The sequence below is a fragment of the Staurois parvus genome, unplaced genomic scaffold (assembly GCF_062004578.1).
Source record: "Staurois parvus isolate SC_StPar_1 unplaced genomic scaffold, SC_StPar_1.0 ptg000618l, whole genome shotgun sequence".
Classification (NCBI taxonomy): domain Eukaryota; kingdom Metazoa; phylum Chordata; class Amphibia; order Anura; family Ranidae; genus Staurois; species Staurois parvus.
In genome coordinates, this window is record NW_028318414.1 from 135,409 (window position 1) to 191,005 (window position 55,597).

Below are 55,597 nucleotides of genomic sequence, written 5' to 3' on the forward strand. Positions count from 1 at the left end.
TTCTGTCCCCCTTTGTAATGTACAGCACTGAGCGAACTATTGGCGCTTTATAAATACTGTATAATAATAATAACAATAATCTAGCCACTGTGCGCCTGGAGGCTTTTTGCCCTTTCCTGGCCCTCGCAAACGAAATGAAAAATTAATCTGTACTACGAAATTCCTTAGTCCTCTCTAGGTAAAGGAGTACACACCTTCTTACATCCGAGTAAAATTCTCTCCACCTGAGGGATTAGGGTACAACGAAGGTAAAATGATATTCTGTCCCCTATGAAAATCTAAAGCCACTTTGGGAACAAAGGATGGGTCCGTCCTGAATACCACCCTATCCGTAAAAATTTGCAAAAATGGCGCTCTGATAGACAGAGCTTCCAGCTCGCTCACCCTTCTCACTGTGGTGATTGTCACCAAAAATACCGTTTTAATCGTGAGGGCCCTCAGGGAGCAGGAACCTAGGGGCTCAAAAGGTGGTTCCATTAACACTTTAAGTACTTTTGCTAAGTCCCATTTTGGAAAAGGTCTACTTCCAGCCGGTCTCTGTGTTGCCAGAGCCTTAAAGAACCTAATGACCAATGGCTCCTTTGCTAATGGGGGTTCCAGAAACACAGAGCCGATATCTGGCTCTTGAGCGTGCTGATTGCTAGCCGTTTATCGGCCCCCACCTGCAAGAATTCTAGCACAGATACTAGGCTATGAGTATCTGCTGAGGCCCTGTAGCACCATCCATTAAAACACATCCAGACCTTCCTATAGATGGCTTGGGTTTCCTTCTTCCTACTAGCTAAGAGTGTGGATACCACTCTGGATGAGAACCCCTTTGCCAGCAGGAGCTGTTCCTCAGAAACCACGCCGTCAGTCTCCATCTCTCCACCCTGGGACATAGGACCGGGCCCTGCGACAGAAAGTCCTTCTGCAGAGGTAACACCCAAGGTGGTCGAACAGCTAAGGTCTTCAACCTTGAGAACCACGCTCGACGGGGCCAGTACGGCGCTATCACGATCAACGAGGTTCTCTCCGATCTGAACTTTCTCAACACTGCTGACAGTAAGGTGACCGGGGGAAAAGCATAACATAGGGGGAAATCCCACTTCTGCCTAACGCATCCACCGCCTGAGCCCTGTCCCACCGATTTAGTGAGAAGAATCTAGGAACTTTGCTGTTCTGACCTGACACAAATGGGTCTATGTCTGGGGATCCCCATTTCCTTACAATGGATTGGTAAACCTCCCCATTTAGAACCCACTCTGATTCTCTCAATCGCCGTCTGCTTAGATAATCGGCCACCTGATTCAGTTCCCCTTTTAGGTGAACGGCCGATAAGGAGGCAAGATTCACCTCTGCCGATGACAGAAGCATCGCCGTCAGACCCCAGAGGGACCTGCTTTTTGTCCCTCCGTGCCTGTTCACATAGGCCACCACTGTCGCATTGTCCGAAAGGACGCGGACATGATGGCCCCAAATCAAATCCTGAAAGGAACGAAGTGCCTCCAAAACAGCCCTTAGCTCCTTCCAGTTTAAGGATTCACCTCTTTCTTCTTGAGACCACTCACCCTGTACCACTGCTTCACCTAGGTGCGCCCCCCATCCCTGGGCGCTGGCGTCTGTTGTGATCTTCCTGACCACCGGGAAACTCCATAGCAGCCCCCGAGTTACGGTAGCTGTCTTCCTCACCACCACAGGGATCTCTTTACTTTGGAGAGAATCCGCACCCGGGAATCTAACGATTGCAGTTGCCGGTCCAAATGTCCAAAATGCATAGTTGTAGGGGACGTAGGTGCAACCCCACCCATTGTACCGCCAGGATGGACGAGGTTAGCAGCCCTAATACCGACATAGCCTGCCTCAACGATACTCCGCGGCTTTCCAGTAGCCACCTGATCCCCCCCCGTCTAATTTGGCGAGTTTCTCCGGGGTTAGTATGGTCTTCTGAACGGTGGAGTCCAGTATATACCCTAGATAAGTCATCCTTTGGGATGGGACCAGACTGGACTTGTCCAGGTTCAGCAGCCATCCCAAATTTTCCAGAAAGCTCATCACCACCGCTATGTCCAGTGCAAGCTGATCTGCCGAGCTTGCAAATAAGAGCAGATTGGCTAAATAAGCTACAACTGAAATTCACTTCAGCCGAAGGGGGACAAGCGCCTTGGACATAACTTTGGTGAAGATATGATCAACCAAGGAAAATCCCAGGTAATGGCTCAAAATAAAAATAACCCATAGAGCTTTGCATTTGTATATAAAACCCCAAATATTTATTAAAAAAATACACTCACATTAAATGCACATAGAATCACCTATTAATAAACTCAATACGAGAGCAGGGACAGCTCTCAACTCTCAGCATCCAATGGTAATGCTGCACAGGATATTTTGCAACTGCTGCTATATGAGCTCTCTCCTCTCACTCCTTTGTGTGTAACTGACAGGTCTCCATGATCCGCCCTATGCGTCACATCGACTTCTTCTGTCTACATTGAAAGATTTCCTCCTATTCTAGTGACAATTTAAAATGTGGGATTTTCTTTTACTCTCACTCTCGGTGATAATGGTAAACAGGGCAATTAGAGAGGGTGAAAACCACCACTACCGTCAGAAAGTCAAGTAGGAGGAGACATATGAACAGTTTTCTGACCTCTGCAAGCATAGGTTTTTAGAAATCTGGAATCTTCTCACACAAATGCCACAGTGACAACACTCAGGACCAATCACATGGCCTGATACCTAGAACAGGAATAAGATTTAATTTACATCCTCAGTCCCAGCATCCAACTCCCCCTGCTTTTCTGTCATGGAATTCTTATGTGTTCTTCATTGAGATACAGTTGCAAGAAAAAGTATGTGAACCCCTTGGGATTACGTGGAGTTTTGCATGAATTGGGCATAAAATGTGCTCTGAACGTCATCTAAGTCGCAACAAAAGAAGCACACAGTCTGCTGAACATAATACTACACAAACATTAGATGTTGCCATGATTTAATTGCACATAACATGTAAACATTCACAGTGCAGGGAGGAAAAAGTATGTGAACCTTTGGACTTAATAACTGGTTAACCCTCCTTTGGCAGCAATAACCTCAACCAAACGTTTCCTGTAGTTGCAGATCAGACCTGCACAACGATCTGGAGTAATTCTGGACCACTCCTCTTCACAAAACTGTTTCAGTGTAGCAATATTCTTGGGATGTCTGTTGTGAATCGCTCTCTTAAAGTCATGCCACAGCATTTCAATTGGGTTGAGGTCAGGACTCTGACTGGGCTACTCCAGTAGACGTATTCTGTGCTGTTGCAGCCATTGTTTTGTTGAATTACTTGTATGCTTTGGGTCATTGTCCTGTTGCATCACCCATCCTCTGCGGAGCTTCAGTTGGCGGACAGATGGTCGTACGTTTTCCTGCAAAATGTCTTGATAAACTCTGGAATTCATTTTCCCATCAATGACAACAATCCATCCAGGCCCTGAGGCAGCAAAGCAGCCCCAAACCATGATGCTCCCTCCGCCATGTTTTACAGTGGGGATGAGGTTTTGATGTTGTGTGCTGTGCCTTTTTTTCTCCACACATAGTGTTGTGTGTTCTTCCCAAACAACTCAATCTTGGTTTCATCTGTCCACAGTATATTTTGCCAGTAGTGCTGTGAAACATCCAGGTGCTCTTTTGCAAACTTCAAAACGTGCTGCAATATTCTTTTTGGACAGCAATGGCTTCCTCCGTGGTGTCCTCCCATGTACTCCATTCTTGTTTAATGTTTTCCTTATTGTAGATGTGTCAACAAAAATGTTAGCATGTGCCAGAGATTTCTGTAGGTCTTTAGCTGACACTCTGGGATTCTTCTTTACCTCATGCAGCATTCTGCACTGTGCTCTTCCAGTCATTTTTACAGGACGACCCCGCATAGGGAGAGTAGCAACAGTACTAAACTTTCTCCATTTGTAGACAGTCTGTCTTACTGTGGACACATGAACATCAAGGCTTTTGGAGATACTTTTGTAACCCTTTCCAGCTTCATGCAAGTCAACAATTCTTGATCGTAGGTCTTCTGAGAGCTCTTTTCTGCGAGGCATGGTTCACATCAGACAGTGCTTCTTGAAACCAGTAAACCCAAAACAGCTGTGTGTTTTTTAAGGGCAGGACAGCTGTCAGCAACACATCCAATATCATCACACTGATTGGAGTCAAGGTTGGCTCACTCCTGGCTCCAATTAGCTCTGGGAGAAGTCATTAAGCTAGGGCCTCACATACTTTTTCCTCCCTGCACTGTGAATGTTTACATGTTATGTGCAATTAAACCATGGCAACATCTAATGTTTGTGTGGTATTATGTTCAGCAGACTGTGTTCTTCTATTGTTGTGACTTAGATGACGTTCAGAGCACATTTTATGCCCAATTCATGCAAAACTCCACGTAATCCCAAGGGGTTCACATACTTTTTCTTGCAACTGTATATATATATATGTGTGTGTGCGTATATGTATATACATAATATATATATATATATATATATATACATACACATACACATACACACACACATACATATACATACATATACACACACAGTTAGGTCCATATATATTTGGACACAGGAACAGTTTAAAAATTTTCAGGTATTTACCAAAACATATTCAAGCTATAGTTATATAATGGATACGGGCTGAAAGTGCACACTCTCAGGTTTAATTTGAGTGTATGTACATCCAAATTGGAGGAAGGGTTTAGGAATTACAGCTCTTAAGAGTAGCCATTCCTCCTTTTTTCAAGGGACAAAAAGTGATTGGACAGTTGAATCAAAAGCTGTTTCATGGCCAGGTGTGGGCTACTCCTTCGTTATTTCTTCATCAGTTAAGCAGGTATAAGGTCTGTAGTTGATTCTAAGTGTGGTATTTGTATTTGGAATCTATTGCTGTGAACCTACATCATGCATTCAACGCAGCTGTCCATGCAAGTGAAACAGGCCATCGTAAGGCTTCAAAAACTATACAAATCCATCAGAGAGATAGCAGCAACATTAGGAGTGGCCAAATCAACAGTTTGGTACATTCTGAGGAAAGAAGAACACAGTGGTGAGCTCAGCAACATAAAAGGCATGGACAAACAAGTGAAGGACACTCTCCAGGAGGTTGGCGTATCATTGTCAAAGTCTACAATCAAGAAAAGACTTCACAAGCGCAAATACAGAGGGTTCACCACAAGGTGCAAACCATTCATAAGCCTGAAGAATAGAAAAGCCAGATTAGACTTTGTCATCATGTTGGAGGCAGTGTGATGGCATGGGCATGCATGGCTTCCAGTGGCACTGGGTCATTGGTGTTTATTGATGATGTGACAGAAGCAGCTGGATGAATTCTGCAGTGTTTAGCGATATACTGTCAGCCCAGATTTGTCCAAATGCAGCAAACGTGATTGGATGGCGCTTCACAGTACAGATGGACAATGATCCAAAACACACTGCAAAAGCAACCCAGGAGCTTTTGAAGGAAAAGAAGTGGAATATTCTGCAATGGCCGAGACTATCACCTGATCTCAACCTGAAGGCAAAACTAAAGGAAGAAAGACCCACAAACAAAGAACAACTGAAGACAGCTACAATTAGAGCCTGGCAAAGCATCAGAAAGGAGGAAACCCAGTGTTTGGTAATGCCCATGGGTTCCAGACTTCAGGCAGTCATTGACAGTAAAGGATTCTCAACAAAGTATTAAAAATTAACATTTTATTTATGATATATTTCAATTGTCCAATTACATTTGAGCCCCTGAAAATGGAGGGATTGTATATAAAAATGGCTGTAGTTCCTAAAATTGGACTTGATATTTATGTTTAACCCCTTGAATTAAAGCTGAACGTCTGCACTTAAAATTCATTTGGATTATTTCGTTTTAATTTATTCTGCTGGCATACAGAGACAAAAAGTAAGAAAATTGTGCTTGTGTCCAAATATATATGGACCTAACTGTATGTATTGTATATGTATATCACTCAACATTACAAAACACGAATACATTGTGAATTCTGAACAACCTTCCCTAATGTGGAATGTGTGCTAAGGTAGACCATGCGTCATGGTATCCAAAATTCTTAGTAATGGTCAGTAAATGAAAACTGTGAAGGAGGAAATGGCAACTTGCTAAAATGGACTTGGCAAGTATTTTTTTTTATTTTTTTTTTTAAGAAAAAACTTTTTAAACAAGTGTTTACAATATGTACAACTAAAAGTAAGTTCAAAAGAGTATATAAATGACTTTCTTGCAGCATTTTGGAAAATTCCATGTTTGAAAAATTACAGCTAGAAAAGTCAGTCCACCAAAAACTTTTTTTTTTTTTACGCTAGAGTTAACTTGCCTGATAATTTATTATAACTCTCTATAACTATTGATGAGATCTATGAACTTGAGTTCCTGTGTCTGCATCTTTTTTTGTTTTGAGAAGTTATATTATGAACAATGCATCAGAAGCAGTGAAATATACATTTATTGAGAACCTTTGCCAAGACTGTAGTTCAGCACTCCACTATCTTAATCCCACAATAAAAAATGCCAGAGGTAGACTCTGCCAACCCATAAGTAAGATATCAGTTTTGGGTGGACTTGCTTATTAAATGCACATTTTTTTTTGCAGATAAAAAAAAAATGTGCATTTACTCTTTTTTTTTTTTTTCAGGAAAGCACTGCAGCAGTGATCAGCAGGAGCCGGTGCTACAGTAACATGTTACACCCTGAATATGGGTATACAATGTAACATGTTACAAACGGTGAACTTATCCTTTAAGATGTTATAACATCCATTTTTATTTCTTATGATCTTCAAAGTAATCAGCACAGTCCACATATTTCTTCTCTTTAATAGCAGGTCGCTTGAACCATCGAGATCACGCTGTCATACTAGAGAGGGGCTTGGCTGTGTGTGAATGCATCCAGGACAACAATGCAGCGAATCGTGAATAAACATGTCACAGTCCACACAGAAGACACACTGACACACAGTGCAAATGTAAACCTGTAAAAGATAAAGAGAAATTAACATGTACATTTAAGAGGTAAAGAATTAGAAACTTGGAAGCAAATTGATAAGTTACAGTTGACCATAAGGCAATATACCAAAAATAAAGCAGGTCTAAATGAAAGTAGCCACAGGCATTAGATCTACAGTAAAACAGCCCAACAAACATTTTAAATTAGTCATCCAGTTGTACAATCTGTTCTGTACTGAAAATTACTATATAACAATATTTTACACCATTCTATAGGCATGATTTTTTTATATCTGCAGTCTTGAAACTGCCCAAGCTACTACCAATTAGATCTGTGTGTACCTTTTCCTAATTAACAGCTCTAAAAAGCTCTCAAAAGGTTAAGCTGGTCATACATGGATCAAAATTAGGCCAGTTTAGCAGGGACCAGTCAATTTTCGATCCATGTTTGGCCACTGTGGTTAAGCAGAAGTCTATCTACAAATTGACTTCTGTTCAACTGCCCTGCCGGTATTTTCTTGCTAGATCAGTGCCGCAGGCAATAGGCTACAGCACTGATAGGTGCATTCTGACAGCAGGGGAGTCTCCCCACTGTCAGGATACAAAACATAGCGGGGACAATTCAGGCATCCATGTCGACTATGTGGATGTGTGGAATCAGGTCAGTTTCTTTCATTCAACCCCCTAGCTGAACAAAAAAAAACTGATCCATGTATGGCCAGCATTGGAGAACACAAGTTTCTAAACTCCTATAAGCTATAATTTACTTGGCTTAGACGCAAACAAAAGAAGGCATTAGCCAGAGTGATAGGCAAGAAAATATGACTACCACTGAAACCTTCATCTTATAACTAATAAGATGTTCAAAAGACAATAAAAAAAAACCCCTAAAGGTCAGGAACACAATTCCATAACAACTTTTGTCCTGGTATTTGTCCTCAAACTCCAGTCATTTTTACACCAGGGAATAAGCAGTAGAGACAAAGCTTTAGCACCAAGCCACAAGATGCATATTCTACAACCAGCACCACCAGAGGAGAAAGTTACAGGGCATACTTCACAAATTCTAGATAAATATGATGTCTTTTTCCCACAGAAAAAAAATTACAGATATAGACAAGCTAAAAGCACCAATACTCTCAGCAAATTCACTCCTAGCTTGATGTTCTAAGGAAGTGAATACTCTATAAACTATCGGACAGTCCTGAAGATTATCAGTACAGGTATGGTGTTTGTTATCTAGTCTAAGAAATCCCCAATAACATTCACAGCGAAATATTAGCCACCCAACAGAGTTGTTATAGGTCACTATTTAACCTCCCTAGCGGTCTGACTATGTCCATATTTCTGTGCTCAAAGCGGTACATTTTTTTGCATGGAAATATGTATTTTTTTTTATTGTAGACCTGTAATTTTTAGGAATATCTCACTGAAATCTGTCCGAACAAGAGTCTAGTAAACATCCCGGGTAGGATAAAACTTGAAACACGAAATCATAAATTATAATTTAATAAATAATCATAAAAAATAATAATATAATAAATTTAATTCAACAATATAATCAAACCAAAAACACTGAAATTTGAAATATAGCGCCAAGTTCGCACATCACTAAGCAAAGTCGCAGAATCGTTTTCAGTGTCTGATGACGAATGTCCCCACGAATCATTATCACTCAATTCTGCAAGTAGTTCTAATTTACTATCGCTGTTCTCTAGCTGATCTAAAACTACTTTTGACCTAAAGGGATGCTTTTTGGACACCATGGACGTTTCTCAGTTTCCAGGCAGAAAGAACAGTCAAAATGCAGGCAGGGCACAGGACAAAGCACTTGGGATAAAATGTATGTGAAATGGTTTGATACAGTAATGTTTTACTATGTGATTTTAGTGAATGTCACTTTTTGTCATTTTCAAATTTCCCGCCATTCCGTCCCCCGTACGTCCCGACGCTTGCAGGGGACGGAACCCAGATGACATATGCCAGCATCCGCCGGATTACATTGCCGGGGACACTGCAGGAGGGACATCGCGGAACGCAGGACAAGGTAAGTGATCAAGGGATCGCGGAGCAGCGCCACATGGTATTCCTGAGTGTAGCTCGGGGTTACCGCTTGTGGTACTGAAACTTTACCCCGAGCTACACTTGGGAATACCGCCAGGGAGGTTAACATGCAAGAAGAGTAATACAGATACAGAGTAAGGAGCTCATCTTGAAACATCACTTATTCCCCAAATCTACTTTTTACCCATGTTTAAAGGAAACTCTGGAGACTGCCAGTGCTGACTTCTTGTTAATTCATTTGTTGTCATGTTGAACTGCCGTCATAAATGAAGAACATGTATCAAGACAAGGACCTCTGACTTTGCACTGACTTTCCTGATTTGCATACTTGTTCCAGGTTGGTGACTTGTTATTGAAGCCAGAAAGTCAGCATAACTGCAAGCCGACAAGCACTGCCAGAATGAGGTCAGCAATGGCAGCCACAGATTACTTTAATAAGCAGCACATCTTTTTGACTTGTACTTTACAAGGACTATTTCAATGGGCTACAAATAGGATGCAGACAAGAAAAGAAGGATAACAAGTAAAATAGAAAAAATGCACATAAAAATGACGACACTTACTTGTTGATCTTTTATATCTCCATCACAGCCTCGACAATACCTTGAGTAGATGAAACAAAATATATGTTACATTAGTATTTTAAGTGTGTGTGTGTAGAACAAGTGGATAGCAACACATTAACAAAACATACTATAAGGCTAGGTTCACCCCTATGCAGGTTGCATTTGAGGCGTTTTTGCATTGCGTTTACAGTTTTTTGTTTTTTTTTTCTATTTTTCTTGTTGCTAGGCAGATTTTAAATGCAAAACGCATGAATAATGTGGCAAAAACACAATACATGTTGTTCTGCAGCGTTCCCATTGAAGTCTATAGAACTAAAAATGCAACTTTTTGCATTCAAAAAAGTCAGTGACCCTTTCCAAAAAAAGTACCGGGTGAAAAACGCGAAGATGTGAACCTGTCTCATAGGAAATCATGTTAAATGAACTGTAGTGCGTTTCCACAAAACGCTTAGGTGTGAACGTAGGGTAAAACGTAAGTATATGCAAAACCCCAACAAAGAACTTAGCTCCCATTCACACTTGAGTGTTTTTTTTCAACTCATTTCTCTATGCCGACTAAGCAGAACCCCATTCTTTCTAATTGTGTCTGTTCATACTTGTATCAAAAAGATACATGAGCTTTTTTTTTTTTTAATGTATTCAGGCATTTTGCTCAGAAAGACATCAATGGAACACCTTGAACCACTTCAAGTCCGGAAACTTTTACCCCCTTCCTGTCCAGGCCAATTTTCATCTTTCAGTGCTATCACACTTTGAATGACAATTGCGTGGTCGTGCAACACTGTACCCATATGAATTTTTTAGCATTTTTTTGAGACAGATAAAGCTTTATTTTGGTGGTATTTATTCACCACTGGGATTTTTATTTGTTTGCTATATAAATGAAAAAGTCCAAAAATTTTGAAAAAAAGTGTTTTTCTTATAAAATTTAGCAAATAAATAATCTTTCTTCATAAATCTTGGCCAAAATTTATTCAGTTATCTTTTTAGTAAAAAAAAAAAATTATAAATTAAAAAAAAAAAAAATTACATTTTTTTATTTTATATTATTTATGTTTTTTTTCATACTGTCATCCTAGCAGTACGGGGGGTTATGAAGATTTTTTTTTTTTTTTACACTGATTGCTTTTACACCCATAAAGGCTGTAAAAGCAATCATTTCTCCTTCTCTCTGGCTGCATTTTTGCAGCCAATGAGAAATACTGTGTGATCTGTGATTGGTCACAGCTTAGCACATGGTACAAGGCTGTTTTGAATAACCTTGTACCATGTGACCTCTGTGATCATTCACAGATTTCACACGGAGTAAGCAATGATGTCAGAAGTGACATCTTGCTTACTAATTTTCATGTGATCACTGACCAATCAGTGATCACATGATCAGGACCTCGCACAACGATCAGTGTTCCACTGTGTCTGGAGGACACAGATGGCCTGGATCACGGTGCCGTGTGCTTCAAGGGAGAGTGCACAAGCAGCGTGCGGGGAGGCCGTCCAGCCATTTACATACATCGGCTGAACGGGAAGTGGTTAAATAGTGTTTTTGGTGCTCAGATGCGAAAAAAAGCGAACGCATTAGGATTTCTGCTTTCTGTCCTGTGGTGGAGGCGGCTGCTACCCAGCTTGAATTGTGCTAGTTTCAGGCCACACCAGGCAGCATTATGATGTTTCTTGCCCCTGAGCCAACATTACTTCTGACAGTCAGCTATTAGGGCAGATGGAAGCTTCAACTGCGCTAAAGTGCAACCATCTTGACAGGTTTCTTTTAAGAAAACTGCATCTCAAAACACCTTTCTGACATCAGACAGCAAAAATACAAACTACCTAAATGTAAATAATAATAGTATGATATGAAAAAAAAAAAAAAACCTTACTTTTCCCCTTCATATTCTGCTGTGGGAACTTCTCTGAAAGCATCTAGTGGAAAAAGATGGTGGTACGACCGTGCTAAGTGCGGAGCAGACACTAATGTAAGGCCTAGCAGAAAAAGAAAAAACTTTTACTTTTAAGAGCAATAAAACAAAACAAAAACCTCTATCTTGAAGGAGAGTAAAGAACACAGCCTGGATATTCATAGACCCTTTTAGGAGATGACCCCTAGCTTGTCCCAGGGCCCCCTATACCATTCCTGTTTATATATCACTGGCTTTAATGCCATGGCTGTTGAAGCACAGGTTTTGAAAAGCGTAATAGTGCAACATGCTGTGTGATGTATTACACAGACTAAGCTCTGAATGGTAGAAATTTTACCGCCAAGTTTGAAAACTTAAAGACTCAATAAGTGAACATATTCAAACACAATTCCAAGTTTCCATATAGTTTTAACTGCAAAAATGAATACTATTCAGGAGAACCTGTATTACCTTTCCAAGTTCCTGGTCCCTGTATGAGTTCATACCCTCCAGGCTTCACCCATCACTGTGATTACATGCCCAAAGCAGTCTTCAGGGTCTGGGTTCCATAGTGACAGGCCACAGCCCTGTATAGCACCCTACAAATGGCTACACGCATTGTATAAAGTGCCAAAGTGAGCACCCGTGCAGGATCCAGTGTCCAAAGTAACTTTAAAGGCTACCCCCGCAGAGTGGGTCTGCATATGGCTCTCATGGTTTTACCATGGTCGCACTGATCTGGATGCAAGGGAGGTACCTCAAAAGCTTTGCCAGTGTCCAAGTGCCGGAAGGTATGAGCTTATAACCCAATATCTATGAATACTCAGCCTGCATCCTGGACTGTAAGATTAGGACATAATTATCACCAGAGAAATCTATCCAGGCTGATCCATTAATCCCCTAAACAGGTTCAGCCAAGGAAACCCAAGCTGGGCATTACAGATATACAAAAATTCCCCAGTATGACCATAAATGGCTAGACTGGCCTTGTGTTCTTGTATGGCTGCAAGTACAGTTGACAGTGACTGCACTCCATTTCATTATAATATACTGTAACAAAGGCAAATACACTTCTAAAACACAAGATTGATTGTATCTACAGTACAATTAAAGAAAACGGACCATTTTTCAGAAAAATTCTCTATAGCAGCATTCGACAAATGAATGAAAGTGTCCATATACTTACGACAGACTTTGCATTCTACCGGGAGCTCAGAATACTTTGCTTTGCACTGTGGGCAGAAGTAGCCTCCTAATGTCAGGCCAGGCTCATTATTGTTATCCAGGTGCCTTAAACAGAAAAGCAACAGGAACTGTTGAACATATGAACATATATACACATTCCTATTCCCAATATAAGCAGCTAATACTACATCAATGCTCTTCAATGAAAACCAACATGTCTATAATGATCTACTGAACTCAAACAAATCAATGAGATGGTGCAGCAAGTAAAGGAGATTATCTCTGAACTGGAGTATTTCATGCACAAAACAAAAGCTCATTACCATTATTTACAAGCCAACTATCCCAGGTTTATGAACTCAAGGAATCGCATTAATAAAATGTATTAAAAAGTGAAAATTAGTATGTGAATGTTGCTTTCAAGGAGTGTACTCAATTTTCACTTTTTTTCCCAATGAGCAAACTTCGGAATATTTTTTTTACTGGATATGCTCCCATGAATATGGGAATCCTATTTGTGATATCATCCAGGAAGCTGGATCCAAGTGGTCACTTTGCATGATGCAAGGTGTCAACTCAGCAGTGAATTCACTGGAGGAAGGGGAGCTTACTGGCAGGATCACCAAGAATTTAACTATGTTAATCTGCATTTAAATATGTTTTCTTTAGTCCAGTATACCTTTTTTTTTTTCAAACAATATTTGCAATGTATTTTTTTACATTTTGTTCGTAGTTGTAACTGAATATTTCTTTGTACAGCTGGAGTCGTCGGTGCATAAACTCATGGATTAATCACTATTTTGCTGAAAGTGTGCCCTATTTACAGGGTATTGGATACATACGCCATACTAAAAGAAGGCTTTGCATCTTGATCAGACAGGGAACCCACGGTATGCTGAGGGAAACCTATAGTGAAGACAACACACATAATCAGAAACTGCAGAAATATTGTGGTTCCCTTTCTTTCTCCACTAACTAAATCTGAAGTCTCAACATTGTCTTCTTGCAGCTTATTCATCAAACATTTTTCATTTTCTCATTAATACCTTATTTACCTTTCCTGTTTCCTATTTTTTTTTTTTTTTATTTATTTCAGGTATTTGTATAGCGCCATCAATTTATACAACGCTTTTACATATATATTGTACTTTCACATCAGTCCCTAACCCTCAAGGGGCGTACAATCTAAGGTCCCTAACTCACATTCATACATACACATACTAGGGCCAATTTAGACAGGATCCAATTTACCTAACAGCATGTCTTTGGAGTGTCTATTTTAAGTGTCTTAATTTTGCTACGTTGTTTTGAACTTTGCTACTAATTAAACAAATATTGCTGTTAATCTGGGGTTCTAGGGACACCAATCACTGAACTTTGTGAATGTGTAGGTCAGGTATTTTCAGTTCTGCTACTCTAGTCTGCTTGCTGAATCTCACACAGAATCATTCAATCATGCAAGTGCTCTGGCACTTCCTGAAACAGGCAGTGTAAACATCGGGCCCTGTCATCAAGTACCACGCATGTGAGAGATTGCGCCAGAAAAGGCAAAATATACTCAGCACTGGAAAAGTATACCCGTAGCTGACATGACGCAGGCTGCAGCCGGGAGACAGATAATGAAAGAAAAGAAAGTTAAAACCACGTCCATTAAAACCGACGTGAATAAGAGAATTGACATGGCAGTGTGCTTTGTAATATTTGCATATATTAATTTAATGATGAATGTGGATTCTCCGGGCTGAGTTTACTTCCACTTTAAGGCTAGGTTCACACCCAATTTTGATATGACTTTCAGTACGATTATTCGGTGCAACTTGGATGTGGTTTGCATATTTTTATGGGACCAAAATCGCACTGGAATCACACAAAAGTAGTACAGTAACCTTTTCCAAAATCACACTTTGCTGAGTTGCATTGATGTGAATGTGCACCATTGAAAACAATGTGATTTCCATTGTCATGCAATGCAACATCCAAAATCGTGCTAGAGCCTGATAAACATTTAAAAAAAAAAAAGGGAGTACCATTAAAAGCTGAAGTTTAATCTGCTTATATTTCCCTTTCCTGGTCCCCTCTCCACCCCACTAACCCACCCCTTCATCTCACCAGTACCAGCATGCTAAAGAGATTTTTTTAATAAAACCTTTCCATGTTCATTATATTTTCTTGAGCTGGCTATACATGGCTCAGTCTTTTTCACTCAGTCAGCGGGCTGAGTAAAAAAACGGAACAGATTCCCCCATCCACACAATCAGGGTGGATGGGGGAATCCTCCCTGCTGTGTCATTTTACTCTGACAGTGGAGGAATCTGCTGGATTCAAAGTTGCCAGCCTACTTTTTTTTACTGACAGAACATGGAACATTTACTATACAGAGCACAATATTTTACTGACAACCTGACAAAAATGACAGAACTCCTATCAGAAACTAAAACAATCAATATTTAAACAGTATAAACACAAACTGTAAACATTGACAATACCCATAACAGGTAATTAGCCTTGTTTACATATAAAATGTTAAGACAGCATGACAAATTATCAGCCACCCTGCTGGGATACAGTTTAAAAATAAGTTCTGATATGAAACAAATGGGGGACATGTGCTCAACAAGGTGGAGTCTAATATAGTAGGAGTGGCCTAAAAGAGGATTATTAACCACTTGCCTACTGGGCACTTTTACCCCCTTCCTGCCCAGGCCAATTTTCAGCTTTCACAACTGTCGCACTTTGAACGACAATTGCGCAGTCATGCAACACTGCACCCAAATAAAATTTGTATCTTTTTTTTTTAGATAGATAGAGCTTTCTTTTGGTGGCATTTAATCACCACTGTGTTTTTTATTTTTTTGCTAAGCAAACTAAGAATACTAAAAATGTTGAAAAAAAAAAAGTGTTCTCTTAGTTTCTGTTATAAAATTTTGTAAATAAGTAATTTTTTTCCTTCACTGATGTGCGCGAACGAGGCTGCAGTGATGGGTGCTGATAGACACTGATAGGCGGCACTGATGAGGAGGCACTTGTAAGTGGCACTGATGAGGAGGCACAGGTAGGCATCACTGATGGGCACTGAAAGGCATCACTCATATATGGTACTGATAGGAACTGATAGGCAGCACTGATAGTTGGCACTGAAAGGCAGCTCTGATGGGCACCGATATGTGGCAGTGATGGGCACTGATGGGGCTACACTGATCATCAGTGCCCTGATGACGGGCGCTGTCAGCATGAGGAGGACTGCCGATAACCGACATTTCCTTGTTTACATGCAATCAGCTGTGATAGGACACTGCTGATCACATGACAGAGCCTGTGTCATCAGCTCTTCACTGTGATCAATGATCCGCTGTGTCCCAGGGACACAGCGCACCACCGATCAGCACGCATCTGCAGTTAGAGTGGGAGGACGTCATATGAACGAGAGAACCCCTGCCCATCCATCATTTCCTTATATGGCGGGCGGGAGGCGGTTAAAGAGAACCGCTTCCTGACCACCTACCTCTAAATGAACATAGCAGCTGCTTGGGTGAGAACATATTGCCATGGCCTTGATGCTTAGCTTCATAGTGTGGCAACTCAACATGTCAAATGTTTGGCTTGCGGTTTTGACACAGTGGGAGGGTGCGTTAAGTACAGAGTGTGCGAACAGTGCAGAGTTCAGGGGTGCGCTGCATACAGGGTACAGGGTTCAGGGGTGAGCTGCATTCAGGATGCAGGGTTCAGAGGCGAGCTGCATACAGGGTGCAGGGTTCAGAGGTGCGCTGCATACAGGGTTCAGAGGTGCGGTGCATACAGGGTGCAGGGGTGTGCCGCATACAGAGCACAGACTACAGGGGTGCCCCCTTTTCTCCCAAATCGCCCCCTCCCCCAGTACAGTGCTCTATTCCCACTCCCAAATCCCCATCCTTGACAGTCCCTGATAGAGAACTACGGCTGCAGAACAGCAAGATACAGTGGATATAAAGGTCAGGTTTCTGTGATGTAAAAAAATTAGACAAAGAAATTATTTCAGAACTTTTTCCGCTTTTATTGTGACCTATAAACTGTACAACTCGATTGAAAAACAAACTGAAATCTTTTAGGGGGGAAGTAAACCTAAAAAACTAAAATAATGTGGTTGCATAAGTGTGCACACCCTCTTACAACTGGGGATGTAGCTGTGTTCAGAATTAAGAAATCACATTAAAAATCATATTAAATAGGAATCAGTACACACCTGTCATCATTTAAGGTGCCTCTGATTAACCCCAAATAAAGTTCAGCTGTTCTAGTAGGTCTTTCCTGACATTTTCTTAGTCGCATCCTACAGCAAAAGCCATGGTCCTCAGAGAGCTTCCAAAACATCAGAGGGATCGCACTGTTAAAAGGTATCAGTCAGGAGAAGAGTACAAAAGAATTTCCAAGGCATTAGATACACCATGGAACACAGATGAAACTAAAGTTGAACTTTTTGGCCATAATTCCAAAAGATATGTTTGGTGCAAAAACAACACTGCACATCACCAAAAGAACACCATGCCCACAGTGAAGCATGGTGGTGGCAGCATCAAGCTTTCGAGCGGTTTTTCTTCAGCTGGAACTAGAGCCTTAGCCAAGGTGGAGGGAATTATGAACAGTTCCAAATACCAGTCAATATTGGCACAAAACATTCAGGTTTCTGCTAGAAAGCTGAACATGAAAAGGAACTTCATCTTCAGCATGACAACGACCCAAAGCATACATCCAAATCAACAAAGGAATGGCTTCACCACAAGAAGATTAAAGTTTTGGAATGGCCCAGCCAGAGCCCAGACCTGAATCCAATTGAAAATCTGTGGGGTGATCTGAAGAGGGCTGTGCCCAGGAGATGCCCTCGCAATCAGACAGATTTGGAGTGTTTTTGCAAGGAAAAGTCAAGATGTGTCATGCTGACAGACTCATACCCAAAAAGATTGAGTGCTGGAATAAAATCAAAAGGTGCTTCAACAAATTTATTAAAGATGTGTACACCTATGCAAGCATATTATTTTAGTTTTTTATTTCCCTCCGCCTAAAAGATTTCAGTTTGTTGTTTAACTGAGACATACAGCATTAAAAGGTGGAAAAACTTCTGAAATGATTTATCTTTATCTCATTTTTTTATATCACAGAAACCTGACATTTTAACAGGGGTGTGTAGACTTTTGATATCCACTGTAAGTTACTCAGGAGGACACTGTGGTGTAGCTTCTAGCATGTGGGGTCATGGGTAACAGGCTTCAGGAGCTGTTGCCGCCATACAAGCTACCTATCTATGCAGAGAGGCAGTAGGGAGCACAGTTGAGATCACTTTGCAGCCTGAACTAGAGGAGTAGGAACAGCAAATGAGGCTGCCTGCTCCTGTTTAAAAATAATCCCCACTGGCTCCAAACTCTGTCTGGATAAGTGGCTGTCGATGGTGCATCAAGCTGTCAAGGGGTTCATTCTTACACTTGCCGAGCCAATATTAACCTGCCTGAAAAAAGGATCAATCTTTACAGACATAAAATTTTTCTTAGTGACAGCTGGACAACTGTCACTAAATTTACTAATACCTACTGGTTGCAGCGCTGATAAAAATAAGTCTTCCAGCAAGCCCATTCATGAGCAGTTGATTAATTATTGACTGCTCTCGAACAGGACTGGCCATAGATCGAAATTCAGCCAGACCAGTACATCTAAACACTCCCCTCCCTCCAGACTGACAATGCTGCAATCCAAAGATGCCCCTGTGCTCTCTCATCCAGAGTGGAGGCACTCTAATACAGGAAGTCAGTTACTGGCCAGATCACCAGGTGAAAACAGAGGGTAAAAAAAGAAAAATAATGCAGCCACCACATCTAATGATTGGTAAGCTGCAACATATTACAATTTAGGTTTTGGGATTAATAGCATCTTAATGGTTTATCTGGGAAGAATGCAGCCATGAGTGGTATGAATACCATATGATATGGCACTGTGCTTTACTATCATAGACAGAAACCAGAGGAAACTATTGTCTTCTCTGCTTGGAAATAATAATAAAATAATCAAAAGGAATTAAAGGTCCCTTACCCATTCGTATCAGAGAGCATTCAGAACTGTTATTTGCTGGAGGTGGGCTGACATGGTGCATCAGGAGCTCTTTGTAGTGACTCTCATCCAGGATGATATGATAAGCACCTAACAAAAAAACATCCACGTATATAGTAAAACAGATTCAAACCTAAACACCAATCAGCAGAAAGTACCAGTAAACTTGTATAAACACAGAACAGATTACAAGTTAACTCAGCATTTATTATTTGTCATCTGTAGCAGTACATGTTCTTAACCACTTGCCTACCGGACACTTTTACCCCCTTCCTGCCCAGGTCAATTTTCAGCTTTCAGTGCTCTCGCATTTTGATTGACAATGGCGCGATCATGCAACGCTGTATCCAATCTAAAGTTTTGTCATTTTGTTCACACAACTAGAGCTTTCTTTTGCAAATAAATAATTGTTCTTCATAAAAATTTAGGCCAAAATGTATTCTGCTACATTTCTTTGACGAAAATAACCCAAATCAGTATTCAATATTTAGTCTGTAAGAAAGTTATAGAGTCCACAAACTATGGTGTAGAAAATTGATCAATCCTAAAGTATTGACGTTCAATCTAATTTGTTGAGGCCCAAAAATGTTAGGAAAGTACAGATATCCCCTAAATGACCCCTTTTTGCAAAGTAGACAGTCCAAGGTATTTAGTAAGAAGCATGGTGAATTTTTTTAAGTTGTAATTTGTCATAATGTTTTTTTTCACAACTCTTTTTTTTTTTTTACATACCGTCACCAGTGCAGTACAGCGTCACCATATAACTGGTGTGGCTGTGTGGCTGTGACCAGGGACACTGACTGGTGGCAGTGCAAATAATAAAAAAAAAATATGTTTCATTTTTGTTTTATTATTATTTTTTATTACTTTTGTCAAGTAGGGGAGTCCACAAACTGATTTCTGGTGAATGCATATGTAGCTTATCCACTGAACACGAATGTGTGGTGTAAAGATGGCGATTTAGAAGGCTATTTCCAAAATCCAAACACAACAATACACAACACTTGAATATTTTAATTGCACATTAGTGGTGTGTTTTAATAAGCACTTATTTTGTGAATAATTCTGTTGAATGCTGCGCCCATCTCACATTTAGACTGGGTTCACATATGTGCGGGTCTGGTTTGCAAATTTTTTAAGTGTTTGACACATGAAATTGCACCTAAACCAAACTGAAAATTGTACCAGGCTCTTTTTAAAAAACGCACTGCGGCCAGCCTGCACATATGTGAACTGGCTCCATAGAAAGCTGGTTTGGTTCACACGTCATGCGAATCAGATTCGGTTTAAAACGCATCCAATTCGCATATATGTGAACGGGGGCTTTTGGTGTTGAAAATCCATTGAAGCAAAATCAGGTTGAAAATGGCTTGTGACTTTCTCTAAATCAAATAAATGTCCTGGGAAAACGAAGTTCATTTGTCTGCATTTCTTAGAAATTATACAACTGTAAACTGAAGCAAGATTCCAATACAATTTTCAGAAAATATACTAAGAGTAAGAAGTGAAGTATAAAAGTGAAGTATAAAAGTAAATACAAAATGTCTGGCATATTCAGCCCTATGCACACAGATGTCTAGAAGCTGCAAAATCATGTAGTATCAAATGCTGAGTGTTTTCCCACAGCCGGCGAGTTACAGGTGCCATGTACAGCTGCCCATACAAGTAAATGTCTGTACGCAGTTGTACTTGTGTAAACACCAATGGCTTGTGCACATTCATATTAATATGCCGTACAAGCCAGGGTAGACAGCAATGCACAAGCCATCAGCAATTACAGGAACACAGCCATTACTTGTATAGGCAGCAGCACATGGCACCTGCAATTCCCCAGGCATGAGAAATCACTGAGCATTTCACAGTTTCTAGACAACTGTGTGCATAGGCCCAAACATGTAAGATATTTTGTATTCATTTCATAATACATTGCTTAGTGTAAGTACATTTTCTGAAGATCTTATTAGAATTTTAACTATTCTTCAGTTTATAGCGGTAACGCTGTGTCATTTCTAAGCACTGCAAAAAAAAATGATTCGATTGCTACGGCTCCATTGGCATGGGAAAGCGCAGGGAAGTTTGTAGCCTCCATGCCTTCAACTGACATAAGTAAAGCACAACTGTAAATGACATTGTTGAAGGATAATTATTGTGCAACATATAAGCTATTAACATATATCTCACCACCAGTTTCCCGAGTGAGCACAGTGCAGACCCGAACCTCAGCCGAGAGACCTATGACAGACACCCGGATTTTGCTGGACTTCAGGCACTGACAGAAATATACCAAAATTAGAAAAAACTGAGCTCATTGCTTTACCTAAAAATCAGAAAAAAAAATAAAAAGAACTCTCACAATCCTTGTGTTTGAGCCTTCAAAATACAGTGCTAAAATAGACAAAAATTAATATTCACCATATCCAATGAATATATCAAAGAAAACGGTCACAATATATGTAATTTAGTAGGTGACACCACTATTTCAAAAGTGCCACAAATATATCATAAATGTATAAAATAGACTATAAACTATAAATTTCACTGATAGTCAATTATTTGAATCTGTGAATAAAGTCCACCACCTCGACTTAAATGTCCAAATAATTCAATTAATATATGTGGGAGGGTCACACCACCATTGCAAATGTTGCCAATTTTGTCCTTGGTTTTAAAAAGTGACTACCACTGTGATTCACACCACCACCACCACCACGAGCAGTCTCTTACCAGATGGATAGACCCCAAATTATAGGTGTTTTACAGCAGCAGCAATAATCCATTCACAGCTCAGAAACACAAGGACAAATCGCAGCAGTTAGATGTTCAAAGGCACTTAGGAACCGCCAGGCACACCAAAACAAACACACGGTTTGCACCTCCACTCCTCTATGTGTGTTATATACCCATATAAAAGATAAGCAAGCATTCCATAGTGCAACATGCATATTTACAGTCAGGTCCATAAATATTGGGACATCGACACAATTCTAACATTTTTGGCTCTATACACCACCACAATGGATTTGAAATGAAACGAACAAGATGTACTTTAACTGCAGACTGTCAGCTTTAATTTGAGGGTATTTACATCCAAATCAGGTGAACGGTGTAGGAAATACAACAGTTTGCATATGTACCTCCCACTTGTTAAGGGACCAAAAGCCGACAGTCTGCAGTTAAAGCACATCTTGTTTGTTTCATTTCAAATCCATTGTGGTGGTGTATAGAGCCAAAAATGTTAGAATTGTGTCGATATCCCAATATTTATGGATCTAACTATATTTGTATAAAAGTGTACCAATAAATAAATAATTTGCGCTAGTAAATGTGTATAAATATATAAATATATATAAAGAAATCATCAAATCATAAGTCCAGAAAAAAATATATATATGCCAATACCACAAAAAAAAAAAAAAAAATATAAAAAAACTTTTAAGTGCAAAAAACTTTTGTGCAAAAAAAGTGTCTGAATATGAAAATTTCACCGCTCCGTGAGGACGTCGATGACGAAACGCGTAGGGCGGGGCTTGATTGATGTGACGTCATTACGTTTTTGGCTGCTAGCTACTGCGCATGTGCTGAGTAGCCAGGCTCGTTTATGTGATTGCTGGTATGCTGTTGATGCTGGTGTCGGCTGGGACACCTCTTGAGTAAGTGCAATGAGTACCTAATAAAGGAATTGGTTTTTATAATATTGCACCATGAAGTCTTTCTGTTTCTCTCGAGTGCTTGGCATTTCCCCCTATGGATACGTTTGAAGGTGGTCCTTTACCTATTGGAGAAGTGGATTTTCGATTAACTACAAAGTTTTTCATCCTGTTATTTCGATCGATGAGGATCGGTGTGCTGCAGAGTTTCCGTTTCTGAAGATATATTTATGGATGATCTGCCATTATATTATCAAGGTTTTTTGGTGAAATTTTTCATATTCAGATACTTTTTTTGCACAAAAGTTTTTTGCACTTAAAAGTTTTTTTATATTTTTTTTTTTTTTTTTTGTGGTATTGGCATATATATATTTTTTTCTGGACTTATGATTTGATGATTTCTTTATATATATTTATACACATTTACTAGCGCAAATTATTTATTTATTGGTACACTTTATATATGGTGATTTTTTGCAGGTGGTACATTATTAGTAAGTTATATAATTTTGACCATAGGCGCTATTATTAATTTTTCTTATTTGTATAAAAGTGTTGTACATCTATTCCCATTGATCAGAAGAAATATACTGCATATATACAAAACCACTGCCATCTCCAGCAGGTGTGATGGCGTCAACACAAGCTACAACCCAACGCATTTCAACCATTAGGCCATTTTCAAGGGGATGGATGGATGTGATGACACTTCCCTTAAATACAAAGCAAATCTGCAAGTTCCACCCCTCAATGTAGACTGCACAACAGGAATCTAATTTTCCTAAATGAATTTAAATAAATAAATATTAAAATATTAAAATTTACTTTTATATAATATATGATGTTTTTATTTATTTAAATTGATTTGGGAATATTAGATTCCTGTTGTGAAGTCTACATTGAGGAGCAGCACTCACAAATAAACATACAGGTTCCACTATGGAATGCTTACTTACCCTTAACATGGGCATAACACACATGGCGGCGTGGCGGTGCAAACAGTAAGTTTGTGCTGGTGTGCCAGGCAGTTCCTAAGTGCCTTTGAACATCTAACTGCTGTGATTTTTCCTTGTGGTTTCCGAGCTATGGATGCATGATTGCTGCTAAAACAAGCTGTTGTAGACCACTTGTTTTTGGGGTCTAGCCATCTGGTAAGAAGCTGCTCATGTTGGTGGTGTGATTGACAGCAGTGGTCATTTTTAAACCGATGTAAAAAAAATAGCAACATTTGCAATGGTGGTGGGACCTTCTCATACATATTAATTGAATTATTTGAACATTTAAATTGAGGTGGTGGACTTTGATCACAGATTCAGATTATTGACTATCAGTGAAATTTATAGTTTTGTTTTATATACTAATGATATATTTATGGCACTTTTGAAATAGCAGTATCACCTACTAAGTTACATATATTATGACAGTTTCTATGAAATATTCATTGGATATGGTGAATATTCATTTTTGTTTATTTTAACACTATATTTTGAAGGCTCAAACACAAGGATTGTTTGATGAAAATTTAAAAGGCACAGAGCAACATTTGGGTTTATATAGACAGAATTATGAAAACAAAAAAATGTAAAATGAGATAGCTGAACAACTGCTGAAACAATATTAATGTTCAATATAAAGTTGCCCACAACCAGATGCTGACCAAACGGCTGTCACCCTAACTCCTTCTCCAGCAAAGGAATAAACCCAAAAGTTTAGATGAGCCAAGCTTTAATATCTATGTGCACTGTGACAATGGTGAAAGAGACGGTGGTGAAAGGTAAGACTGTTCCAGCATGTCCACTCATCCTCAAGTACAGTCTACCTCAACCGTTTAACTCCAGAGGAACCATTTAACTAATTTTCAGGTCTTCGAGAACCCTTAGTAAAATAAATTCATTTGGAAGTCAGTGGGAAAATGCCTCGTACATTAGCAGTCAGTCGAAAGAATACTGACTTTACAGTGGTGGTCAGTGGAAAGAATGATGTCTTTACAGTGGTGGTCAGTGGAAAGAATGCTGTCCTTTACAGTGGTGGTCAGTGGAAGAATGCTGTCCTTTACAGTAGTGGTCAGAATGCCACCTTACAAACTGCTAAAAAAGATCATTAGTGTCATGCAGCTGGCTTTGCCAAGTGGCATTGACCCTAGAACTACAAAGACTGATCAGATGGGAGGTCAGTCAGCCATAGCTCAAGGAACCCCTAGGAACCTCTGGAGAAACCCTTAGGGTTCAATGGAACCATGGCTGAGAATGGCTGCTCTAGCATCTAAGATGCAACTTAAAGAAAAATGAACGCCTTTCTAAAGTGTATCAAAAAGAATAAAATAATATACTGCGGCTTACCAGACTTTCATTTATTTTCACCTGGTAATCCTGCAAATAACATACTTCTTGTCCCTGGGTGGCTATGCACACTCACTGTTTTGTATCAATGAAGGTAGCCATCCATAGGCTACAAATACTGTATGCCTTCGTTGTTTATCTCCATTACATGAAGGGAGGGATGATGAGATTAGGAGCTTATGGGAAGAAAATAACATTCATATTGCTTTCAGTACACCTTGCATAAAGTGACCAACTTTAAAAAGAAGTCCTTCTACAGAATTGGTCCGTATTAAACAAAAACTGATGGTTCTAATCTCTAAACAGTCTTCCATGGAACAGTCATGCTGCAAAAATCAGCATTCCTTCAGCACATGTAGCCAATGGCTGCAAGCACTGATCTGTGTATTCTATGCGGGGTGAGAGTACCTCCTGTCATAGTAAAATAGAACAGTATGGGAGATCCCTGCATCAACACAAGCGATGGATGATCAAAAAAAAGAAAAAATGTACATGTATACCCTGCTTTACTTAGGATTTTAAAATGGCACAAGAGGAAAAGCAAGAACTAACTCGTGTCTATGAGTATTAGAGACATGGTTCTGCTATAACATAAGAGATTAGCATGTAGCCTAAAGCTCAGCACTGTAAAGAATTATGATAGTACAGAATATTTAATAAATTTCTATTGAAGAAACAATTTATAAAAGTCTAGGGGTGTGGAGATATCTATCCACACCGTGTAAAGTACATTAGCACTAGAAATGCATGCCCTGCCACAGAAGCAGACACACAGTGACAAATCACAAACTACCATTCTATGCTGTGCACCACGTCCAAGTTATCTAAAAATCCCTGTTCCACCTGTGTGCACCCCTAAAGTGTGTCTTGGTGATACAGCTGTTAATATAAGGCAGCGGTCTGCAAACTCTCTGAACAAAAAGCCAGTTTAAGATCCTTCAGATTGTAGGAGGGCAAAACTGTGGTCGGTAGGACTAATAGCCCAGCATCAGTGGGAGTAAACAATGACATGCGTTGCCCTTCCATGTGCACCTTACTGCAAAGGCTAGTTTTAGTTTGCAGTGGTTGCCACTTTTTTGTAAAGTTGCTTGAATTGGGCGTGGGAACACACTGGATACCTTCAGATGCCATTGTGCTTTTGCTGGGCATCACGCGTGTCCCTGTGTATTTAAGGAGAGGTGGACTCCCTCCAGGCACACCTGCCCTTAATATATCCACTGCTATATGTGTTTATATTTGGGAGACTGTGAAATGTATAGTGTTAGGACAGCAGTATACAGAGGAGCCTTGATGTGGGCACTGTAGCTTACACATATACTTGCAAACGTGTGCAAACAAAACCTCTGCTTTTAATGTGAAATGTTAGACTGGGTCAGTTTGCTTGTTTTACAAGCTAGCTGGTAAGTGAGCTGGGAAAATATTTGTTTGTTATAGATGGGATTAAACAAAGGCTTGGTGGTGAGTGGGAGCAAAAAAAATACATACAAGCTGCAGTCAGTTGGAGGCATAGTGCCCCATCATTGGTATTAGTGGGAGATATTATGCCCCATGGTTAGTGACACCAGAAGGAATGGTGACTCATTGTTGGTGTCAGTGGAAGGAACAGTGCCACAAGGCCCGGATAAAGACAAGCAACTGTAGGTAACAAGCTGCATTTTGTAGACCATTGACAAAAAGCATGCTGTATAAATACAGCAAAACAGGACTAAGGCGGGAGAAGCAGGGTTTATTCCATTTACACCGTGATGAAGTGGAGAGGTGTGGAAAATGTAGCATGTCTATATTTTTCCAAACACCGGAGCTCACCTGTATTCTCTGTTAATCACCGCATGTCAGTTGTGGTGGACATGAATGAAATTCCACTTTGTGATATTCCAATCAGGTAAAAAAAAAAATCTGTCTTGGGTTGCAAATATGATGCAAGGCACGCCTATAGAACGGATGGATCGTTTTAGTGTGCGGGTTGGTATGAAGAAGTCATTAGTTTTTAAACACAGACTAATACTCAAGAGTCACTCACTGTAGCTCAGGTCAGGTGACAGTATGATTTGACCTTCTGTCTATAGACAGACCTAGACATGCCCCAGTAGACAACCAAGCAGTATGGAGACAAGACACTGACTCCAAATTTAGTTGCAACTCACCTTTGTCACCATCAGAGCTGCTATCTGCCTGCTAAAAATATCTTCTGGTATTCTAGTCACCACTGTCAGGAGACACTCCCACTGTGCCTGAGCAACTTAGGAACCAGAAGCTGTGGCACCCAGTAAGCAGCATCACCCTACCCAGAAATGGACTTAGCCTGGCATATCCCCAGGGAAAGAATGCCCATTCTCTGCCCCATCTCCCCTGAGAGAAGGGATCAAAACAAAGCTAGGCAAGTTCACCAAGGGGAAAAGTCACCTCAAAGTAGAGGCCTTCTTCAGGCACTGAAACAGGGAATGGGTGCAAACCTCTTCCTGCTTATAAAGAGGAAGGGACTGGGAAGCAAAGATGAACGAGACAAACCCCTCGTCCTTCACATCAAAGATGGTGGGGAAAAAGCATCGGTGGTGGACTGCAAATGAGAGCCCTGGCCTGAACATTCTTCCACCAGGTCCCAAGCCATGCATCTCCCTGTAGGAAACACAAAAACTAGCTAGTTTTGTAGAAGAACTTCCTCTGAACATTTTTAGTGATGTGTTTCCCATTTTCAGGTGGAGGTGGCGATGATTTCTCATACGCTGAGAAGACAATTTGGGAAAATATTATTAGCCCAAAACACAAAAAACCTACTGCAGCCACCAAATCCATGAACAGTTAAACTGCGATATATTCATTTTTTGTTCTTGGGATTAGTTATCTTTTAGGTTTAAAAGTATATGAAAAACCCAATCAATGAAATCTCATATTTATCCCAACTTTAACAGGTAATGAATGTTCAAAGTGTATTTTTAAATCTGCATTTTCATTAATGACCTTGAACAAGTGTCTGTCCTTGTTCAGACACTTTCTTTAATAGTTTGATATGGCTCTGTCCCTTCCCATTTGCGCTCTTGAGATGGAGTCTGGAAAAGGCTGTTTCAGCACACGTTGTGCACCCATGTTCCACCGTTGTCACCATTAGGATATTTGCTCTAAAAATGTCATGCATCCATTGCTGGAGAGAAATGCCTGTACACAGGAGGGAACCACAAAGAGGCTGCAAGAGATCAGTAGCACTTGCACACAACAGAGGAGGAAAAATAGTGAAAACAAGTATTTTTGCTGAAAAAAGAAACTATTTATGCTATACAGTGCTCTACATCCCTCTAAAGATTCCATGCCTCGATGAAAGTGGCATTGTATTTATTATTATTTATGATATTTGTAATGATCTCTGTGCATCAGTCATCCCTGCAATTATATAAGTAACTTATGCTAGCAGAATCCCCGTAAGAGACAAGACCACTAGTGGGAACATTTACAAATCTGTACAGAAAATACAAATCAAAATATGGAACAGTAAGCAATCAAAATTGTAATATTTATATATAAAATGACTGGCCTCATGTTACAATAAACCAAAATGCAAAATACAGTAAAAAGTTTCTTTAAATGGTCAGTCCACCGAAAGAGCTATTTCAGTTTATATGATGAATGCAACAACCAAAATAACAACGTGGACAGGTATAGACTCACCCTACAAGTGGCTATATAGCTAGAAATCACTTTAGATTATTACCAACATAAAGGTGCACTTCATCAAAACACTGTGCAACTTAACAGATAACAAGGAATTTGTATCTCTTATAACAGAATTTAGAAAAGACATCAAATTACCTTTATCATATCATAAATATTGGATGGATCACATGTTGTCAAGCTGCTAAAAATCACCAGGATCTCACGGCTGGTATGGCCAGGCATGTGTCTGCATAAAAAAAAAAATTACAGAATGAAAAAAAAAAAAAAAGTATACACCCACACATTATATTGACCAAAGTTTTGGGACACCCCTCCAAAATCATTGGATTCAGATGTTCCAATCTACTCCATGGCCACAGGTGTATAAAAGCAAGCACCTAGGCATGTAGACTGCTTCTACAAAAATTTGTGTAAGAATGGGTCGCTCTCAGGAGCTCAGTGAATTCAAGCATGGTACCATGATAGGTTGCCACCTGTGCAAAAAGTCCATCAGTGAAATTTCCTTGCTACTAAATATCTCACAGTCAACTGGTAGTGGTATTATAACAAAGTGGAAGCAACTGGGAACAACAGCAACTCAGCCACGTGGTAGGCCACGTAAAATGACAGAGTGGGGTCAGCGCATACTGAAGTGCACACTGTGCAGAAGTTGCCAATTGTCAATACCTAAAGACCTCCAAAACTTTGCATGACCTTCAGATTAGCACAACAGTGTATAGAGAGCTTCATGGAATGGGTTTCCATGGCCGAGTAGCTGCATTCAAGTTTAACATCAGCTAATGCAATGCAAAGATTCGGATGCAGTGGTGTAAAGCACGCCACCACTGGACTCTAGAGCAGTGGAGACGTGTTCTCTGGAGTGACGATTTCCGTTTCTCTGCCTGGCAGTCTGATGGACCTGTCTGGGTTGCGGTTGCCAGGAGAACAGTACTTGCCTGACTGCATTGTGCCAAGTGTAAAGTTTGGTGGAGGGGGGATAATGGTGTGGGGTTGTTTTCAGGGGTTGGGCTTGGCCCCTTAGTGCCAGTGAAGGGAAGTCTTAAGGCGCCAGCATAACAAGACATTTTGGAAAAGTTCATGCTCCCAACTTTGTGGGAACAGTTTGGGAATGGCCCCTTCATGTTCCAATATGACTGCACACCAGTGCAAAAAGCAAGGTCCATAAAGACATGGATGAGTTAGTTTGGGGTGGAGGAACTTGACTGGCCTTCAGAGTCCTGACCTCAACCCGATAGAACACCTTTAGGATGAATTAGAGTGGAGACTGTGATCCAGGCCTTCTCGTCTGACATCAGTGCCTGACCTCACAAATGTGCTTCTGGAAGAATGGTCAAACATTCCCATAGACACACTCCTAAATCTTGTGGACAGCCTTCCCAGAAGAGTTGAAGCTGTAGCTGCAAAGGGTGGGCCAACTCAATATTGAACCCTACGGACTAAGACTAGGATGCTCTTAAAGTTCATGTGTGTGCGTAAAGGGTGTGTGTTTGTGTGCGTGCGTGTGCATGTGCGCGTGTGTAAATAAATATAGTAAATGTTACTGTTTATTGTCACCTAGATGCATTTGACTTTCTATTGCAAAAATGGAATCACTTTTTGATGTGGCCTTAGTTTGCTTGCTGTTCCGTGATGTATAATGGTCATGTGTGTAAACATCCTATTTAATAATTTTTTTTTTTTTAATGGTTATTTGTGCATAGAATTTTTTTTCCCCATAATTTCATGATGGTCATGTATGCATAGGTTCTAACCTATGATTTATAATGGTCATGTGTGTAGGTCCTATTTGCTAATTTTATGATAGTCATTTGTGTATAGAATCTATTCCATGATTTTATGATAATGTGTAGATTTGTACTTTCTCCCTCTACTGGGTACATGTGTGTCCAACAGATTCAACAAGGAAATGGAGTACTGTTCATGATACTTTATTTGCACTTACAGTTCCATTTTCAGGACAAGCCTTTAGGGGTCTACCTCCCCCTTTTTCTTGGCCTAAGCAGTACGGATACGCAGTGTATTAATACTGCTTGGACTGAGAGGAAGGAGGTGGTAGACACCTAAAAGCTTGTCTTGAAAATGAATCTGTTAGTGCAAATAAAAAAACATCATGGGCAAAACTCAACTGCATGTTAATACACAGTGTATCAATAATGCTTCCACTGAGGAGGGGATGGTAGACCTCCAAAAACCTGTCCTGAAAATGTATCTTATGTGCAAAAAAAAACAAAAAACTGTGTTGTTGAAAGTGCACTAATATGGCTACGATCACCTTAAGAGCTTGTTCACACGTGTGTTGATTATGAGGAATGAAGCAATGCTCATATAACAACATGCCTATAGCGTTTATCATGTGTTTTCATTGTGTTTATGAAGCGCTGAAAAAGCTTGAAATGCTTGATAAATGCCAATGTAAGTGTTGCTTTTCTATAAGGAAGTGCTTAAGGGGGGAGTGATGTAGAGGAAATTATCTACTTTGAGGCGTAGGTAGGTTGTGGTGTTATATCAGGCATTTTTGTGAATTCTCAGCAAGATGGATTCATATACTACGATCTCTTCAACACTTGCTTGGTCCAGCTCAACTAGGCTGAAACATAAGTCTTTGCCACTGGCAATAATGCTCACTGCATCTGCTTCTGCCTGGATCTGTCAGTATTGCTGGCTGACTGTTACCACAAGGCTGCTCTGTGCAAAGAGAAAATGGCTGGAGCTGCTTTGTCCTAGTCTTCTGTTATTTCCCAGTGCATTCTAGGATACTGGAGCTTCCACTGTCTCTCCCCAATGCTCAGTTAACACTATATAAATGCTTCACTAACATGTCATTAATGCAATAGGTGCTGTTACAGAGCATTACCAATGAAATCAATGGAGGCATTGATACCTCATGAAAGTCACATGCTGCTTAATTTTTAACACAACACAATACTACCACTCCTTTGTGAACAGCACTGTGTGGTGCCATTGTAATAATCATGGCAGGTATTGAAAGGCAGTTATAAAGCTTTAAAAATGCTGAATAAATGCCTCATAAACACAGGACACTGACACACGTGCGAACGAGCCCTAAGTTTCATGAAGGATATTTTACAGGAAATCACTTCTGGTAACAGAATCAGATTCAATGCTGTAATGGTTTGACTTCAGTAAGTCAATTCTGATTGGTTTGTAGTGGTATGTATACACTATGCTTACTACTCAGCTTCTTACACTGACTTTCTGAGTGTGCACATGACATACTGGTTTAGAGTTAACTGACAGACAGGGACAATAAAGAAAAATCATCTTCTACATGAAGCAGAACCCATAACTGTAGTGAGCAAAATGTTAGAACATGAACCAATTTGCTCAATATAAATGTTAGAAAACACAAACATTTTAGCAATGTAATTCAGCAACGGTATACTATGGCTCTCACCAATTTCTATAGGTGCCAGAGCTACAGTATATAAGAATCCTTCTTAAAGTCTAGGTGAATGCTTGGAAATTAATTAGGCACTTAGCACCGTAAAGTAGTATTAAATCCAAAAGCAAACATTTACTGTATTGCAGTTTACCAATTCTGCATTAGTTTCCTTTTTTTTAGGTTTTCTTCCTTAAATTTTCATCTAGCAATCCAGCCAGCAAGTCTTTTTTTTTTTTTTCACAGCACAAACTCTCTGTATCAACTTACATGGATGAGACCATCTATTTACTACTGGGGGGGGGAATAAAATGATCAGCTTTTATTTATTTGTGGAAAATCTTTATCCCAAAAACTGTTTGCTTCAACTTATAAAGCATGAGCTAGATTTTGGCATTTGTTAGTGGTTCTAAATCTGCTAATACATTTAACACTTCCATCCCCCCAGACTGACAATGCTGCAGTCTGCTGTGCCTCCTCTATGCTCATTCCTCCAGAATAGTGTCTTACTAGGTCTATGTTCACACCTAAGCGTTTTGCAGAAATGCACTACAGTCCTTTTAACATGATTTTCTATGGGACACGTTCAGATCTCCACAATTTCACCCGATGCTCTTTTGGAAAGGGACAAGGACTTTTTAAAATGCAAAAACTTGCAATTTTGGTTCTATAGACTTCAATGGAGACGCTGCAGTAAAGCATGTAGTGCGTTTTTGCTGCGTTTTTTATCTGCCTAGCAACAAGGGGAAAAAAAAAAAAATTTTTAAAACGTGGCAAAAATGCATGTACAAAAACACAAATACCGTGTTTCCCCGAAAGTAAGACCTACTCCGAAAGTAAGACCTAGCGGTACTTTTTGACGTACCGCTAATATAAGCCCTCCCCCCGAAAAGAAGACCTACCTCTAATTTTTGCATGTGTCCTGAGAGCTGCCGTATTTAGCCTAGAAACATCCCTGGTTACAAGGTAAGGTCCTTTTACAAGTAGTTACAAGAGCAGGGGCGTCCCTAGGCAGGTGCGGGGGGATGCACGCCACACCGGTTGACACCTTTTCCACGGGGTGACACCGGACCCGCTCCACCAGGGGCGGACTGACCATTCGGGCACTGCTTGAGGATCCGTGGTCACTGCAGGGCCCCATGAGAGGCTCAGTCCGTCCCTGTATGTGCTGCTTCTGAAATAAGCAGGCATTGAGGGAACGGACAGAGAGGCAGGCACTTCGGACTCCTCTCCTGGAGGGGGAGGGGCGGGCAGAGTATGCAGCAGGTAAATATGTAATCCCCCAACCCTGGTGACTGCACTGTAGCTTCATGTAGTAGGTAGGGGGGAAGAGAGAGAAGGCAGAGGGGGGGGGCTTGTTGATTTGAACAGGTGTTAACGTACCAGTAATTTGTACTGTATACTTGTACTTGTTGAACTGGAATAAATGTACCATTTTATTTTTTGGACTTCAATAAAAATAAGACCTACCCGAAAATAAGCCCTAGTGCACTTTTTTACCTAAAATTAATATAAGGCACTCTCTTATTTTCGGGGAAACACGGTAGCACTGCAGAAATTGATCAAACGCAAACTGCATTATGTGTGAACCTAGCCTAATACAGGAGGTGTGTTGTTGGCCAGATCACCAGATGAAAACAAGAGGGAAAAAAGCCAAATTAAAGAAAACTGATGCAGCCACCACATCTATTGATCGGTAAGCTACGGTATAATACATTTTTGATTTTGGGTTTAATATCGCTTTAAGTATAAAACGAGCAATGTCCAAAGTCATGTTTCAGTTAAGAGGGAATTTCCCCAAATATATTGATAAGCACTACAAAACATGGTTACTGACTTCAATGTCTGCAGTGCAAGGCTGAGGGAGTTGTAAAGAGATGGCTCGCCGCTGCAGGTCATGTCTACAGCTTTCTTCAGGGCAGTTATATGCTGTCTGGGATTACCTGGAGAAATAAAAAAAAAAAAAACACATTTAACTACTTTGGCTCTTGTATATGCATACCACTATGGACCACATATATTTTAACTTTTTTCTATAGGCCTGTTTATCCAAAAATATTTTTTTTAGAATTTAAAAAAAATTACAAATACATTTTTTAGTACAAGCAAGACTTTTTGGCAATATCATCTTTCAAATATTTTATTTTCTGTGCAATCTACAGATATAAATTACATATGGTAATTAAAAGAAAAATACATGTTTTCTCTTTTGGTCAGTGTTAGCAATAAGATAAGTATTGTTACTGTATATCAGGGGTGCTCAACCTGTGGCCCTCAACCACAAACCATGGAAGCTCATTCAGATATACAAAGAACTCTTTGTAGCAAATTGTTAATCTCAGAACACATGCCCTAATTTGATGCTTGTTGGTGCATAGGCGAAATCATGTTTACATGTACTGCATAGTCCATAAATTCAAACATAAGCATTTTTAGGAACACATGCTTTGATTCTTTTATCTAAAAACTTTATCCCAAAAGGAAAGAAAAAAACTGTTGCTGTAATTGCTTTAAAGTGTTAGCCGGAGTTTGACTTTAATTCATTAGTCAAGTCTATCATCTTCACTCTTGGTGCCACCGAGCAACCATTATGCATAAGTAACTGACCCACAGAAGTTCATATTTGGTGCGGTGTCCACTCAAATCAAATGCCAAAATCATAAAATATAACTGGAACACATTTTTTGTACTTTGTGAAAAAAAAGTGAAAATGAATTTTAATATACTTATCATACCAGCAAGCTCTGTCAGCTTCTCAGCCCGTTTATTTCTTGTTATTACGAGGCCTATCTAAAAATGATAAAAAAAATGTGATAAAGTTTAATCAGTAAAGTAAGTAAGGTGGTGCACCTGAATACCCCAGACACACCTTTCTGCCAACTAGCTAGATTTTTCCACTTGTCCCTCTGTCCCTACTCACCCTTGTCACCTTTGCAGGGACATGCAGAGAGGACGAGAGGCTAAGCCTAAGATTTAGGGACTCTTTTCCTACCTCTTCTTCCCTCTGGTGACATCACTTCCTTCAGGAGGAAGGAGGAGGAGAAGGTGCACACTTCTGGGATAAAAGGCAGAGGAAAGCCAATCACTGAACACAACCATCACCTCCATCAATATGGAACACTTACAATGAGGCAGCCATTTTCTAGAAGTTCAATATCCTTATGTATTCTAGATTTCTTTTATTTTAAAGGTAAGAATTGTCTTTGAAACGCCTCACCGCTAATTCTTACTCCTCTTTCCAAAATCATTGAATCTTCCATATCTGTGGTCTCCAAACTACAGAACAACCCGTGGTCTAAATCCAAGTTATACAAGATTTTATCCAGCCCGCAGCTAAGGTCGGTGGCATATCCTCAGGATCCACTCAGCTCTCACACAGGTCAGCAGGCATCCACTTCTATCCCCCCCAGTCCCTGGCACAGGTTCCTACTGTTGCATTATCATCCTTATCATTCGTTGCTAGGACCATCAGCATCCTTGAAACCAATCACATGCTTGCCCCAGCTTCACAGGAGGATGGAACTTCCTCCATCCAGTCCACATCTCCCAGCTCCCATCATGCTTAAGGTGAGATGTATGTATGAGGGACTGTCACGTAAGGGGGGCACATTGCTCAAAAAAATGAAAGGAACGCTTTGAAAACACATCAGATCTCAATGGGGAAAAATATCATGCTGGATATATATACTGATATAGACTGGGTAATGTGTTAGGAATGTAAGGATGCCCCATTGTTTGATGGAAATGAAAATTATCAACCTACAGAGGACTGAATTCAAAGACACCCCGAAAATCAAAGTGAAAAAATTATGCAGCAGGCTAGTCCATTTTTCTGAAACTTCCTTTCAGCAACTCAAATTAGTACTCAGTAGTTTGTATGGCCCCCACGTGCATGCCTGATAACGGATGGTGCCCTGGGGTATTTCCTCCCAGATCTGGACCAGGGCATCACTGAGCTATTGGACAGACTGAGGTGCAATCGGCCGGGATGGACCGAAACATGATATCCCAGATGTGTTCTATTGGATTTAAGTTAGGCGAACGTGTGAGTCATTCAATGGTATCAATTCCTTCATCCTCCAGGAACTGCCTGCATACTATCGCCACATGAGGCCGAGCATTGTCGTGCACTAGGAGGAACCCAGGACCCACTGCATCAGCGTAGAGTCTGACAATGGGTCCAAGGATTTCACCCCGAAACCTAATGGCAGGCAGGGTGTCATTGTCTAGCCTGTAGAGGTCTGTGCATCCCTCCATGGATATGCCTTCCCAGACCATCACTGACCCACCACCAAAAAGATCATGCTGATTGATGTTACAGACAGCACAACGTTTTTCATGGCTTCTCCAGACCATTTCACATCTGTCACACGTGTGTGCTCATCTGTAGGGTTCAGGTATCGCCTCATGTTACCAGTTGTAACTAGCCAAATGCAAGACTAGTGAAAAAAAAGTCAGAAAAGAAGAGTAGGAAAAAAAATGTCAGTGACCTTCACCTGTAAAACCATTCCTGTTTTGGGGGTCATCCCATCATTGCCCATCTAGTGCACCTGTTGTTAATTTAATTAACACCAAATCAGCTGAAACTGATCAGATCAATATCCCAGGAGTTTAATTGACTTGATGCTATACATCATATATATTGATGATATATATTAATGTATTCCTTTAATTTTTTTGAGCAGTGCATAAGGGAGAATCTCACGTAAGGGTGGACCCTGACGAAAGGGGGGACTGTGCTGGGGACACTGATGTAAGAAGGGCTCTCAGGTAAGAGGGGATCCTGATGTAAGTGTGACTATCATGTAATGGTAGCCCCTGATGTAAGTGGACGATCGCGTAAGGGATAACACTGATGTGCTCTGATGTAAGGGGGACTCTGATGAGAAAGGTGCGAACTGAGTTTAGTTTTGTTTATACTTTGTTATTGGCTCAAGTTTTTTTAAGAATTTCTTTTGTTTTACTGAAGCTCTTTTCCTATTCTGTATCATACCCCGATTAAGTAAACATCCAAGTAAAACTTATTTATTCATTTAAAGCAGTGTCCAACCCTTTGACCTTCCTGGGCCACAATGACAGAAGAGGAATTGTTTTGGGCCATACAAAAAAATACACTAACAATAAGGGTAACTGATGAGCAGAAAAAGTTGGGCAGATCACATGTTCATGATCACCGATATAGATAACGTTACTATCTAAGTAATAAAACTTCATTTTTTTAATAATATTTTTTATTATAAAAGTAAAAGAGGGCAACATAAAGCTATATTTGACACCGTTTTTCAAAAACAACAAGGATAGCTGATGAGCAGAAAAAGTCAGGCAGATCACTGTAAAAGAAGGCAAGATAAAAACTAGTGCGATATTTGACTTACATTAATTAAATATAATTTAAAAAAATAATAGATACGGGGATTGGATTTCAGCTATGTATGTGCTGTGTGGGGAGGTAGCGGGGGAGTTGTGTGCGGGGTGCGCATCCCACACCAGCATCCCCTAGATCCAGTCATGCGGCATTTACATGCCTGGAGCTAGCCAGGAGTCCCTGCATTCACTGCTGCAGATGCCACTGCAAAAAGGGCAGACCCGGCATCCCTCCAGACGTGCCTTTGCCTGGCTTGTTATCGGTGCTTGCAGGGATTCCCTGGCATCCAGCCAGACATGAATGGGCCTGGCTTATCCATGCCGGGTGTCTCAGTTGATATACTTGCACGGCATCGCTCCAGACGTTCCCCAAAAAGAAAAAAAAACAAGCATGTTATCCTTACCTGCTCTGTGCAAGGATTTTGCACAGATCAGCCCCATGCAAGGATATTGCACAGAGCAGCTCTGATCCTCCTCTTCTTAGGTCCCCCGCTGGCGCTCTGGGCTCCTCCCCCTTGCCAAGTGCCCCCATAGCCAGCCTCTTGCTATGGGGGCAAGTGTGTACTCACTCCCGTTCACAGTGTGCCCCGCTTTGTGTGTCCACAAAATGGGGATAGGCCCCGCTCTCACTCCCTCCTCACTGGCTGTTATTGACAGCAGTGGAAGCCAATTGCTCCTGCTGCTATCTCTAAGCCAATGAGGAGGCAAAGAGTTGGAAGAGCAGCAGCTCTTGTGCACATCGCTGGATCGGGCTCAAGTATTAGGAGGGCTGCATTTTTGCATGAAATACTTCAAAACTCTTGGATGTAGATGCAGCCCACAGGCGGTGAGTTGGACACTCCTGATTTAAAGTTTATTCATTCATTTGTTTTTTTTCACCTGTGAATATCTATAACATGCCCTGGCACTGAAAAGTTTGGAGACCTTTGTCTATTATTTTGAAAAATCCATATCTATATTAGGCGTAAACTGAAGGTGAAAAACTCCAGTTTACTTCCTATACTCACCGTTTACAATAAGTATAAGATGCATCATTTGTATAGGAGTGTCAACCATAGATCAGGGCATATGCATTCTTAAAGTTTATCTAAAGCCACAGCTTTTTTTTTTTTTTGTTCTAGAGAGTGTGATAAAGAGTTAGAGGCCCTGTCAGGTTTTTATTGCTGTCTGTACTCCAGCTACAGAGATTCAAACTTAATATTTGTCCTGGTGACCATTGATCAAGAGTGGAACAGAAGGAAAATATCAAATATATGATAGTACAGATTCTAGACTGCACAGCACTAATATAACCAATAACATATCAGATAAGTGTGGCAGATTTTTTTAAATTATGCCTCAAAACAGACCCATTGGCAACAATGCTCTGCTGTAAAGATTCTGAATTTGTAGCACAAAAAAAATCTTCTAAATGTATCAAAAAGTCCCATACTGCTCTCTAGTGGCTAGTATTCACATTAGAAGAGACTAAGGCAGGATTTCTCAACCAGGGTTCTAAGGAACTCTAGGTTTCTTCCAGAGGTTGCTAGGGGCAATGAAAGGGACTTGAGCAATCAGCAATTACTGCCTCTCAGGTAAGTTCCCACTGACACCATTGATTTTTTAGCTACCTGTAAGGAGCATTCTTCCCACTGACCATCTCACTATTGTATCATGAGTTGTGGATTTAGTCATTTTTAGCAGGGGTTACCTGAGACTAGAAAACCAGGGTTAGACTTACCGGTTACTCTATTTCTAAGAGTCTTCCAGGACAGCCCATGAGATATAGGCACCTGCTCCAACAGGAACAGGAAACACATCACCAAATACAATTTCAAAGGAAGTCCCTCTGCTGAACTGGTCAGTCTTAAACAAGAAGCGAAGGACAAAACCTGAATAAAACATATAAAAACAGAAAAACAACATAACACGAGGGCGGGAATCCGGCTGTCCTGGAAGACTGGAAATAGAGTTACCGGTAAGTCTAACACCAGTTTTCTCAAATTGTCTTCCAGGACAAGGATGGTCAGCTGGTAACTGGGAGTCCCGTACTATAGTACACGGTAGCCAGCCTATGTGATAAAGGACATTGAAGGAGTAAATCAGCGACATGAACGTGTATGACCAGTCCAGCCTGTGATGTGCACAGCTGATATGACTAATGGTTACATCACAATCCGCTAGTACTTACAGTCCGATGGGACCCCTGGGTCCTGTGATGATAAAGGCTGAAATAACGGTGGGACTTCCAAGTTCAGCAAAGAATCTGCCTGCACTCCCGTGGATGGCTGCCAGTCCTCAAATTCAAGCCTAGCAAACGGCCCAAGGATGAATGTATGGCTGTAGAAGGTCCAGGTATGCACCACAGCATGTGGAGATAGCATGTAGATGTCAGGGAGAGGGGGGGGGGGCACGTATCTCTGACGTGTTTCATCCCACCCACACCCGCACTGGGGTGGGAAGCTGGGCAGTGCAGGGTCCAGCAGCAGGATGTTTAATTAAACCATGAACAACTTAAGCTCCTGACCAGAGCCTAAGCATAAGAGTTCCATGCAAATATAATGCGACTCCACATGCAAAACCAGTAGCACACAATGGTTACTACACATCAGGCCAAAGATACAGAGTACAACATAAAAGCTTAGGCCCAAAAGACAGACTTGTGCTAAGACTGTAAATGTACACTGCAATAAAACTATCACAGAGAGCGTGCATGGCAAAGATAAACCCCACATCAATCCCAAGTAAGTGAAGGACATAGTATACCAGGTAACAAGTTCTCCATCAGGAGCTGAGAAGTTTACAATTCCTTCCTCTCAAATTCTACATTAGTGGGAATAGAAGACTCTGTGAGACAGGTGGAGATTAAAGTTCTGCCAGATGAGATGTGCTAACAGACTGCAGATTGTACCGCATGTAGGAAGGCAAGCCAATCACCTGTGAGGTAGTCACACCCAGGTAACAGATAATAATAGAAACAATTAAAGTGATCTGTGAGTCTGGAGTAGATTGGAAAAACTTTTTTTTTCTCCCTTCTCTTAAGCTCTAATACATGCTAGTATGCAAACATAGAGTAGCAACAAAAATAACTAGCATGCAAAAACAGACACTTTCCCCTAAATGAGAAGCATTCTAGGATAGCCCTAAAAAAAGGACATCCACATCTTCTAGATCTAGAGACAATAACCCTTGAAGATTTAATTTACTGTGCTCCCTTACTGCCAGGGAATCAGCAACTATACTCAAAGAAAGATTCATCATCCTCTCACCTTAAAGTAGAGGAAAAATGTCCTTTTGCTGGATCTACTAGAAAAATCCAGCTGAAAAAGGATAGTGGGGCCACTAAATCACCCACGACCTTCTGAGGACCCTTACATCCAAAAGCACAGGAGTAGGGGATCCTGGGCAGAGCAGGGGTCCCATATCTACCAAGACCCAAAGAGTGTGAGGTGGAGGCCAACTCCCGCCTTGCGGGGACAAGGAGGCCACAGCCAACATCGGCAGTAGGGGCAGCGGCGTGCGCAAGCTGAACTGCCCAGGTTGGGCGCCACTTATTCCGGGGTGGAAGCCAGGGAAGTGGGCGGGCTGGGGTTCATCATCCCCTCCCCTCAGGTATTGCCAAGGGTGGGATCCAAACCGACGACCTTAGTGCGACCAGGCAGAACTGATGACTACTTAGGGACTGTACATACCCCGCCTCATTGTGGTAAATAGGGATAGCCCAACATTGCCGTCACATTAAGTCCCACCCTGGGGCCCCAGGTGACAGATTACAGGCTAGGTGAAAACCTAGGAACAAACACAAGTAAAAGTAACTAGGTACAGCAACCTCCAGCTTACCTGTGTCCTATTGGTGCCAAGGGCACCTGTATCCACCTGAGCTGTTGCCTGCATTGACTAATCCAAAATGCAGCATTAGCTCCTCCACCTTTAGATTCCGTCATTAAGGCACCAGCCAGCCCTTCCCCCTTCCCTGCGTCGAAAATGAGGCTTGGAACCAGAGTCTCTGGAGCCTGGAAAGGACTTCACCCCACCCCTGCAACATCTGGTCAAACAGGAACACAGCCAGGCCACAAACCAAAGCAGCTGTCAAGTGCATCCCCACTAGAATGTCCTATAGTGCCGACTATGCACGCACCCAGAAACCCGAACTGGGAACCCATGCTGGTCCCTGTCAATACGGTATGTCCCTTCCAGACATGGCCTTCCCCAGGCACAAAAGGAAAAAGGGAACCAAGCTACCTCCTTCCAATAGTGAGGATTGGTCCTGGAGGGCAATCTTAGAGTAAATGCTACTAGCTGCTCCTAGTGGAGCAAGGTAAGTAAAGTAGTGGATCGAAAAAAGGATAGCCAGAGAAACAGAGGCCTCCCTCAGCCAGGTTCCAAGTGGTGCATCTCCTCTCTCTGGAGAAAACACAAACAAACTGACCAGTTCAGCCGAGGGACTTCCTTTTAAGTTGTATTTGGTGATGTGTTTCCTGCTCTTGTTGGAGGAAGTGCCTATATCTCATGGGCTGTCCTGGAGGTTGATTTGGGAAAGTGATTTCAAACATTCCTCTGTGTTGAAAGGGTTGAGAAAGGCTGCTGAAAGGGGTCTATTAAAAATGCTTTTCACACAATATTCACATAATTTCCACCTAGGATTTACACGTTTTCTAAATTAATCAAATAAGAAAAATGTGTAAGTCAGGCAAAAGTCGTGTGAATCCTTCATGAACATTTTTAAATAGGCCACCAAATGTCTGTGCTGATCAGTCAGAAAACTTCTCTTTCCATACAAGTCTATGGGAATGAAAAAGAAGCTTGAAGTCAGTCAAATGAAGATCAGATGGAGGTCAACATTCATCAATGAATTCTGAATGATCGCAGAAGCACTGCAAGGTGATGTCAAAAGCAAGTTTCATTCATCCATTGAAACATATGCAAAGCCTGCTAACACACACCCTGAAGATAAAATTCTATAGTTTATGAACCATAGGGTGTTGATTCGCAAAGATGTAAGAATTACTTTAACTGCATTTATCATTTTATGTCAAATGTAATTTTTGTCAACAAAATATTTTGTAAGAAATGGATATTTACAGTACATAAGGAAGCAATGCTTGAAGACAAGAAAACCAATTAATCAATTCACACACTGTTTTTGTAATTTCAGTCGATGCTAAAAAATTGAAATTTATATAACAAATGTAAAATTTTTACACATACCTGACTTATTGGGTTTTGATCAAAATATTCATCAACAAAATATTCCAACAGCTAAAGGGAAAGAGAAAAATGCATATTGAAAGAATTATTTTACGTTAATTGACATGTTATATTGGCCACGAAGTATAACAAACTCTAAACCAGGGTTCGGCAACCCCATTGACCATAATCTACCTGTCAACTATGGGCAAGTAATAGGTAGGTTACTATCGAGTCCCTGCTGACCCGCAAGTGCTCCTCCTCCCCCAACACGGACTGGCAGAGCAGTGCAGAGAAGAAATGAGCTCAGGTTTCTTGCCGCCAGAGCTCTCAAGCTGGGAAGCATACAAAGCTAGTTCTAGGGAGAGGCATTCCCTGCCCCACAGCACGCCCCTTTCATGTGTGGCTGCAGGGTGGGGAATGCCTCTGCCGCCTAGGATTCGCTGTTGGATAGCACAAGGCTCTTGTACCCCCAAGTGCAGTGTGCTGATCCCTGCCAGACCTCCTCTCCAGTTCATTCAAGTGCGTTACATCATGTGATGAGAGAGGAGGACCGGCAGGGATCAGAGCGAAAGAACAGGTAGCTGTGCCACAGCAGCCATCCTGACCCTCCAGCACTGTGCCCCCCCCCCCCCAGGGCATTTGACAGGCAGTGGGGAAGCATTAAAGTTGACTAAGTACCCTCCTCTGCTGCCTTTGCAATTGGGGGTTGGTAAAAATACAGCTCCTTAACCCCCTATGCTGTGCCCTCCAGACCCCCCCTGTACCATGCCCTCCAGACCCCCCTGTGCTGTGCCCACCTGACTTCCCTGTACCGTGCTGCCCAGAACCCCCGTACTGTGCCCTCCTGACCCCCCTGTGCTGTGCCCTCCAGACCCCCTGTGACTGAATTGATAAAACTCAGTGCTGCCTAAAGCAGAGCTCCACACAAAAGGGGAAGCTCCACTTCTCTGCGCCCCCCTCCCCGCTGCCACATATGGCACCTTTTGGGGAGAGGGGGGGGGGAGCAGGTACCTGGTTCCGACAGGTACCTGCTCCCGCCACAGCGAACTGACCTGGGAGTTCACCTCCCTCACTTCCTCGCAGCCTTCTGGGACACTTCACAGGTCCCAGAAGACTGCAGCCCATTCACAAAGCACAGCACACTTTGCACATGCACAGTAGGAAATCAGCTTCCTTGTCGGTTTTCCTTAGTGAAAATGGCGGCGCCAGCACATGATAACAGATTGGAGTGAGGAAACCACTGGATGTTTGGACAGGTAAGTGCCCTAATATTATAAGTCAGTAGCTATAATATTTGTACTTTATATTATAATATTAGACTTTTTTGCTTGGGAGGTGGGGTGCAGAATTCTTTAATAATAACAAAGATACCAAAAGATTCCATTGTGTCTTCAGTTTGCACCATCATTTGCAGATAGCATCACAGTGGCAAAGTGTTTGAAAATGCAATTTAGCTATCTGTGTTAGGATAGATTTCGGAAATAGTGTGTCAAGGAAATAAAAGGGTTAGTTCAGCTTACCTTCAGTGTGCACGTAAGCCTGTTAGGTTTCAGATCCTGATCTTCCATTGTTCTTGACCCATCAACGATAACATACAAGTGTCGCATCTAGTGAAATAAAAACTTTAAAATAACATTACTTCAAAAACATATGTTTGTTGCCCAGTTTCTGCAGGACAGAACAAAGACTGGAACTGGGACCTTTTACATTTTAATGTCAGCAGCAATTCTTAGAAGATTTTAGGAAAGTGGTAGTAAGGCTGAATTTTCAAGACAATAATCAAGTGACTTTTTTTTAAATACAGTGGCACTAGGGTTGTCTGCTCAGCATACATACTTACAATCTTAGGCAACAGATGTATACAATTTTATCCACTTTTCCAGAATAGTAAGAAATCCAGGTTACACACATTTTTACTTCACCTTTATTAAAGGAGAGTAGACTTTGCTGGGAATTCCTGCATCTAAGGGGGAGACTCTTCTGGGAACTGCTGGATCTAAGGGGGAGGGGGATAACTCAGCTAGGCACTCTTGGATCTAAAGGGGAAGGGGCGACTCTGCTGGGAACTCCTGGATCTAAGGGGGAGACTCTGCTGGGAACTCCTGGATCTAAGGGGGAGGGGGATAACTCAGCTAGGAACTCTTGGATCTAAAGGGGAAGGGGGTGACTCTGCTGGGAACTCCTGGATCTAAGGGAGGGGGTTGATTCTTCTGGGAACTCCTGGATCTAAGGGAGAGACTCTGCTGGGCACTCCTGGATCTACAGAGAGTGGGGGCAGGGGCTGGTTGGGGGACTCATTGAATAATTCATAAAATTGTTTTTTATTTTTCAATCTGTGAATATTTGTAAAATATACAACATGGTCTTGTGGTCGTGTGGAGAACCCTGTTATAGAGTAATACCATAGGAAATATCTACTTAGTGGTCAGAGAGTGCACACACTGACTGAACACCAAACTATGGAACACTGGAAACAGTTCCCCCCATATATAAGGAATTCAAGTTTATTTTAAATCCTTAGAAAGTTTTAAAATAACTTACCATACCAAGTCGAACTTGTCCATGATGCTCAAAAACTCTGTAAAAAATGAATTGAATCCATAAAAATTAAATTATACACTGCATGGCTAGCTGTTACTGTCAATGTGACTTAATGATTACTGAGTAGGCCCCCTTTTCATTGTAATTACAACCTCTAGTTCAAAATAGCACTTCAAAAGTTAGAAAACAGTAGAAGAATTTATAATTTTTCACAAATGCCCCTTAACAGAGGGCCCGACTCACTCCAAACACCATTGTTGTTTTATGGTTTATTGGTTTCTTTTTTTTTCTTCTTATTTACCTATTGAACTTTACTGTTGTATTATGTTTTTTTCTGTCTGACAATAAAATAGTTGTAAAGTGATTATTAGTCACTATATCCTGTTCAGTGCAAGCATTGTATCACTCCATGTTCTATATGTAGTTTTCATAATTCAAAAGAAAAAGTTTCCTGTACTGTTTTTATCTATGTATATGCAACATTGTTGCAATAAAAAATGCTTACTAAAACATGTATATACTGCATTTTCAATGTATATTGGCAAATACAAATATTATTTCACCCCCAATTATTTTTGGTCACCAATTTAAAGGGATTTCTTATTTCCCTTAAAACTACAGTATTTGTAAAATATACATCAGACGCCGGAGATGCTAGGGTATAGACCTTACCTATTTAATTATTTTGAGGTTTCAAAGAAGCAAACTACACTATTTAGCTTAACCTGAATTAAATGACCACATTTTGGCAAGTGGAAATAGCAATAAAAAAAAGTAACCCATAGCAACCAATGATATATAATTAGTAACCTAACACCTGGTTTGCTCACACCTTTCCTGGACTTTAGCGCTGTTGTTGCATGCATGTTGTGATCTTTGAGAATGATTTATTCACTATACATGTAGCAAAAGATGTCAGTAAGCGTTAGTTTGTTAAGAATACGTAAATACTTTATAGCTCTACACTGGACAGCTTTCAACTTAGCCAATTACACTGCATGAGTTAAAGTCTCATTTGGCTAGAGGAGAAAAAAATAGGTCCACATATTTACCTTATTTCTCGCTCCTGCAGGCTTCTTCCTCTTCATGGGACTGGTCTCCTAAAGTCACTTCACTTGACTGCCTAGCCAACAGCATATCTCTTACTTCATCAGGTACAACACAGACAAGCAGTCCTGCAAAGCACTATACAGAGGGATGGTATGGGCCCACCCCACAGTGTCAGACAACGGAGGAAAGCACTAACTGTTGGCTGATGAGGAATAGGGTACATACAGGTGAAACTCGAAAAATTAGAATATCGTGCAAAAGTTCATTTATTTCAGTAATGCAACTTAAAAGGTGAAACTAATATATGAGAGACTCATTACATGCAAAGCAAGATAGTTCAAGCCGTGATTTGTCATAATTGTGATGATTATGGCTTACAGCTTATGAAAACCCCAAATCCACAATCTCAGAAAATTAGAATATTACATGCAATCAATAAAACAAGGATTGTACTTAGAACAATATCGGACCTCTGAAAAGTATAAGCATACATATGTACTCAGTACTTGGTTTGGGCCCCTTTTGCAGCAATTACTGCATGGAAGCTATCAGCCTGTGGCACTGCTGAGGTGTTATGGAAGACCAGGATGCTTCAATAGCGGCCTTCAGCTCTTCTGCATTGTTCAGCCTCATGTCTCTCATCTTTCTCTTGGCAATGCCCCATAGAGTCTCTATGGGGTTCAGGTCAGGCGAGTTTGCTGGCCAATCAAGCACAGTAATCCCACGGTCATTGAACCAGGTTTTGGTGCTTTTGGCAGTGTGGGCAGGTGCCAAGTCCTGCTGGAAAATTAAGTCAGCATCCCCATAAAGCTCATCTGCGGAAGGAAGAATGAAGTGCTCCAAAATCTCCTGGTAGATGGCTGCGTTGACCCTGTACTTAAGGAAGCACCTGAACAACAAACAACGCCAGCAGATGACATAGCTCCCCAAATCAACACAGACTTTGGAAACTTCACACTGGACTTCAAGCATCTTGCGGTGTGTGCCTCTCCATTCTTCCTCCATACTCTGGGTCCTTGGTTTCCAAATGAGATGCAAAAGTTGCTCTCATCAGAAAAGAGGACTTTGGACCACTGAGCAACAGACCAGGTCTGTTTTTCTTTAGCCCAGGTAAGACGCTTCTGATGTTGTTTGTTGTTCAGGAGCAGCTTGACAAGAGGAATACGACATTTGAAGCCCATTTCCAGGATCCGTCTGTGTGTGGTGGCTCTTGATGCACTGACTCCAGCCTCAGTCCACTCCTTGTGAAAGTCCCCAACACTTTTGAATGCCCTTTTCCTGACAATCCTCTTCAGGCTGCGGTCATCCCTGCTGCTTGTGCACCTTTTTCTTCCACACTTTTCCCTTCCACATAACTTTCTATTAATGTGCTTTGATACAGCACTTTGGGAACATCCAACTTCTTTTGAAATTACCTTTTGAGGCTTTCCCTCCTTATGGAGGGTGTCAGTGATGGTTTTCTGCACAACTGTTAGGTCAGCAGTCTTTCCCATGATTGTGATTCCTACTGAACGAGACGGAGAGACCATTTAAAGGCTCAGGAACCCTTTGCAGGTATTATGGCTTAATTAGCTGATTAGAGTGGGACACTTTGAGCCAAGAATATTGCACCTTTTCACAATATTCTCATTTTCTGAGATTGTGGATTTGGGGTTTTCATGAGCTGTAAGCCATAATCATCACAATTATGACAAATCACAGCTTGAACTATCTTGCTTTGCATGTAATGAGCCTATCTCATATATTAGTTTCACCTTTTAAGTTGCATTACTGAAATAAATGAACTTTTGCACGATATTCTAATTTTTTGAGTTTCACCTGTATGTGTACTTATGCCATCCCAATAAGGCAAATGAGCATTTAGCCCATGCAGTGTGTGTAAGGGAGTGTGCCCATTGCATGATTAAATTTAACAAAATGCCTGGAGCTGGGCTTTAATTTGCATACTCATGACCCTATGTGTTAGTGAATTGAGTTTCATATACAAAAAATATAAATAACAATGCATTATTACTTGAAAATAAAGAAGAAACTAATGCATGGTAATGAAAATCTTTGGTTTTTATTTATTTTATAATACCTAAAAAGTAATTGTACCATAAACACATAAATATGACGTCTAATAATTTTCCTTTTTTATCCTGATCACATCCATTACTTAGAACAAAATAAATACCTTTTTCTTTTATCTTTAAATAAAATTTCATCAATTGTGGCTTTTAGGGATCCAGACTCGTCTTCCTTGAGAACCTCCCTGAAGAAGAAAGCAATTAATTTTTAACACATGGTTAATGGGCTGGGACCACAGATATATCACACAATGAAGGCACAGTTCTTACCATGTTCTTTCATAGCCACCTTCCCATCGCTTGGTTCTTTCTGGTTCCTCATCCATCTTTAAATGTTCTGATATTTTATAGGCTTTATTCTGAAGATAAATAGAGATATTAAACAGAAGTATACATCAAAAGGGACTTATTGTTAGTTATATAGATAATATACAGTACTACAGTGATTACAGGGATTTCCTGCCCCACAGCACCTGTAAAGTCCTGGCTACTCCCACTGACATTATTACTGAGGGGAGGAAGCTGACAGGCTCAGAGAGACATGCTGACAGTGGAGGAATTGCAACCAGACAGGGATAGCCAAAGAGTCGGATGTGGTACAGGGGCTGTAAAATATTCAGGTCTGGCTACATTCATTCTCCATGGTCCCACTGTATATAGGAACATAGCCATCCTCTCTTGCTCGCTCCTGAGATGGACTATGGGATTTGTAGTGTGCATAGTTCAGCGTACATGTAATGTGCACTGCTCATTCCAAACAGAAGTGAAGGGGAAAAAAAATACAAGACTAGGAGCTTACAGGGGATATTACAAGGAGGCAGGAAAACACAGTAGGAAATAATTTCACGAAAATAGATTACATGGCCGTTAACCACTTGCCTACCGGGCATTTATACCCCCTTCGTGCCCAAGCCAATTTTCAGCTTTCAGCGCTGTTGCATTTTGAATGACAATTGCGCGGTCATGCAACACTGTACTCATATGAAATTTTTATCATTTTTTCACACAAATAAAGCTTTCTTGTGGTGGTATTTACTTGCCGCTGGGTGTTTTATTTTTTGCGCTATAAAAAAAGAGCAAAAAATTTGAAAAAAAAAATGTTTTTCTTTGTTTCTATTATAAAATTTGGCAAACAGGCAATTTTTCTCCTTTACTGATGTGCGTTGATGAGGCTGCACTGACGGGCACTGATAGGCAGCACTGTTGTTGCTGCAGTGATATGCAACAACGATGGCCACCAATAGGTGGCACTGGTGGGTGGCATGGACTCACAGCCAGGGGTGTATTTACAAGGCAAACAAGGCATTTGCCTAGTGTGGCATTTTTCAGTGGGGGCAGCACCGCCCCTTGGAAGAAGGGATGGAAGAAGGGATGGAAGAAGGGACACACGCGGCATGGGGACCTGGTGGGTTCTGAGAGATGCTGTGGGTTTCATGACGGTGTATGCACAGCCCAACTTTCATTCCTGGGGATGTACGGAGCTGTGAAGGTGAGTGTCTCTCTCTCTCGACATGGGGGATGGTGGCTGGTGTATGGGGGCAGTGGAAGGCTCGGGTGGAGGGCAGGGGTGTTCTTGGTCAATTTCAGACTCTTTCTCCTGGGTGTGTGGGGAGTGCCAATTTTTGTGTTGCCTAGGGCAGTACAAATCCTAAATACACCACTGCTCAGGGCACTGACTGGCAGCACTGCTGGGCACTGATGATCGGTGCTGATCCGTCCTCTGACAATTGCAGGTTATCGGCAGTACTTTCCTCACGCTGTCACAGCGTATGGAAAGTGCAGCCAATAACCGGCAATTGCATTTACCGGTGATCTGCCGTGTCATTGGACACAGCTGATCACATGGTAAAAGGCCGCTGTGATTGGCCTTCTACCACATCACGTGATCAGCTGTGTCTGTAGGACACAGTGATCATGGCGATTGCTGGGGAGGCACGTTCTGGGAGGACGTCACATGACGCCCTCCCAGAACTGGACAACCGTGCTGTAGCCGAAGCAAGTGATTAAGTAGTGGATGTGTATGGATTATTTTTGGAGAATAAGGATATTGTTTATTGTCACTTTAACCCCTGAAAGGGTTTAACCCCCTGCAAGGGAGAACTGTCAGGATTCCAGGAGTTCAGCTTTAAAGTAGATCTAAGCCCAATCACAAAAATCTCGTGTAAGCTTTAACGTATTCATTTCATTTCAGAAGTCAGCTCATTTTTTTCTTTTGTTTTGTGGACACACACTTGGTGCATCTGAGTGCACGTGTTTTTTGCATATGCAGCCGGCACAACTTTTCAAATCATGCAACACCAAGCTGCATGGTACTGCAGTTTCTTGAATTTTGGAATCTGCAAGATGCATGGGGGTGCCATTCAGAATTAATGGCCCCCATGCACATCTGCAGACTTCTGCACATTCCCAAGCGGTGTGGGAAAACACACGCTTCTGCACTGCAACTAGTGTGAACCTGCCCTTAATCTATTTTCATTAAGATAAAATAATGTTCCAGCACTTCCTGTTACCATTGTGTCCTAACTGCATCACCCTGCCCAATGAGAGACTACCAGTGGCCATGCTGATACAAATTGCACAGGAATGGTCCACCGTTGTCAAGAAGCCAATCCTGAACAATATTGTACAGCCAATGCTGGAGAAGGCACATGGAAACAAGAAGGGGGAGATTTATTAAAGCTGGTTTCACTCAGAATCTGGTGCAGCTGTGCATGGTAGCCAATCAGCTTCTAACCTCAGTTTGTTCAAATAAGCTTTGGCAATCAAATCTGGAAGCTGATTGGTTCCTATGCAGAAGTGAGCCTGATTTTGCACTCTCCAGTTTTAGTAAATAAACCCCATAATGTCTGGAAAAAAGCTGGATAATATCAGCAGTATGGAGCCATAAACAGGGATGAAAAATATAGAAGCTGAAATTTATGAAAATTAAACATGGCAATTGTTTACAAAGCAAACAAAAATGACGGTTTTAGTCTCCTTTCACACTACAGGATTTAGTAAATGCACGCAAGTCTGCATGTGTTTACCAAACACTAAAAAAATAGGAAAAAAAAAACCACACGTCAAACTCCCAGTGCAATTCATTGTTAATGGCACTCCAACTGCAATAGGCAGTGTGGCAAGATGCGCAAAGATTAACTATTCCTGGCCGCGCTATAGCCAAAAGACACCTACAGCACTGTCATCCAGTTCTAGGAGGGCGTCTACAGCTGATCACAAATTGCGGTAAGGGGCCACTCACAGCGGCCCTTTACCATGTGATCAGCTGTGTCCAATCACATCTGATCACCTTGTAAACAGACTTGCCGGTTATTGGCAGTCATTTCTTCCCAAGCTGTCACAACTTGAGGAGAGAAGAGCAAGTAACTGGTAATTCACACAGGGGACATTTATGCAGGCCATAGATGGGGAGAAAAACGGCAGATTTTTCTTTTAAAAAACGAAAATTCGGTCGTTCAAGCGGCCGACGTTACCATCAATGGTAAAAAAAAAAATCGGCCGATTTTCATCCCTTCTACAGCCGGCAAAAAGTGTCCCTGCAGAGAGCTCCGCTATTTCTGACAGTTCTCTGACAGTTCCTTCACATTTACAGCAGTTGAAACATTGTATCTATTTGTTTCCATTTAGGATACAGATGTTTTTATTCGGAAACAAATAGATACATTGTTGCAACCGCTGTAAATGTCAAAGAACTGTCAGAGAACTGTCAGAAATAGCGGAGCTCTCTGCAGAGACACTTTTTGCTGGACTGGAATTCTTCTTATTTTCATCCTACTTCTTCTTCTTCTTCATCTTCTTCATCTTCATCCTCATCCTCTTCATCTTCATCCTCATCCTCTTCTTCTTCTTCTTCTTCATCATCCTCTTCTTCTTCATCCTCATCCTCTTCTTCTTCATCCTCATCCTCTTCTTCTTCATCCTCATCCTCTTCTTCATCCTCATCCTCATCCTCTTCTTCATCCTCATCCTCTTCTTCATCCTCATCCTCTTCTTCTTCATCCTCATCCTCTTCTTCTTCATCCTCATCCTCTTCTTCTTCATCCTCATCCTCTTCTTCTTCATCCTCATCCTCATCTTCTTCCTCATCCTCTTCTTCTTCTTCCTCATCCTCTTCTTCTTCTTCCTCATCCTCTTCATCCTCATCCTCTTCTTCTTCTTCTACATCCTCGTCCTCTTCTTCTTCTTCCTCGTCTTCTTCAACCTCATCCTCTTCATCCTTATCCTCTTCTTCTTCCTCATCCACTTCTTCATCCTTATCCTCCTCTTCTTCTTCTTCTTCTTCTTCTTCTTCCTCATCATCATCTTCTTCCTCATCCTCATCCTCTTCTTCATCCTCATCCTCTTCATCTTCTACATCCTCTTCTTCTTCTTCTACATCCTCATCCTCTTCATCCTCTTCTTCTTCTTCCTCCTCTTCTTCTTCCTCTTCCTCATCCTCTTCTTCTTCCTCTTCTTCTTCATCCTCCTCTTCATCCTCTTCCTCTTCCTCCTCTTCCTCTTCCTCCTCTTCCTCTTCCTCCTCTTCCTCTTCCTCCTCTTCCTCTTCCTCCTCTTCCTCTTCCTCCTCTTCCTCTTCATCCTCTTCCTCTTCATCCTCTTCCTCTTCCTCCTCTTCCTCTTCATCCTCTTCCTCTTCATCCTCTTCCTCTTCATCCTCTTCCTCTTCCTCTTCCTCCTCTTCTTTTTGTCTTCCTCTTGCAGGTCACTGCTCATGCGCAGATTTTTTATGGGCAAAAAAATCGGCCGATTTGCCCACTAATTGCCGCGAAAATCGGCCGATCGGCAAAATCGACCGATTTGTTTCCAACTTTACAGAAAAAAAAAAAACGGCCAAAATACCGAAAAACGGCCGACCAAATAGCCCACTAACGATCCGAAAATCGGCCGATTTTATTTTCGGCCGAAAAATCGGCCGATTTTCGACCCATCTATGGCCTGCATTAGTCCTCAAGCTCACTGCAAGGTTTTACAGCGACTGTTTTTGACTTTTGATGTTTTTTTTCTACAGCCAGTAAAACCCCCAGCATGTTATCCTATGTGTTCATGCAAACATAGACTGCAATCAACATTTTTTGGCTGGAAAAAAAAATAAAAACAAAACAGGACTAGTGGGTTTCTAGAGGAGTTTTTTAGCTGTAAAAATGCTGAAAAACACAGCAAAACACCACAAACCAGCATTTATGGAAATTTTTGGACCGTAAAAAAAAACCGCAAACATGGGAAATCGGCGCTAAAAGCTAATGCAAAAACACAAAAAAAAAACGTTTTTAACGTGACTTTACACAGCTAACGTTACCAGCGTTATCAAAAGGCCCAGTGGGCATGAGGGCTTACACTGATCATGGGTGCACTGATTATCAGCGCTGCCAATCAGTGCCCACCAGTACAGCCTCAACAGCGCACATCAGAGGAGGAGAAAAATTGCTTGTCTACAAAATTTTATAACAGAAACTAATAAAAACATTGTTCATAATATTCAGTCTTTTTTTGTTTGTTTAGCAAAAAATGAAAAAACCCAGTAGTGATTAACCAATACACACCCGGCCAATAGCCAGAAGGCGGCCGGCAAAATGTACTGCATTTCCGGGTTAGACGCCAAATGGCGTCTTCCCGCACATGCGCACTTTTCGTGCTTGCAGAGCCGCGCAGCGGAGCGATCTGTCACCGGCCATGTACCTCGGACACGGCCGATGACAGATCTGAGTATCGGTCCTGTTGCCGGTACCATGTGACCTGCTGTGACCAATCATAGCAGGTCACATGACAGTTGTATACAATGGATGGCTTCATTCATGCCATCCATTGTATACTAGTGTCTAGCTGTGAATGGTCACAGCTAATAACATGCACATGTCATGTGATTAGCTGTGGCCAAATCACAGCTAAGCAAAAAAAAAAAAAAACCCTGAATGAATTGATGTCATTCAGGTAAATGCTTGCTTATAGCAAAGTAATTCTTTGCTATAAGCAAACTGTGTAAAAAAATTAAAAAATACTGATCACTTCCCCAAAGTAGTACAATGTTACTATGGTAACATTGTACTACTTTGGACATAGTGATATATGAAAACAAAATCTTAAAAAAAGAAAAGAAAGTAATAAAAAATTAAAACTTTTTTTTTTTTTCATACTATCACCAGTCAGTGTCCCTGATCACCGCCATGCCAGTTATATGATGACGCTGTACGGCACTAGTAACAGTATGTAAAAAAAAAAAGTGAAAATAATTTTTTGCATTTTTTCATTTTCTGAAAAATTATGACAAAAAAATACAACTTAAAAAAACTCGCCATTCCTCTTATGAAATACATCGGACTGTCTACTCTGCAAAAAGGGGTCATTTGGGGATATCTGTACTGTTCTGACATTCTTGGACCTCAAGAAATTAGATTGGCTGTCAGTACTTCAGGATTGATCAATATTCAGATCTATCCCATAGTTTTTGAACTCTATAAAACTTTCCTACAAACTAAAAAATACATCCTAATTTAGGTTATTTTCACCAAAGAAATGTAGCAGAATACATCTTGGCCTAAATTTATGAAGAACAATTATTTATTTTCAAACTTTTATAACAGAAACAAAGAAAAACGTGTTTTTTTCAAAATTTTCGGTCTTTTTTTGATAATTTAGCAAAAAATAAAAACCCCAGTGGTGATTAAATACCACCAAAAGAAAGCTCTAGTTGTGTGAAGAAAATGATAAAATTTTAGTTTGGGTACAATGTTGTATGACCGCGCAATTGTCATTTAAAGTGTGAGAGCGCTGAAACCTGAAAAATGGCCTGGGCAGGAAGGGGGTAAAATTGCCCGGTATTCAAATGGTTAAATACCACCAAAAGAAAGCTCTATCCATTTAAAAAAAATTATACAAATGTAATTTGGGTACAGTGTTGCATGACCGCGCAATTGTCATTCAAAGTGTGACAACATTGAAAGCTGAAAATTGGCTAGGGCAGGAAGGAGGTAAAAGTGCCCGGTATTGAAGTGGTTAAAAAGGTGCATGAGCTACTTTGTCATGTGTATGGGGCAGCCCATTGAAATGAATGAGATGTAGCGCAATAATGCGCAATACCGTGCAGCTGTGCATCACCTAGCGCCATGCTTCATATTGTGGACAGGGCCTCAACCTACTGTAATATAACCATGAACACTGACTTACAGAGCCTTAATAGTAAGAGCACCCCTAACCTCTATGTACAGTCAGCCATTCATCGCAAGAAGCAGCTGACAGATGTCAGTATACACATATGTGACCTCCTGATCTATCTGGAGACCCTGCTCAAAGCCAAATGCTTACTATTACTGTGACATCGCCCACTAGCACACACACAGCTGCACACAGCCTACCTGCTCTGCTACCACCAGGACTTCCTGTCACTTGTGTGCAGCGACGTACAACTTCCCCCGGAAACACTCGCCCTGCACAAACGTTCCGCTCTCCTGTCTATCCGGTGAACACTGGAGTGCACAGCATGAGGGGGCTATACTTTAACCCCTTGTTTACAGGGGATTTTTTTTTCATAATTTCCACACAGGTTACAATCTGCATTTTTGCTACAAAATTACTTTATTGCCCCAAGCGATTATATCTTTTCCTGAAAGCCTG

At 41.1% G+C, this 55,597-nt stretch overlaps 1 protein-coding gene across 1 annotated transcript; it reads right to left on the reverse strand.

Moving 5' to 3' along the window:
• Positions 1-5,693: 5,693 nt before the first annotated feature.
• On the reverse strand, positions 5,694-55,395 carry GTF2H2C (GTF2H2 family member C). The gene is made up of 16 exons (XM_089693206.1): positions 55,339-55,395; positions 48,260-48,348; positions 48,097-48,174; positions 44,871-44,907; positions 43,850-43,936; positions 42,348-42,398; positions 34,532-34,586; positions 33,634-33,739; positions 28,532-28,622; positions 20,926-21,013; positions 18,727-18,834; positions 13,515-13,578; positions 12,674-12,777; positions 11,470-11,572; positions 9,593-9,632; positions 5,694-6,991 (listed from the first exon to the last, which is right to left on the reverse strand). Exons 2-16 carry the CDS (start codon positions 48,313-48,315, stop codon positions 6,872-6,874), a joined length of 1,188 nt encoding a protein of 395 aa, XP_089549332.1. The 5' UTR covers positions 48,316-48,348; positions 55,339-55,395; the 3' UTR covers positions 5,694-6,871.
• Between the last annotated feature and the right edge of the window lie 202 nt (positions 55,396-55,597).

Bases quoted from the DNA above. Each gene is read 5' to 3' on its own strand.
- GTF2H2C (XM_089693206.1), bottom strand. From the start codon at position 48,315: ATGGATGAGGAACCAGAAAGAACCAAGCGATGGGAAGGTGGCTATGAA. The intron at 43,937-44,870 runs GTAAGTTATTTT...TTATTTCACTAG, and splicing joins GACAAGTTCGACTTGGTATG to ATGCGACACTTGTATGTTAT. The intron at 11,573-12,673 runs GTAAGTATATGG...TTTTTCTGCTAG, and splicing joins GGTAGAATGCAAAGTCTGTC to GCCTTACATTAGTGTCTGCT.